The sequence below is a fragment of the Phoca vitulina genome, unplaced genomic scaffold (genome assembly GCF_004348235.1).
Source record: "Phoca vitulina isolate PV1807 unplaced genomic scaffold, GSC_HSeal_1.0 scaffold53, whole genome shotgun sequence".
Lineage (NCBI taxonomy): Eukaryota > Metazoa > Chordata > Mammalia > Carnivora > Phocidae > Phoca > Phoca vitulina.
Window position 1 is genome coordinate 9313942 of NW_022589756.1, and position 72089 is coordinate 9386030.

A 72089-nucleotide genomic window follows, 5' to 3' on the forward strand; every position below is an offset into this window, starting at 1 on the left:
TTCTGTCTCCCCAGCTATACTGTGAGCACAAGGATAACATCTTTTGCTAGTCTCTTTATCTCCAACACCCAGGACGATGTCTGGAACGTAGCAGGCAGGCACATAATACATTTTTGGGAATGAAGATATTAGCAACACAGCAAAATGATTAACCTCAGACAGATTAGATGACTTGCCTCAAGTCACACAGCTAGTAAGTGGCAGGGTTGGAATGCAAACACAAACTTGTTTGATTCCAAAAATCTAGGCTGTTGTCACAAAGAAGCCATCCCCAGGTGTCCTTTCATGTATTTTTCATGTTAGTGCTACCTTTTCTACCACGTGAATCCTTAGTGGGAGCCTTGGTCTCAATGATAGCAGTCATCCTGTCATACCTGTTATTTATGGAGTGCTTACGTGCCAGGCATTGTGCTCAGGACTCCCCCTATGTGATCTCATTTACCTTTCATATCAGTCCCGTGAATTCGGTGCTGTGATGATAGCCTTTGACAGATGGGCAACTGAGACTTAAATAAGGCAAATTAACGTGCACAGTGGACCGAGTAAGAAGTTTCTGAATATGAATCCTGGGTGTCCCCAACCACTGCGTGCAATTGCCCAGACTGACAAACCATGACCACTCCCTACCCTGTCTGTTTGTGTGGTACCTGGTGTTCTGCTGTATCTATCAGCATTTACTGACACTCCTTGTCAACCACCCACTAACAAGACCACACCTGGATCTTGCCATTATCTAAGATGGCACCGCCTATGAAATTCAATACCTCCCATCCATCACCTCAACCTCATCCAACCTGACTCACTCTCCTACTCCCAAAGACCAAGTACACTGTTTTTAAGCCTCCAGTTCCTCAACTTACCCCTTTTCTCATACTCAAACTCCTTCAGGGTTTCATTTTCTTACAACTCTAGCCTAAACCTCCCTCTTGACTGTATCATCAACACCACTCATGACCTGTGAATTCCTAAACTTATATAATCAATTTCCTCTACCTCCTGTGCCCAGGAACCCTGCTGGGAAGTCACCCATCCATGCACAGCTGTGCCCTCACAAATCTGTGGTCTTTGATCTCAGTGTGGCCCTTAGTAGCACTTGAAACCATTTCTCCTGCTCAGCCCCCTCTCCTTTTCCTCCAGAGGCCTTTACCATCTTCATCACTCTCTTCAAGCTCTCAACCCAACATGGCTACTCCCCAGCAGGGCCACTCCCAAATCATGCCACTCCTACATTACTGCAAAAAATCAAGGTTCTCAGGTGAAAATTCCCTAAATTTCCTATGCCCACAACTTCATCTATGACTGTATTAGCACCAACTTTTCCCCTCCAGTTGCAGAGGTATGTGTGCGCCTTCAGCTCAAGGCTAAGGCCTCTGTCCCATGATCTTTCATCCTATCTCCATGGCAAAGTTGTTCTGTTAGTCATTCCCTGCCTAACCAGATCAAACTTTCCTTCTCCATTACCCCTTCCCCTTAGCTGAGAATCTCCCATGTGAAAAGCAAAACAAAAAAGTTAAGGAAAAAAAAAACAAGGACAACTGTCTATCAATCCTTAGTCTACCTGTAGTCACCAGTCCCTCTGCCTCATAGCCAAGCTCCCCCCAAATAATAATCTACCCTCACAGTTTTTCCTTCCTCACCTGTCATTAGTCAACCAACTATTAATTTAATCATGCTTTCACCCAACCTCACCCCTCTAATAAAACTGTCATGGCAAAGTGTACTATCAACTTTCCAATTGCAAATCCAGTAGGCTATCTTTCAGTCCTCATTTTACTTGACTTCTCTGTGATATTTCATTTTATTCACCATCCCTCCTCTTGAAGCTTTTGATTCCCTCACTTTTTTTGACATCACTGTGTTCTCCTTGTTTTAGTTAATTTATTATCCTAGTCAACAAACTTCCCACCATGTGCTTGGCGCTACTGTGTTAGGTGCCTGACGTACAAAGACAAGAAAGACATGGTAGCTGTTCTTAAAAACTAAATGTTTTGCTTAGATTTCTGGAAAACTTGTAACTTCTTCAAGTTCGTTCACTGCCTCTTTGCTTGTTTCTCAGTGCCGTGTGGGAATCCCCTTTAAAGACAATGTCCTCAAAAAGGGGCAGGTTCAGTGCGCTAGGCCTGGGAGATCACACAGAAGACAAAGCCAAGGATACTTCATCCAGTTCTGAGGGTTGGTGGGGGAGGGGGTGGCGGGAAGAGCCAAGACATGGAACGGGCAGCTCAGAGGTAGAGAAATTAGGCACGAAAGAAAGAAAATAAAGGAAAGAAACACAGATCTGCATCAAAGAGTACTGCAAGGACATAGCTTGCAAGAAGTTTATGTGGGTTCCCTAATATCAAAAGCCACATCTCTGGCCCCTGTTTGTTCTTTCCTTATTACCACCCTCCTATTCTAGGCCTTCTACAGTCCTTACTTTCAAAGCCTCTGTATGACCCCTCCCCAAAAGATATCCCTGGGCAGAAAGTGTCCCTCCATCCTGTGTTTGGGAATCTCTTCGGGTCACAGAATTGGATTTCTCCTGAAAGGGTAAAGCCTTGGGGTCTAGGAGGCTGAATGGAATTGGCTTGGATTTTGAGAGATTTAGATGATTAGAAGAGTCCTCTTGAATGTTGAAGATTAAAGATGTCCTCTGAAATGTGCTGGGTAGGGTGGCCCCAGGCAAGGCAAACTTTCCCTTGGATCTCATTTGGAATGAGATAGGGTTTAAGAACCCAGAGAGCAAGGTACCTTGTGAACTCAATTATTTGTGTATTGGTTTCCTTTCTATTTTCTCTTTGCATTTAGTAAACTTCTCTTAAACTCATGATTATTTGACCTATGCTAAGGAGAAGCAAAAGAAGGGGCTTTTTGACAGATCTTTAAAAGGGAAGAAGTCTACCTCTGAGGCCAATGTGGTAAGAGCAATGGGGATTAGGAAAAGACCACAAGAGTCAAATCAGAAGTATACAGATTTGAGATCACTGGGGTCTGCTCCAGGAGAGTCTTCTCTTCATGCTGGCCTCACAGCCCTGGGTTTTACTTTTTTATGGAAGGTGGAATCCCTCATCCCCCCTCACCACTCATTGCTCTCTCCCCAGTTGGTACAGTCTCTATTATCCTGCATGCTTGCTTTGGTTACTCTCACTCAATGATACCCTCCTTCTGTCAGGTGACATCTAACTGTCCAAGCCCCATTTTCTCTGTAAAGTCATCCTTCACTAAATCCTAACACACATTACTATTTCTCTTCTGGAAACTGTTCTAGTACTGTACTATATTAGCATCGGATTACAAACTGATGTCAACAATGGATATAGGTCGTCTTCTCCAACTAGGTTGAGAACTCAGGAGCAGGAATGGTGTCTTCTCATCCTGGGTATTGCTCAAAGCAAGAACACAGCCAACACAACATATACTAGGCGACTGAATTATTCCAATTAAAAGGCACAGAGATGGATGGGATGCCTGGGGGGCTCAGTCGGTTAAGTATCTGCCTTTGGCTCAGGTCATTATCCCAGGTCCTGGGATCGAGTCCCGCATCGGGCTCCTTGCTCGGTGGGGAGCCTGCTTCTCCCTCTCCCTCGGCTGCTCCCCCTGCATGTGCTCACTCTCTCTCTCTCTCTCTGACAAATAAATAAATAAAATCTTAATAAAATAAAAGGCACAGAGGTGGAAGAGCCATGAGACAAGAGAAGGTCTTTAAGTTAATTATTTTGACTGATAGTCTAGAGTGACAAGAAATTCCAGGAATAAATAAACCTGCGGGCAGAAGATCTTTAGAACATCCCTTGGCCCTTTTTGTTGAGGAAATTTCAATTCCTCCCGATCTCTGAAGATCCAGAAGTGAACGCCTTTCTAAAACACACAGATTTCACACTAAATTCCCCCAAAATGTTCACTATGTGTACAAACATAAACTTCCTTCCCCCTTTGTTGAAAGCATCTCTTAATGACATCCGTAATGAATCTCCGACAGGCCTAGTTCATCTCCATAAATCATTTAGGGACAGAGGTCAGGAGAGGGTATTCTTTTGATATTATTCAAGGCAGATTGTACAGCTCAGGCCCCATAAGTGAGCACAAAGGGACATCTATAAAATATTCATAAGCCGCAGTACAAATGCAAGGACTGCTTGGGGGACCCACTGTACGGCCTATGGGATTAGATTAGGCAGATCTCCGGTTGCAGTGGTCTGCTCCCTTAAACTCAGAGGTTTCCACAGCTCATCAACAAATCCCACTTAGAATTTAAAGGGGTTTTTGAAACTACAGAAGAAAGCTTAGGGCAAGCTGGAGGTAAACTATTTGGCCCAGGGCTCCTCGCCTAAGGGAAGCAACTGACTTTTTTTCACAAAGAGGGCTATCTAGAGAAGGAACAAAAACCTCTGGGAAATCCTGGATAGAGCTGGAAGAAAATTCATCTCCTAAGAATATACCTTGGGACGAATCTTTGCCATCAAAGACACTCTCTTCCCTTTATTCATTATTGATTATTGATTTTTTTCATCAAATATAATTCAGTCTCACCCATATTTGATTGCCTGTGTAATCAAGTACTTGCCTGATAAGGAAGCAAAAAATGAGTATGACGGGCTCTACATTTCCAGAAGGCTATAATTTATTTGAAGATAAACATGCTGTTACAATGGAAGGAATTATCCATAGGCTTCCACCTTTGATACTGGCCAGGTAATTAAGATCCTGTTTTCCCAGGGAGGTTGTCACATAGCGCAGCTGCAAGTAGGTGGGGTGGAGACCTAAGTGTCGCTGGGGAGAGAGGACCATTCTGAGTCACCCCAGATTCAGATCTCGAAGGTGTCGCCTCGGCAGGAGGCATGAGGGTGGGGCACGCAAATCCCGATACTGGAGGGAAGACAAGAGCAGGGGAAACGACCCAGGCTGGGATGGATGCCACGCGTGGTTTTAATCTTCCAGACACCAGGCACGAAGTGGTTAAAGAGAAACCCAAGACAGCTGTAGTAGCCTGGGGGCTCTGTAATGGGAAGTATCATAGAATTCATTTTTCTATGTCACCCAGGGAGAGCTTTCTCAGCTGGGACCCAATCTGGAAGCTACTCTACCCACTAGAAAGCCAGGAGCTCTAAAACCCGCCCAATGCCACAGTCTGACTCAGAGGCAGCTGAGCAAGCCCCAGAACCGAGCAGGGCCAGCTGCAGTCTCCTCTCACCCGCACATCCTCTACGGGAGGAACGCAAAACCTCCAAAATGTAGAATGGTGTAACCCTCAGTCACCAATATAAATTCCAGACAGATCAAAGCTTACATGTAAAAACACGAAAAATGAGAGAAAAGTGAAAGTGAATAGTTAGCTGATCTCAAGCAGAGAAAGAGGTTCTCAGTAATAGTACAAGTACCGAGAAACTTGTTCCAGGTCTTTCTAGGTTCGGGCAGGACTCAAATGGGGGTCTGTACTGTGGCAGAGCCTTAATCCTAACTGCTTCTTTAAGGAAAAAATAAAAACTGGTAGTTCAAGAAACAAAGATTTCTAAAGAATGCTCCAAAAAAGTCACCAAAAAATGGAAAGATCAAGCCACAAATTAGGAAGTGTGGCAATTCTGATAGACGTAGAAGTATAGTCCTAAAAAAGGCTTGTAAATAAAAAAGAAAAAGACAGAAAGAGACCAATAGAAAATTTTTTTAAAAATTTTAAGACCAATAGAAATTTTGACAAAAGTAAGAAACAGGCTGTATCCGAAGGAAAAAAATGTAGATAACGAACGTGTGAAAAATATTCAGTCTCCTTCATATTAAAGAATGCACATTTGACAAAGAGATGACATTTTTCTTCCTAACAAATTGGCAAACTTCTAAAAAGTTAATGCCTAGTTTTTGGTGACATAAAGTTGGTAAAGTGACCATCTTGTTAGAGAGCCAACCCAGGACAGAATTATACCAGACAAAAATTAATAATAGTAGAATGTATAATAAATAACTAGACATATGTGTTGTTATTTTAACATAAAAATATGAAAAAAGTGTTAATCTAAAGCTGTGTTGTTTACTTATTTGTTACATAAATGTTATTTAAATAAAACCACAATGAGACTAGTGAGCAAGGGCAACTTGTATAATTAATAACAAGACAAAACGAAAAGTGATGTGCAAGAAAAATATGTTTTTAAGATTTTTTTTAAAGATTTATTTATTTATTTTAGAGACCACACGCGCGCTCGCCTGTGTGTCATCCACAATGAATTGGGGGAGGGGCACAAGGAGAGGGAGAGAGAAGGAGAAAAGCAGACTCCCTGCGGAGCATGGGGCAGGACCCAAGGACTCTGAGATCACGACCTGAGCCGAAATCAAGAATCAGGCACTCAAATGACTGAGCCACCCAGGCTACTTGAAAGATTTTTCATTTTTAAGTGAGCTCTACACCCAACGTGGGTCTTGAACCCATAACCCCGTTACCAAGAATAGCATGCGCCAACGACTGGACCAGACAGGCGCCCCCCAAAATATGGTATTTTTATCATGTTCCTTTCATTTCTCTGATACAACAACTTTAACTTTTTTTAAATTCTTTATTGGCTATTTACATTTCTATATTATTGTGTATGCTTAAGATACACAAATGTACTTTTCAAAAGGGGAGTGTAAATACAATAGGACTAATTAAACAAATCTCAACCTATATTTATTTATTTATTTATTTATTTATTTATTTATTTATTTATTTATTTTAAAGATTTTATTTATTTGACAGAGAGAGAGACAGCGAGAGAGGGAACACAAGCAGGGGGAGTGGGAGAGGGAGGAGCAGGCTTCCCGCTGAGCAGGGAGCCTGATGCTGGCTCTATCCCAGGACCCTGGGATCATGACCTGAGCCGAAGGCAGACGCTTAACGACTGAGCCACCCAGGTGCCCCTCAACCTATATTTAATAAAAAAGAACAAAGATGTTTCTTTCTCTCCCATAATAGCATTTTTACCCCTTCTGTTTCCTTTTACAATAACTTAGAGGCTCCTTTTCTTTTATGTAGTGATAGAATGAATATACTCAAATGTAAAAACCTGTTTGATTTACAGAGCTGCTCTCATCAAGCCCGCATTACACTAATTCCTGGTGTCAGCCCAATGTGATGGAGACAAGCTACTATCCTCTCCACAAAGCATTTCAGCATGGAATACTTCGGATTTTACTTACTAGTAATAGCAAGGTTTTTGACAAGTAGGAATTTGTATCCAGCTTTCCAAAAATGTTCATCCACTTTGTATCTACAGGCTTGGTTTGGCAGAACAGCTGTTTATCAATAATGTCCTTTGCAGCCGTACATTCATCTTATGGACCATTCATGTCTAAAATGCTCATCATTTATGGAGTGCCTGGGTGGCTCAGTTGGTTAAGTGTCTGCCTTCGGCTCGGGTCATGATCTCAGGGTCCTGGGATCGAACCCCACATTGGGCTCACTGTTCAGCGGGGAGCCTGCTTCTCCCTCTCCCTCTGCCCTGCTTGTGCTCTCTCTCAGGCTCTCTCACTCTCTCAAATAAATAAATAAATAAATAAATAAAATCTCTTAAAAATAATAAAATGCTCATCATTTGTGAACACTCCAAAACAAGCCATTCTATAGGCCCATGTCTCAGAAGGCTAATTCCTTCCCTCTTTATAAAGTCAAATATCTCATTGTTATTCTGCAGTTTTCAGGAGACTGAAAAATGACCCAAGCTTTTCTAATGAAAATCTCAATTTCATAGGTGAGCAAATCACATTCCTCTTTTTTTTTTCCCATCTTTTTTTTTAATTGTAGTAAAATACATGTAACATTAAATTTTACCATCTTCACCATTTTACGTGGTATTAAATATATTCTTAATGTTGTAGGACCATCACCGCCATCCATCTCCATGGCTCCTTCTGTCTTGCAAAATGGATGCCCATTAAACACTAAGTCCCCATTGCCCCCTCTTCCCAGCCCCTGCAACCCCTGTTCTACTTTCTGGCTCTATGATTGTGACTACTCTAAGTACTGCAGATTTGTGAATCATACAGTATTTGTCCTTTTGTAACAGGCTCATCTCAGTTGGCATAATGTCCTCAAAGTTCATCCATGGTGCAGTAGATGTTCTAATTCCCTCTCCTTTTTTAAGGCTGAATGATGTTCCATTGTATGTATAGACCGTATTTTGCTTATCCTTTCATCTGTTGATGGACAGTGGGCTGCTTCCAAGTTTTAGCTATTGTAACTGCTCTGAATGTAAGAAATCACATTCCTCTTTAGCAATGTGGTACACCAAGTATGCAAAACATTTAGCAGGAGCGATCTTTCCTCACTGTCTTTGGTATGAAATGTATTGACTGAATGGAATTTGCCAAAATTTACATTTTGGACTGTCTGCCAAATATGTAGATAGATAAGTATGGTCCGGTTTGTAGTTGGATAATACATTAACAGTCTTTTGTTTTATGTTTTCTATAGTTTCGTTAAAATCTTCATAAAAATCGAGAAGATGACTTGGAATTCCATTTTTTCCTATCAAAGTACCTAAGAAGTAGAACATTTTTTTGTTCAGGGAGGAAAAAGTTTTCCTATATCCTCTTAGTTCAGTAGCTGGGGCCTGTGAATTAAACTGACAAAAGACCAATTAACAGGAGAAAAGGTACACTTTTTATGCAATATTTATGAGCACAGGGGTTCACAGAAAAGAAGTGAAACTCAAAGACGCAGTTAGACTTGGGGGCTTATATACCGTTTTAACAAAGGAAAGGAGGTTTGGGTTTCAAGGCATGATAAATCACAGGGAAGTGGCTAGGAAATATATGGGGGAACTAATGGAAGATAATGGTTATTTTAGTAAGGTCTGTTTATGCAAACCCATCTCAGTGTCAACTCCCTATTTCTGATGATACAAGTGCTCTTCTCTTCGTGGTGCAAGGGGTGGAGCTGGGGGGGACACCTTTCTCCAGGGAAAATTTATACAGTGCTTTGAGGCAGATGGGAGAGGGCAGAGAGCATTTTTTGTCTCTGCTGTTTCTCAAGCGACTTCTGCTCAAAATGATATACCAAGATGGCATATGTTGGGGGGGGCATATCCTGATCCCTCTATTATCACTATTGTTGCCGTGATTTAACTCATCACTTGATACACTGTAGAAAGCGTACTCATTGGTTACTTACCTCCCCAATCACGTCCCTGTGTCCTTTTGTCTGTCAGTAAAATGACACAGTTGTTCAACCTTCGTTTTCAATGACGTCTGGGTCATGCCGGTGTTGGTATTGTCATCTGAATTCTTAGAAAACACGATCATAATATTCACGATGCTAAAAATTAAACTAGCTCTCAATACAAACTCTTAATACAAACAAAGCACAACAGTGAATCCACAGAGACAAAGAAAGACTGTTAAGCCTCACGGTTACAAGGCGCTCTGAGTGACACACTCAAATTAAATCATGCTGGTGATCACAAGGAACTGAAAGTCATGGCAGCCAACACCCACAGTGACCATGGAGGATGGCGAATCTATGCCCTATCCATCTGACACTAAAAGCAGTGTTTTCAGCCCCTATGTGTTAGCAACCGTATGCGTTTTGTAATTTTCCCCCAGCCTTCCACACCCATCTGAAAACCGGGACCTCTAGAGGGGTTTCCTGGAATGTGGAACTTTCAGTGCTAAATTTCAGGGCTAAAACCATGGGGGGGGGGGGGGGCTTGGGGGGATGGACAGTTCCTGCCAAAACAGCACTTTCAGATATTTCTGGTGGGAAGTATACATTGGTGCAACTTTTCTGGAGAGCAACTTAGATGTGAATTTTAAGAGCCTTAAGCATGTTTATACTTCCTACTTCTAGGAAGTTTATCTTAAGGAAGTAATTAGAGGAGGTCATAAATAAACGTTTATGATTACGCATAATCAGTTGGGTTTTATCCATAATATTAAAAAACTGAAAAACTTTAAACCCTCAACAATAGGGAAATAGATAAACTGTGATACGTTTTTTACAATGGGATGCAGTCATTACACTTAATCATTAAAATTCACGTTTTGGGAGAATATTTAATGGCATAGAAAGACACATTCTAACAATTTTTAAAAGCAGTTTACAGTAAGATCCCATTTTTACCTAAAATATGCATTTATACCCACATACACACTTATACATTAAAAGAAAAAGGAAAAAACAAGAAATACTCCAGAATGTTAGTTTTTAGTTGAGAGGATTATGGCTAATTTTAATTATGTGTTATACTTTTCATATTTTTCCAATTTTCTGTAGTCGATAAATTTTTTCTGACTTTTTTGCTTTTGTAACATTTAAGTATTTTATATTTTTGAATTACGTATTTTAATGACCAAAAAGTTCTATAAAAATAAGAAAACAGGGGCGTCTGTGTGGCTCAGTCAGTTAAGCATCCAACTCTTGATTTCAGCTCAGGTCATAATCTCAGGGTTCTGGGATTAAGCTCCAAGTTGGGCTCCACACTGGGCATGGAGCCTGCTTGGGATTCTCTATCTCTCTCTCCCTCTCTCTCTCCTTCTCTCTCCCTCTCTCTCCCTCTCTCTCTCTCTCTAAAAGAAAAAAAATAAGAAAGCAAACTTCCCTGTACTATAATGAAATATGTTTTAGGTTTTAAAGGTTTTAAGGTTTTAGTTTTAAGTTTTAAGGTACGACCAGATTTCTTGATTAGTCACTGTCAAGATGAAAAGGTTAAAACAGAATTTTGATAGATTTCATCTAAGGTACAAGCGAACGATACCAAGAGACCCTACCCATCTGGTCACTTCATTCAGCTGCTTGGGATACATTTTGCATAAATTCAAGCTGGTCTTCATTCACATGCTCCTCTCCTCAGACTTGGAGCCATTGTTTCTTTCATAGAAGAGGCAGACAATTAATGTGATTATCCTTCAGACCCTCTCTTGTAGATTTGCCTGATGATATAAAAAAAAATCAGATAAAATGTTTTAATACTGTCTGAAGGCTGAGCAATTGCCAACCATAAATGTGAGTTTTCTGGAATTAGTCATAAGGGTTGTAATGGAAGGAAATGACTTCTTTCATTACAGGCTAGTATGGGATGCGATAATGAAGTAAACCATAAAAAAATAGGAGAATGTGAAGAAATTTGTCTGAGCTTTAACCAAGATGTAGAGAAGGAATTAATACCAAAACACTTCTCCATATTATTTATAGTTATAATTTAAACAGTTATATTTAAGCTAACTATAGAGTAAATCATACAGAGTTCTCATTCCATAGTGTGGATTCTCTTATTCTTAATAAATCTTTCAGTTGCCTGTCAAGTATTAAGTTAAAGAACCCCTTGAGATGTCATCCCAGATAGATTTATGAGCTAGGTTGCCCTCAGCTGACAACTGCAGAAGGAATGTAGGTGCCAGAATTGACCGATGTGAGATGCAGCACCCCTTCTCCTAAAATGGGACTTGTGGCTTAGGCCTGCGTGACCCCAGGCGGGGGAGGGAGGGGGGAGGGAAAGAGATGACAATCTCAAGTCTACTGCAGGGGCTTTACTTAAAGAGCAGGGCCCTTCCAGATGAACAATACAGACATTCTGTGAAGGACCTGTATAAATGTTGAATCCTGGTCACCTGTCACTTTCTTTGCCACTCTGCGGTTGGGTCGATTGGATTCTGAGATCTCATTTTGCTCTCCACTGTAAAAGAAATTTGGATTTCCCACCTAGGCCCCATGTGTTTTGTGCGCTAAAGGGGAGGAAAGCAAAACTAGAGGAGGGACTATATTAAGCAGTGGAAAGCATTTAGATAGAAAGGATTGTGACTTTTGGTTTTTGTTTGTTTTGTTTTTGTTTTTCCAAAGATTTTATTTATTTGAGAGAGAGAATAAGCGAGAGAGCACAAGCCAGGGGGAGAGGCAGAGGGAGAAGTCGACTCCCCACTGACCAGGGAGCCTGATGCGGGACTCGATCCCAGGACCCTGAGATCATGACCTGAACCGAACGCACTTAACTGACTGAGCCACCCAGGCGCCCCATTGATTGTGATTTTTGCACGGTCCACTGAAATACTCTATGTGTTACCCTCAGGTTCCTAACACACACACAAATGTAAATTGTGCTGAGCTACCTCCAAAACTGCCCCTCTCCCTTTCTCTGGATTAACTTCTTCCAGACCTCTCTTTTCCTGGTTGTTCAAAGTTCAGCTCACCACCCAGTTCTCTATCAGAAAATAAGTGGAACCTGGTCCCCCCAAGTGCACCGATGGCTGGGACTGGGGGCTGGGGGCATGGGTGGGGTTAGAACTGCAAGATGGGAGCTAAAGATTGTAAAAGCTCAGAAGGTTAGGGGCTATCAAGGTGAGAATCAGGAGGCCAAGTCCTAAGAGCCAAAGAAGTAATCAACTCCTGCTAATCTGAGACCAGGGAGGAGCCCAGAGAACATGAGATTCCAGCCCCAGCCAAGGAGGGAGTAGGTCACCGCAGGTCAGAAACTGGTTCTCCAGCCAGGATGTTATCAGGAAAGTGTAAACTGGATCAGGAGTCCAGGAAGTTACAAGGGTGAGTCAAGATGTGTTTGTGGCCTGATTTGAAGACAAGTCTCGTTTGCCTCTGAAGGTACTTCTTTATGAATCCTTCAGGGGAGGAACTGATGAGCCTGGGGCCTATACCAAGCAAACTGGGAACAGGAAGGGCTGGCTGAAAAGCAAGAACCGCAGAACCGTGTGGTTGCAGGTGAGCTGGCACGAAGAAGGTTCTCCCAGGTATGACAAAGCACAGGTGACAAAGGTGCCACTCAACACTGGCTACCTATTAGACTCAGTTGGGAGCTTGAGAAAAAATCCGTGTCCAGCTACACCCCAGGCCAATTAGCCTGGAATTTCTGGGGGTTGGATATGCTTCGGTATGCTTTAAAAATCTCCCCAGGCAATTTTAATATGCACCCGGGGGTGGGAACCACTGAGTGACATTCTCAGAATGCTGCCCTGAAAGGTTAATTCTGATAGAGTGATTTTTTTGTGATCAACTCCTAATTACGAAACAAGCTTTACAAAAACAGTGTTTAAAAAAAACATTTAAACGGGGGGTGCCTGGGTGGCTCAGTTGGTTAAGCATCTGCCTTCGGCTCATGTCATGATCGCGGGGTCCTGCAATTGAGTCCCGAGTCAGGCTTCTTGTTCAGCAGGGAGTCTGCTTCTCCCTCTGCCTCTCCCCTCCTGCTCTGACTCTCTCTCTCAAAGAAATACATTCTTTTAACCATTTACACAATAATAAACATGTTTATTTGAACACATCTAAACCATAGATCAATACCTCCTGAAGCTAAGGAGTTGGGGCTTCATCCAAATTGAGCAAGCCCCTGGAGGATTTTGATCAGGGGAGCGATATGACAAGAGTGACAAGGTTGAAAGGGTAACTGGACACTGATGTACAAGGTAGAGCCAGTTTAGTTCAGCAGGAGTTTATTAATATTGGTAGCTAGCATTTATTGAGGCAAACCCTGGGACAGTCTTTCTCAATCCTGCCAACAGGCCCACGTGGTGGGGACTTTGGTTGCCTTGTTTTTTGATGGAGAATTGAAGGATTAGAAAGGTGAGGTGACTTGCCCCAAGTCACGGATGAGTAAAGAGCAGAGTCAGGATTTGAATCCAGGCAGTCGGACTCCCAAATTCCCTTCATAACCACCTTGCTGCCCAGCTTCCTGTTTCATGAATGACTGTGCCTGTGTATTCTTTGGGGACACAAAGATGGATATCCCCAGTCTTGCCTTCAAGAGAGGGGCAGATGTGTCATAAATAAGCACAATGCCGGGTGATAAGTGCCTCACGGTGTTTTGGGAACACGAATGACGCACAATTAAGTCTGCCTAGGGGAATGATGCTGGAAGAAAGCGACAGGAGACATGTCTTTGATCTTAAAGAAGAGAAAGAGTGGAAATGGGAAAGTCATTATGAAAATCAGATCAGGAGCCGGGATTGTGGCTTTAGGGTTAGAAAGGAGGGGTCAATAGGGAGGGACTAAGGTGTGTGTCCTAGTCCTTTCAGACTGCTATAATAAAAATACCATAGACCAGAGAAATTTATTTCTCACAGTTCTGGAGGCTGGAAATCCAAGACCAAGGTGCTGGCAGATTGGGTGTCTGGTGAGAGACTACTTCCTGGTTCATAGCTGACAGTCTTCTTGTTGTGTCCTCACACCACAGATGGGGAGAGGGAGCTCTCCGGGGCTCTTTCTAAGGGAACTAATCCCACTCACAAGGGCTCCACCCTCATGACCTAGGTCTTAAAGAATGAGGATTAGTTAGAGGATTAGAAGTCAGCTTTTCCAAGGTTGACCTGACCTTCATTCTCTAAATCTTTTCTGTATTTGGCTGAGGGGAGAGATTCCACTCTCCAGGTATATTTGGGCTAAATTAGGGGTTGGGGTGAAGGTCAGTCCATGACACTGATGGACTGGATGGGGGGTGGGAAGACCCCAGCTCACCATCATAGCTTCTGTGTCTGTGAGTCAGCCACTCTCTGGGCCAGTGCAGAAGAGAACGTAAGCCATGTAAGCCATGACTTGGACCAATAACGGGGTCTGTAACATGCCCATGGATCTGTAATATTCATTGGTGGGTGTGCCCCCATTCTCATATCGCATACAACCACTTAAATTATATAGCTCTTATCTGGTCCTTAATTACTAGTCAATGATTATATTTCTTGTGATATTTATTTATTTATTATTTTTTAGAGACAGAGACCATGGGGGCGGGGGGTGGGCAGGGGAGAGGGAGAATGAGAGAGAATCTCAAGCAGGCTCCACGCTCAGCATTCCCCTGATAACATGATGCAGAGTATTTCAACTTAAAAAACACCCCATTCCCTTCAAAACATTGATTAAAAATGAATTGCTGGACTGGCCTCTACTTCTCCTTTTTTTCCCTCTGTTTTGTAATGTTACAAGCTACTTCACTTACTTCTTCACTGACCCCTTTAAAACACACAACTATAACATATATCAATCATAGTGTGAGATTGTGAGCAACGGGTAGGCATAGATTGCATTTCTTTGTCCATCGACTGATGAATGGATAAAGAAGATGTGATGTATATATATATATATATATATATATATACACACACAATGGAATATTACTTAGCCATCAAAAAGAATGAAATCTTGTGATTTGCAACGATACGGATAGAGCTAGAGAGTATTATGCTAAGTGAAATAAGTCAGTCAGAGAAAGACAAACACCATATGATTGCACTCATATGTGGGATTTAAGGAACAAGAACATATGGGAAGGAGAAAAAAGAGAGAGGGAAGCAAACCACAAGAGACTCTTAACTATAGAGAACAAACTAAGGGTTGCTGGAGGGAGGTGGGTGGGGAATGGGCTAGATGGGTGATGGGGATTAAGGAGGGCACTTGTTAAGATGAGCACTGGGTGTTGTATGTAAGTGATGACCCACTGAATTCTACTCCTGAAACCAATATTGCACTCTAATAAACTAACCAGAAATTAAATAAAATCTGGAAGAAAAAAAAAAAGATTACATTTGTTTTCTTCTTGACACTCTTTTTCTAAAAGGGGTCTTGATCTCTTATGAATGGGTGCCTAGTTGTTAGCATGTATGAATCCATGCCTCAGACTCCTTGTGATTTTAATGTTTTCTTCATACTCCATAAATGAGGGTACATCATTTAGGGGTCTTAATTATAAGAAGTAGACACTAACTTGAGCTGATTAGCAGAAGAGGAGTTTATTGCAAACATATTGGGCAGCTTCATGGGGAGTGGTGCTGGAGGACCCAGCTGGGGCTCAGCTTCCAGAAGCAATGTCAAACTGCACTACAGAACTGGTCTGATGAGGAAACCCCTATTGGGGCCAGCATGACTAGGCTCTACAATTGGCCCCACTGCCATCTCTGGGCCCCAAACTCTATATCGTATCTACTGCCTTCTCAATATCCTCGCGGCCCTCCACCCTCAAGACAAAGCAAGTCCCCTTCCCTCCCTTCTTGGTTCAGCACTGCCTGAGCCCCAGTCTGGGAGAGGAGCATCTGATGGGCAGAGCTGGTCACATGTCTGTGCACTAGTAGCAAGGGACATTGGGAAAGGGAGGCATTTCACAACATGAGAAACTCCCAGGATATCGGAAAGGTGTTAAAAAGATGCTGGGTGGCCACAAATGTGACAAACATCCAGTATGATGGGGATGCTGATCACATTGCATATGTGATGTCCTTGTAGACCTTACCAATTTATCTGGCATCCCATTTCTCATTTGTCATTTGCATAGTCTAAACCCATTTCTTGAGAAAAGAGTTTTTGTCCCCCCGCCCACTCCTCTCACTGTTACAAGAGTTCACGGACCTCCTAAAACAATGGTCAAAATCTTTTGAGGGGGCAGAGACCCTTAAAGAACTGAACAAAAGCTATGGATCTTCTCTTCAGAAAAATGCACATGCAAAGTAGTTTGGGAAGGTTCACGGGTCCCCAGAAGACACTCCTGTCCTCAAAGAGGTCTATGGTTCAGAATACGGCTAAGAACGAGAAACGCCAAGGTGCTCCACGATTTGCTTTCCATTTGCCAGAGTTGGACTGTTCCTTGGGAATCAGTCAGTCCTGGGTTTGAGTCCCACTTGCTCCACTGGCTAGCTGCACGGTGCTGGGCAAGTTACAGAAGTTGAATATTAGTTTCCTCATCTGCCAAGAGGAAATAATAATACCAAACTATTAGGTTGGTAGGAAGCTTCAATAAGATGTACCTGCATAACACCTTGCAAGGTATCTGGCCCACAATAAAGGTTCAAGAAAGAAATCCTTGTTCCATCCCTTTCCTTGTCATCACTTCTCTGTACTTCTTACCCCATGTCACTTCTCGAAGATTCTTAGCTGGAAAGCACCTCCACGGTCATGTACTGAGGCTTATCTACTCTCCTCAGTCTCTCTTTTTCTCTTTAAATGAACAAGTACTGTGTCTGTCCTTCTGCCCTCCCCTTGCTGTGAGCGTTGATGCCTTGAGCAGTCCCCTGAGTCTTTGCAGAGCTCGGAGGAATGAGCCTTTTGGGGGTTGCTCCCTGGCTCTTCCTTACATTTTCAGCTGTCCTGTTGGCTTCCAAAGCACCCTTCATTCCCTCCGACCAAAGCTTCGCACTGGAAGACCTTAGCCTCAGTCTACACATCCCCACCAGTTCCAGAAACTTCCTTATGGAGCTCCCTTGCTGGCAGTCACTTGCCTGCAGTTCCAGATGAATCAGCTCATTTTTACCCTTAAAAGTCTCTCATCCACAGCTCCCCTTCTACGCTGAAATGTTAAGTTGGAATTGTCTTCAACACTCCTCAAAGGAGGCAAGCTACTGGGGCGCCTGGGTGGCTCAGTTGGTTAAGCGACTGCCTTCGGCTCAGGTCATGATCCTGGAGTCCCTGGATCGAGTCCCGCATCGGGCTCCCTGCTCAGCAGGGAGCCTGCTTCTCCCTCTGACCCTCCCCCCCTCATGTGCTCTCTCTCTCCCATTCTCTCTGTCTCAAATAAATAAATAAAATCTTTAAAAAAAAAAAAAAAAAAAAAGGAGGCAAGCTACTTTCTCTCCTGAACCTCTTATCTCCTATGGCTTTTTATTTTTTTTAAAGATTTTTTTTATTTATTCATTTGAGACAGAGAGATACAGAGAAAGAGAGCATGAGGGGGTGGGGGGGTTGCAGAGGGAGAGGGAGAAGCAGGCTCCCGCTGAGCAGGGAGCCGGATGTGGGACTCAATTCCAGGACCCTGGGATCATGACACGAGCCAAAGGCAGAGACTTAACCATCTGAGCCCCACTCCTATGGCTTTTTAAAGCTGAAAGGGCAGATGGTCTCATTTTGTAGGGGATGAGAATGAGAGGAAACCCTAGATCCATAATCCTAGCACTGTGGTAATTGGAACTTTGTAAATAGTAATTTGGGGAGAAAAAGTAGGATGTCATTTGAGAGCGCTAGAGAGGGTATGGGTCTCCTTAAAAAATTGTGATTTTTCTCTCTGAGGGAAAATTCTGTGAGGACTTGACCAGAGCCATTGTCCATTAGCCTCTTGCTCTTAGGCCCAGAATGTGTCTTACTTGGACTCACAGCGGACTTTGTCAGACAAAACCCCTTTCTGTGGCTTATACAAATGTGATCTGGGCTACTCATTTCAAGCCAAGACCTCATAGCTAGAAAATTAAGAAGTCTGTCTCATCCACTCATTCAAATAGCCATCATCTATTGAATGTGCCTAATATGTGCCAGGCTCTATTTAAATGCTGGGGATATGGCAGCATGTTCTCTCCTGGAGCTGATCTTATGGACAAGAACATATGGCCATGGACAAGTCAACTTACAATGCAATGTCTGTATGAAGATAAATAAAGCAAGGTGCAAGGTACCTGGCAACCACCATTCTACTTTCAATCTCTATGAACCTGACTACCCTAGATACCTCGTGTAAGTGGAATCGGACAAGATTTGTCCTTCTGGGACCGGCTTATTTCACTTAGCATCATGTCTTCATGGTTTACCCATGTCCTAGCTCTCCTGGGTTTTGGGCGTGGCGACTTGGAGGTACCTTTCAACTCGGTTGGTGGTGAGCGCCCCCTTGAGGGCAGAGACTGATATCTCATCCCTATATTTCTGAGTGCTGGGTATGTGGTAGGTGCTCCATAAAATGATTGAAAGAAATGTAGTCGTTCATTATATTTTAAGCCTTTATAATTGAGTAGACAAAGATGATCCTGAATGTGTGGATCTAAAAAGTAGGAATAAAAATAGAATTATGAACTTTAGACAAGAATAGAGACAAGAATAGAGAGAAAGTTATGAAGAATAAAAAAAAGTTATGAAGAATCATGAACAACAAGCACAGTATCTTTAATACATTCACTTGCAGTGGCCATTTCAAAAATATAGACTCAGAGAGGCACTTCACGCAAACGCCTGGGAGCTTGAACTGTAAATTTTCTATAGGATTTTCTTCTAGAAGCGTTTCCATTCCCACTGCAAGAGAACACGCAAGTCCACAAAATTACTCTGTGAAAAGATGGGATGCCACGATGAAGGCCTTACTGAAATATTTGCTACTTCTTGCAAGGGAGCTGCAAGGACAAAAAAGTGAAAGCGTGGGTGACGATTTTCTTCCAAAAACATCGCCAATGCAGATATGATTAAAACGGTCCAAAATACTTTCTTCTCTCATTTACAGGCAGGAGACAGTAGGAACCATGGCAAGTGGCCCATTTCAGCACATTAAACAAGTAGTTTCTCTTTTCTCATCCTGTGTAATGGATGGGAGATGCGATATTTCTGATATTGCTGTGAGGTCGAATGTGTTCACGAGAAAGTTGAAACCACTGGCGATCTTACTCTTTGCTATTTCAGCTCCAACTACAGGTGCTGACATTTTTAATTGCTCAAAGGATGTTTTGGAAAAACTTGGATTAAAAAAAAGTTTAGTGGATTCATATGAAAAGTATTTGCAGGGATGGACCTCTCTGCCCTTTCCTGCCATTAATTTTTTGTGGTCTTTGCTGGCAATTTACTTTCCTCTTTTGGGTTTAAAACAAAACAAAACAAAACAAAAACAGGGTGTAGAGTAATATTTCTATACAAGTATAAAAAATAATGCAAGTACATAAACTGGCATGCATAAATGCTGTTTTCTAGAAAGGTATGCCAGAAGGAGGGTGGCAGAGAAGAAACGCTGGCTTTTATTTCATACTTTTTTTGTAGGTTGGTTTTTTTTTTAAGGTTTTATTTATTTATTTGAGAGAGAGTGAGCATGGTGGGGAGGGGCAGAGGGAGAGGGAGAGAATCTCAAGCAGACTCGAGCTAACCGTGGAGCCTGAGGCTGAGCTCGATCTTAGGACCCTGCGATCATGACCTCAGCCAAAACCAAGAGTCAGACGCTTAACCAACTGAGCCACCCAGGTGCCCTTGTAGGTTGGTTTTTTTTTTTTTTTTAACTACATACATATATTTTATTTTATTTTTGGTTAATATTTTTGGGTGATGGGACTGTGAGCCTTTGTAAATGCTTTTCTGTATTCAAAAGTTTATTTACACCCTCCCACACTCCTTCTGTTGGGACAGGCTCCCGGCTTCCCTGTGCTCTCTCTCCTTTGCTTCCTTCTCGTTTGCTCCTCCTCTTGCCGAAGTGATCAGGAAAGTCTTTGACTCCACACACATCAGGCTCAGAGGTGCCCAGTGCACCCACTCTGGGACTGTCTTTCCTTCACTGTAATAACCATTCAGACGAGTGTTTCATTTGCTACCCCTCATTTTTCAGTATAGATCCTACTTCCTATTCCTCTATAGCCACACCAATTGTGTTTACTGACGGGAAGAGCACTCTTAATTTTTCCCTTTATCCTAGAGCTCAGAAATCGATGTTATAAAACACTCTGATGTTTTTGGTTTTGGTTTTTTGCTTGTTTTTTTTTTTTTTTTTTGGTGGGGGGCTGTTTAGGGAAGGTCTGTTAATGGGCACGTGATCTATACATACGTCACCCTGGGTCTTCTCTGATATGTGTAGCAGTCCTGCTGGTGGCCTTCCCAGCTGAGACTTATTTCCCTGTTAACCTCTCACCTTTCCCTGCTGATCCCTTGGGCTGTATTGACTACACTTTTTTTGGTTGTCCCTACCAGTTGCGGCACTAAATGAAAATTGCTAGAAATGGCTCCGTGAATGGTCTGCTTTCTATGATTCAATTTTTTACCAAGTCTCACAAGTCCACGCCCCACACAGGCCAGAAAGAATCATGATAATGAGTAGCTGGAGAAGGGCCCTCGGATGAAGCCACTGGCCCCTGCCTTGCAGGCTCTCCCAGTCCTTTGAGAACCATAGACAAGGTCCCTCGTAAAATGAAACACAGAATTACCCCACGATCCAGCAATTCCACTTCTGGGCATATACCCAAAGGAAGTGAAAGCAGGGAGTCAAACAGACATTTGTACACCCATGTTCATAGCAGCATAATTCACAATAGCCAAAAGGAAGAAACAACCTGTGACCATGGATAGATGAATGGATAAACAAAATACTGTATGCATTCACTGGAATATTATTCAGTCTCAGGGAGGACATTCTGTCACAGGCTACAACATGGATGAACCTCGAGGGCCATCATGCTACATGGAATAAGCCAGTCTCAAAGGACAACTCCTGCATGATTCCACTTACAGTAGTCAGATTCGCAGAGACAGTAAGTAGAATGGGGGTTGCTGGGGACCAGGGTGGGGGAGCAGGGGAATGGGGAATTGTTGTTTAATGGGTACAGAGTTTTGGGGCGACTGGCTGGCTCAGTCAGTAGAGCATGTGATTCTTCTTTTTTCTTTTTTAATATTTATTTATTTATGAGAGAGAGAGAGTGTGTGTGTGAGCAGGGGGAGGGGCAGAGGAAGAGGGAGAGAAGCAGACTCTTTGCTGAGCACAGAGCCCTACCTGAGGCTCGACCTCACTACCCTGAGATTGTGATCTGAGCCAAAATCAAGAGTTGGATGCATGGGATGCTTGGTGGCTCAGTCGGTTAAGCATCTGCCTTCAGCTCAGGTCATGATCTCAGGGTCCTGGGATCGAGCCCCGCATCAGGCTCCCTGCTCAGTGGGGAGCCTGCTTCTCCCTCTACCCCTCCCCCCTGCTCATGATCTCACTCTCAAATAAATACATAAATAATCTTAAAAAAAAAATAAATAAGAGTTGGACGCTTAACTGACTGAGCCACCCAGGTACCCCAAGCATGAGACTCTTGATCTCAGGGCTGTGAGTTTGAGCCTCCCATGTCGGCTGAGGGGTCTCCTTAAAAAAAAAAAATGAGTACAGAGTTTCCATTTGGCCAGGTGAAAGATTTCTGTGGTGCTGATGGTTGCACAACAACGTGAATGTGCTTAATACCGCTGAACTGTATGCTTAAAAATGGTTAAGAGAGTAAATTTTGTGTTATTATCTTTTACCACAGTCTTAAAAAGTGAGAGAGAGAGACAGGTAGGTTACAAACAAGATCAGTGTGTTCCTGGGGCGCCTGGGTGGCTCAGTCGGTTAAGCCTTCGGCTCAGGTCATGATCCCAGGGTCCTGGGATCGAGATCAGGCTCGTTGCTCAGCAGGGAGCCTGCTTCTCCCTCTCCCTTTGCCGCTCCCCCTGCTTGTGCTCTCTCTCTCTGTCAAATAAATAAATAAAATATTAAAAAAAAAAAAATCAGTGTGTTTGTGGGGAACAGGCAGCGTCACAGGGGGAGGGGGGGAGGGAGGAAGCACTTAATTCTGCCCAAGGCTGCCAGGAAAGGCTTTTCAAAAGAGAGTTCATTCTTCGTGACCTGGTGAATTCTTTCCTCAATCTACCTTCTTCTCATGCATTCAGTGTTACAGGGCTATGCACTGTTTAAAATTCCTTGTATGTGCATCCTTCCCACATTCCCCCCACCTCTTCTGTGGATGATCAGCTGCGCCCCGGAATTGCTCGGGAGCTGTACAAGGCACTGCTCTCTGAGTCTCATCCCAAAGATTCAGATTTAATTGGGCCGGGGCTGTGCTCTGGGCATTAAGGGAGCGTGGAAATCCCTCTGGTGACTACAACACGTGGTCCGAGCTGGAGCTGAGGACCGCTGTACCTGGAGGCACAAGACCAGCAGCTTGGGAAGCTCCCCGGAGCTTGCTTGGAACAAGAAAGCTGGGCCCTCCTCAGCCCTGCATTTTAACGCCATCCCGAGGCGATTTGTTTGCAAATTAAAATTTGAGGAGCTCCATTCTTAGAGGACGCTCTTCTTCTTTTTTTTTTTTTTTTTAAAGATTTTATTTATTTATCTGAGAGAGAGAATGGGAGAGAGCATGAGAGGGGAAGGGTCAGAGGGAGAAGCAGACCCCCCCGCTGAGCAGGGAGCCCGATGCGGGACTCGATCCCAGGACTCCTGAATCATGACCTGAGCCGAAGGCAGTCGCTTAACCAACTGAGCCACCCAGGTGCCCCAAGGACGTTCTTCTTGAACAGCGTGAAATCCATACTCAGGAGCTTGGGTCTCCAGTCCCTCTGAGGGTGTCTGTTTGCTTCCAACTTTGGGTCCTGCCATTTCCCCACATGTATCCATTGTTTGGCGTGCCCACTTGCTCCTGAGTTCCCTCTGGTTTAAATTCTCTTTCCTTTCCTGTTGACCTGGGAACTCAGTGAAATGTCCCCTCCTCTGGGAAGCCTTCCCAGACAGCTTTGGGCAGAATTAAGTGCTTTCCCCTTCCTTCACCTTTGAAGGGCCTTGATCCGGTGTCTGCCGCACACCAACACATTGTTCTCCTTGTTTATAAATCCCTGTCTGTCCTGCTGGGAGACCCTGCGTGGCAGCAGTGGGTGGCTTCTCTGTGAATCCCCCTGTGGCTAGCTACAGCCTAGCACGTGGTGGGCGCTGAAGGTATGCACTGTCTCATTGATGGAATTGAATAATCTTCATTAAAGCCACATCAAAGCCTAGGCCCACTGGTTTACAGGACAGAGCAGTTTTGATTTGTTCAGACAAAACCAGAGAGACCAAAGTTTTTTTAATATAGTTGAGAGAGAGAGTGCGTGCTCAAGAGAGAGAGCACTAGGGGGGTGAGGGGCAGAGAGAGAAGCAGACTCCCCGCTGAGCTGGGGGCACTCCAGGATCTTGACTTGAGCTGAAGGCAGATGCTGAACCAATTGAACCACCCAGGCTTCCCCAGAGAGACCAAATTAAAAAAAAAAAAATGTTTGGCTGATTTAAAGCTTTCTCGGACTTCCATTTTTTGCTTAGGAATTTGATTACTGTGACCCATTTAATTACAATAGTAACAAACAACGCAGGTTTTTTTTTTTCCCAAATGATAGCAAAAATACAGTTTTTACAACATGCAAAATACGGTGCTTTACCTGTATTTAATTCCCTAATTCTCACAACAACTCTATGATGGGCACTCTTATTCTTCCCTTTTTTTTTTTTTTTTTAAAGATTTATTTATTATTTTGAGAGAGAGAGCATGAGAGCAGGGGGTTGGAGGAGCAGAAGCATAGGGAGAGGGAGAGAGAAACTCAAGCGGACTCCACGCTGAGCTCAGAGCCGGACACAGGTCGATCCCATGACCCTGAGATCATGACCTGAGCCAAAACCAAGAGTCCCCAGCACTCTTATTCTCCCTATTGTACAGGACACCGAGGCACAGAGAGGTTAAGTAACTTGCTCCAGTTTATATGGCTGAGCGACAGAGCTGAGCCTCAAACCAGGCAGCCCCTGGCCAGAGGTGAGTGTTTCTTTCTTTCTTTTTTTTTCTTTTAAAGATTTTATTTATTTATTTGACAGAGAGAGAGAGAAAGAGATAGGGAGAGCAGGAACACAAGCAGGGGAAGTGGGAGAAGGAGAAGCAGGCTTCCCACCAAGCAGCAAGCCTGATGCGGGGCTCAATTCCAGGACCCTGGGGTCATGACCTGAGCCGAAGGCAGACGCTTCATGACTGAGCCACCCCGGTGCCCCGAGGTGTTTCTTTAACCACCGTGTTCTGCTGCCTTAGTATCACAATAACTTATAGTAAAAAATCCAACCCTGAGTCTATTACCATGGAGACCCTTCACTGATCCTCACGGAGAGCCCCCTTCCAGTGAAGGGCCCTTCGGCCCCACCTCCTTCGCTGAAATTTGTGGGAGACGCTGCACAGGCAAAGCAGAAAGAGTATTCTGGAAGATGGATTCAAATCCCAGAGCCACCACAGGCTGTGTGCCTTCAGCCAGGATAGTTAACCTCAGTTTTCCCTCCATAAAAATGGGGCTAATCATAGCTTCCTGTAGGGCTGTTGTGAGGATTGAAGAAAGGATGGCCCAGAGTAGATAGAAATGAATTCGGCGTGTTTGGAGGGCAGTGGGCAGGTGGGGGCATTCAGCTAAATTGGGGCCATTCATTTATTTGCTTCCAGATTTGAGACTTCACATTTATTGCAGGTTCAACTTCACCTAATTGGATCTGGCTAATTGTTACTGCCTATGTTGGTTGTTCTGAATCGTGATCAAAAGTATTTGGGGGCACCTGGGTGCCTCAGTCGGTTAAGCGTCTGCCTTTGGCTCAGGTCATGATCCCGGGGTCCTGGGATCGAGCCCTGAATGAGGCTCCCTGCTCGGCAGGGAGCATGCTTCTCCCTCTGCCCTCCCCCTGCTCATGCTTGCTCTCTCTTAAATAAATAAATAAATAAATAAATAAATAAATAAATAAATAAATAAAATCTTTTAAAAAATAGTATTTGATAACCTTCCCTCCTTTATGTTATTGAAAACAGGCTCAGGGTCAGGTGAAAGACAGACCTTTTAACTCACCCCTGGAAACCTCCCTCTATCCCCCTGTACACACATTCAACCCTCATTTCTTTCTTCCACAAGGAGTAAGACGTTGGCCATGTCTTACTGAATGACCCCCTAAATTAGAGACAGAGAATGGAGCCCAGGCCTGGTATGCTTGGCCTCCTAGCTGAATAATCCCGTCAGAAATAGGAAATGAGCTTCTATAAAATTTGTTTCCCTCTTTTCCTCCTCTGATAAAATCAAGTTGAGTCTCAGATGGACACAAAGGTGAAAAGTCTGGCTGTGATTTTATCATTCTGCCCATCGTTTCCCCCCACCTTTCCAGATTTAGTAATTCAAACTAATGTGGGGGTCATTACCCTGATCCATTGAGACACAGGGTCCCAGCTAAAGCAAGGGCTGAGGCAAAGGTTGACGCTAGGGCAACAGTGCCACCTTGTGACCAATATTTTTACTGCGGCTGACGTGCCCCAGCAGTGGACCTTCATTTGCAGGTGAGGAATATACACAGTATTCCTTTTCAAATCCTGAGTTTTGTCAACGTTGAAGTCTTAGCTTGAGCATTAAACATGGGTCATACGTCGAAACCACTGACGTACAGTATATTACCCATTTCCACACGTACCTTGAGAGTCGTAGACTCTGGAGAATTGATGCTTTCTATTCATTAGGTGGTTTATTAGCACTTCTTGGTATTTAATACATTATCATCAACCCATTTATACTGTATGCCAAGATCTGTAGTGACATTGGAGAAAACATGATGTATAGTATAGAGTCTCTGAGTTCAAGCAGATTACAACCTGGTCAAGGTGATTAAATTCATCTTGCCTCAAACTGGCCTGATATCTCCCTGTGAACTTGTGGCACCAAAATGTGGATAGACACTGAAATTCAGCTGATGCCAAATACTACCACTCAACTCCAAAACATGCGTCATTGGCCAAGAACATGTGATTAGGAGCTTGTTTGAGCTAGAAACTTTCCTCAAAGTGTATTCAGTTCTTCCTTAACACAAGGAAGTTCTATCCAAGGACATGTGCCTGTCCCACATTGAAAAGGAAAGTATAACTATCCTACCTTAAGGAGATAGTTGGATTTCTCTAACTAAAACTGGTGTTTCCCCAAACCAGGGCCTCTGGATCCTAAGGGAGTTGGGAAGTCCTATGAGTCTCAGATTTTCTCCTTCACTCCCTCCCTCCCCCCCTTCCCTCTCTTCCTTCTTTCTTTTTTTTAATTTTAAGCATTTCAAAACTCCACTGGATATTGTACATTTCCCCATGAGAAAGCTAACTAAAAAATATTTTTTGGAGGTGGTGGAATTTTATAACACTGGTTATCCAGAATGATCTGAAATGTATGATGGCTATTATTTGCATCTTTGATAAATAAAAATTCAAAACCCAAGTCAATTATTTATTAATAAACTCAGTTTGTTTAGTAGACAAAATATCTCAAGGTGGTTAGTCTTTAGAGGAGTTAGAAATTCTGCTTTAGAGAGGGATAAATGCTGACCTCTAGTGGACCTATATAACATTACAGCCTATGAAGGAGGCTTGGGGGCAGGGAGGTTGCTCGACAAGTGGCTATTGAATGCATTTTGCAAAGAGTGCTCTGTTTTCTTCTTTTGAGGATTTCCTGGGACCCTGAAAAAAATCTTCTTTATCTTTTGAACCATCTTCCACATCCCAGGAGCCACAAAATATCTGCAATTCTCTGGCTGGTAAGCTACCTAATCATCTAGCTCTTATAACTAGTAACTTTCTTCTTTCCTGTGTGTGGCCTGATCATAATTTCTTATTCATAAACCATCCAGATAACCCATTATCCAGGGCTCCTCCGAATTCCATTCAGTGTCCATTTATTTTTTTAATTCTTTATTTAAATTCAGTTTAGTTAACACATACTGTATTATTAGTTACCAGGGTAGAATTTAGTGAACATCAGTTGCATATAACACCCAGTGCTCATTCCATCAAATGCCCTCCTTGATGCCCACCACCCATCCCCCATCCCCCCACCCACCTCCACTCCAGCTACCCTGTTTGTTTCCTTGAGTTCAGCGTCTCTTATGGTTTGCCTCCTTCTGTATTTTCATCTTATTTAGTTTTTCCTTCCTTTCCCCTATGTTCATCTGTTTTGTTTCTTAAATTCCACATATGAGTGAAGTCATATGGTATTTGTCTTTTTCTGACTGACTTATTTCGCTTAGCATAATACCCTCAAGTTCCATCCATGTTGTTGTAAATGGCAAGATTTTATTCTTTTTGGTGGCTGAGTAATATTCCACCATATATATATATATATATATATATATATATATATATATATATCACATTTTCTTTTTCCATTCATCTGTTGGTGGACATCGGGGCTCTTCCCATATTTTGGCTATTTGTGAACATTGCTGCAATAAACATTGAGGTGCATGTGCCCTTTGAATCACTATGCTTGTATCCATTGGATAAATACCTCACAGTGCAATTGCTGGGTTGTAGGGTAGCTCTATTTTTAACTTTTTGAGGGACCTCCATACTGTTTTCCAGAGTGGCTGCACCAGTTTGTATTCCTACCAACAGTGTAGGAAGGTTCCCCTTTCTCCACATCCTCGCCAACATCTCTTGTTTTCTGAGTTATTCATTTTAGCCATTCTGACTGGTGTGAGGTGGTATCTCATTGTGGTTTTGATTTGGATTTCCCTGATGCTGAGTGATGTTGAGCACTTTTTCATGTGTCTGTTGGCCATTTGGATGTCTTCTTTGGAGAAATGTCTGTTCATAACTTCTGCCCATTTCTTGATTGGATCATTTGGTTTTGGGGTGTTGAATTTGATAAGTTCTTTATAGATTTTAGATACTAACCCTTTATCTGATGTGTCATTTGCAAATATCTTCTCCCATTCTCTAGGTTGCCTTTTAATTTTGTCAACTGTTTCCTTTGCTGTGCAGAAGTTTTTATCTTGATGAAGTCCTAATAGTTCATTTTTGCTTTTGTTTCTCTTCCCTTTAGAGACATGCCTAGCAAGAGTGTGTGGCTGAGGTTGAAGAGTTTGCTGCCTGTGTTCTCCTCCTGTCTCACATTTAGGTCTTTCATTCATTTTGCATTTATTTTTGTGTATGGTGTAAGAAAGTGGTCCAGTTTCATTCTTCTGCATGTGGCTATCTAATTTTCCCAGTACCATTTGTTGAAGAGTCAGTATCCATTTCTTGCTGGTGGGGCAAAAGGTGGAAAACAAAGGGAATAAGGAGACATCAAGTAATTTCTCTTCATTGTGACCAGCCAGTTGCTATTCGTCTTCTACTCTTGCAGCAAGCATCCATTACTTCATAATATATACAGGCAATTATACAAAACACATTAGTGAGCAAAACCCAGAAAGGCATTTTTCCTACCTTAAATAGCAAGGGAAGTGAGGATGAAACAGTGTAAAGTCTTTTGGATGGGGAAATAAACTAGGTTCTAGCCCCAGCCCTACCCAAATGGCCATCGGGCACTGGGAAAGTCCCAGTCCCTCAGTTTCCTCAACTGTAAAATGAGAGCATTAGATTCAGTGAGCTTTAAGAAGGAGTTTATTTTTACTTTTGTAGTTTCAGTTGTACTTTGGTCTGGACTCCTCCTGAAATTTCTCTTCAAAGGTACCTCCTCAGGGAGGGGGGGAAAGATGGAGGAGTAGGGGACCCTATTTCAACTGGTCCCTGGAATTGAGCTGGATATCTACCAGACCACTCTGAGCACCCACGAAGCCAGCCTGAGATGTAAGAAGATCTGGATCTCTACAAACAGAATATCGCTGCCATTTGGTTTCGAGGTACTAATCGGGGAGCCGTGATTCCGCGGGCAGATATCGGAGGATAAACGGCAGTGGGAGGGTGCCTGGCCGTGGGGATCCTACACCGCCGGTGACTGACAGCCTCCCGAGCTGCGGAGGGGCACAGACTCGCAGACCGGTAGCATCGGGAAAGGACTTTAGGGCAGCCCCCGGGGTGGAAACCCAGAGCGGCGGGGTTGTGCTTGCGAACTGCAGCCCCCAGGGCAGAAACCCGGAGCGGCGGGGTCGCGCCTGCAAACTGCAGCCCCTGGGACGGAAACCCAGAGTGGCGGGGGTTGTGGGGGCGAACTGGGAATGGCTGGCAGTTTTAGAAGCACAAAGGGCAGAGACGCACTCCGACCTGGAGGCAGGACTGGGGGCGCTGCAGAAGGGCGCACAACCCAGGTCACTGCAGTTTATAGCAGCACCGACAGAAATGGAGACAGTGTGGCCTGGAGAGCTCACTGAAGAACAGACTGTGATCTCTCTGCTCTGAGGCAAAGGGTTGGAAATGGTCTCTTCTGCTCTGACTCGTGGAAGAGACATGGAAAGCCGCCAGGGAAAGCCGCCAGAGAACAAAAGCCCCCAAAACTGATTCCCGCTGAGCCCAACCCCCCCACGGGGGGCAGGGCAACTCCGCCCAAACAGGGTTGTCTGAGTAACAGTGCAGCAGGCCCCTCCTGCAGAACACAGGCTGGGAAAACAAGAGGCCAGCAACCTTAAGGTCCCAAGAAAACAGGTGCATCTTGCTTGGGTTCTGGTCAATAATTTGGACTCTATACATTCCCTCAAACACCCATCAACAGAATGACTAGGAGGAGGAGCCCCCAAAATAGAAAAGACTCAGAGATTATGACTTATGCTGCAGGTTTACAAATGGATGCAGATATAACCAAGATGTCGGAGATGGAATTCAGGCTAGCAATTGTGAATACAATGGCTAGAATGGAGAAATCAATTAATGGCAACATAGAGTCCCTAAGGGCAGAAATAAAAGGTGAATTGGCAGAACTTAAAAATGCTATCAATGAGATCCAATCCAATCTAGATAATCTAACAGCTAGGGTAACTGAGGCAGAAGAGAGAATAAGCGACCTGGAAGACAATATAATAGATAAAAAAGGGAAAAGAGGAGACCAGGGAAAAACAACTCAGAATCCATGAAAATAGAATCAGAGAAATAAGTGACACCATGAAGCGTTCCAATGTCAGAATAATTGGAATCCCAGAGGGAGTGGAGAGAGAGAGAGGACTAGAAGATGTATTTGAGCAAATCGTAGCTGAGAACTTCCCTAATCTGGGAAATGAAACAAACATTCGAGTCCTAGAGGCAGAGAAGACCCCTCCCAAGATCAAGGAAAACAGGCCAACACCCCGGCATGTAATAGTAAAACTTGCAAATCTTAGAACCAAGGAAACCATCTTAAGGGCAGTTAGGGGGAAGAGAGTCCTTACGTACAGAGGGAGGAACATCAGAATAACGTCAGACCTATCCACAGAGACCTGGCAAGCCAGAAAGGCCTGGCAAGACATATTCAGGGTACTAAATGAGAAGAACATGCAGCCAAGAATACTTTATCCGGCAAGGCTTTCATTTAGAATGGATGGAGAGATGCAGAGCTTCCACAACTGGCAGAAACTGAAAGAATATGTGACCACTAAGCCGGCCCTGCAAGAAATATTAAGGGGGGTTCTATAAAAGGAGAAAGACCCCAAGAGTGATATACAACAGAAATTTACAGGGACAATCTATAAAAACAACGTCTTCACAGGCAACATGATAATTAATTCATATCTTTCAATAATCACTCTCAACGTGAATGGCCTAAATGCTCCCATAAAACGGCACAGGGTTGCAGATTGGATAAAAATACAGGACCCATCCATATGCTGTCTACAAGAGACTCATTTTGAACCTAAAGATACATCCAGACTGAAAGTGAAGGGATGGAGATCCATCTTCCATGCCAGTGGACCTCAAAAGAAAGCTGGGGTAGCAATTCTTATGTCAGACAAGTTAGATTTTAAACTAAAGTCTGTAATAAGAGACACAGAAGGACACTATATCATTCTTAAAGGGTCTATCCAACAAGAAGATCTAACAATTGTAAATATCTATGCCCCCAACATGGGAGCAGCCATCTACATAAGCCAACTGTTAACCAAAATAAAGAGTCATATTGATAACAATACGTTAATTGTAGGAGACCTCAGTACTCCACTCTCAGCAATGGACAGATTATTTAAGCAGAAAATCAACAAGGAAACAAGAGCTTTGAATGATACATTGGACCAGATGGACCTCATAGATATTTACAGAACATTCCACCCTAAAACAACAGAATACTCATTCTTCTCGAGCGCACATGGAACTTTCTCCAGAATAGACCATATACTGGGTCACAAATCAGGTCTCAACTGATACCAAAAGATTGAGATTATTCCCTGCATATTCTCAGACCACAATGCTCTAAAACTGGAACTCAATCACAAGAAAAAATTTGGCAGAAATTCAAACACTTGGAAGCTAAAGACCACTCTGCTCAAGAATGTTTGGGTCAACCAAGAAATCAAAGAAGAACTTAAACAATTCATGGAAATCAATGAGAACGAAAACACATCGGTCCAAAACCTATGGGATACTGCAAAGGCGGTCCTAAGGGGGAAATACATAGCCATCCAAGCCTCACTCAAAAAAATAGAAAAATCCCGAATTCACCAACTAACTCTACACCTTAAAGAACTAGAGAAAAAGCAACAAACGATGCCTAACCCATGTATTAGAAGAGAAATAATTAAAATTAGAGCAGAAATCAATGAATTAGAAACCAGAAACACAGTAGATCAGATCAACGAAACTAGAAGTTGGTTCTTTGAAAGAATTAATAAGATCAATAAACCACTGGCCAGACTTATCCAAAAGAAAAGAGAAAGGACCCAAATTAATAAACTTATGAATGAAAGGGGAGAGATCACGACTAACACCAAGGAAATAGAAACAATGATTAGAAATTATTATCAACAACTATATGCCAATAAACTGAGCAATCTGGATGAAATGAAGGCCTTCCTGGAAACCTATAAGCTGCCAAGACTGAAACAGGAAGAAATGGACAACCTGAATAGGCCAATAACCAGTAACAAGATTGAAGCAGTGATCAAAAACCTCCCCCAAAACAAGAGTCCAGGGCCTGATGGATTCCCTGGGGAATTCTACCAAACATTCAAAGAAGAAATAATACCTATTCTACTGAAGCTGTTTCAAAAAATAGAAACAGAAGGAAAACTTCCAAACTCATTCTATGAGGCCAGCATTACCTTAATCCCCAAACCAGGCAAAGACCCCATCAAAAAGGAGAATTTCAGACCAATATCCCTGATGACTATGGATTCCAAAATCCTCAACAAAATCCTAGCTAATAGGATCCAATAATACATTAAAAGGATCATCCACCACGACCAAGTGGGATTTATCCCCGGGATACAAGGGTGGTTCAACATTCACAAATCAATCAGTGTGATAGAATACATTAATAAGAGGAGGGAGAAGAACCATATGGTCCTCTCAATTGATGCAGAAAAAGCATTTGACAAAATACGACATCCTTTCCTGATTAAAACTCTCCAGAGTATAGGGATAGAGGGAATATTCCTCAAGTTCATAAAATCCATCTATGAAAAACCCACAGTGAATATCATCCTCAATGGGGAAAAGCTGAGAGCCTTTCCCTTAAGATCAGGAACACATCAAGGATGCCCACTCTCGCCACTATTGTTCAACATAGTATTAGAAGTCCTAGCAACAGCAATCAGACAACAAAAAGAAATAAAAGGTATTCAAATTGGCAAAGAAGAAGTCAAACTCTCTCTTTTCGCAGACGACATGATACTTTATGTGGAAAACCCAAAAGACTCCACCCCCAAATTACTAGAACTCATCCAGCAATTCAGTAATGTGGCAGGATACAAAATCAATGCACAGAAATCAGTTGCTTTCTTATACACTAACAACGCAACTGTAGAAAGAGAAATTAGAGAAACGATTCCATTTACACTAGCACCAAAAACCATAAGATAGCTCGGAATAAACCTAACCAAAGAGGTAAAGGATCTATACTCTAGGAACTACAAAACACTCATGAAAGAAATTGAAGAAGACACAAAAAGATGGAAAAATATTCCATGCTCATGGATCGGAAGAATAAACATTGTTAAAATGTCTATGCTACCCAGAGCAATCTATACCTTCAATGCCATCCTGGTCAAAATTCCAATGACATTTTTCAAAGTGCTGGAACAAACAATCCTAAAATTTGTATGGAATCAGAAAAGACCCCGAATCACCAAGGAAATGTTAAAAAAGAAAAACAAAGCTGGGGGCATCACGTTGCCCGATTTCAAGCTATATTACAAAGCCGTGATCACCAAGACAGCATGGTACTGGCACAAAAACAGACATATAGACCAATGGAACAGAATAGAGAACCCAGATATGGACCCTCAACTCTATGGTCAAATAATCTTTGACAAAGCAGGAAAAAACATGGAAAAAAGACAGTCTCTTCAATAAATGGTGCTGGGACAATTGGACAGCCACATGCAGAAGAATGAAACTCGACCATTCTCTAACACCATTCACAAAGATAAACTCAAAGTGGATGAAAGACCTCAATGTGAGACAGGAAACCATCAAAATCCTAGAGGAGAACATAGGCAGTAACCTCTTTGACATCGCCCACAGCAACTTCTTTCAAGATACATCTCCAAAAGCTAGTGAAACAAAAGCAAAAATGAACTTTTGGGACCTCATCAAGATAAAAAGCTTCTGCACAGCAAAGGAAACAGTCAACAAAACAAAGAGGCAACCCACAGAATGGGAGAAGATATTTGCAAATGACACTACAGATAAAGGGCTGGTATCCAAGATCTATAAAGAACTTCTCAAACTCAACACCCAAAAAACAAAAAATCAAGTCAAAAAGTGGGCAGAAGAGATGAAAAGACACTTCTCTGAAGAAGATATACAAATGGCTAACAGACACATGAAAAAATGTTCATCATCATTAGCCATCAGGGAAATCCAAATCAAAACCACATTGAGATACCACCTTATACTAGTTAGAATGGCAAAAATGGACAGGGAAAGAAACCACAAACGTTGGAGAGGTTGTGGAGAAAGGGAAACCCTCTTACACTGTTGGTGGGAATGCAAGTTGGTACAGCCACTTTGGAAAACAGTGTGGAGGTTCCTCAAAAATTTAAAAATAGAGCTACCCTATGACCCAGCAATTGCACTACTGGGTATTTACCCCAAAGACACAGATGTAGTGAAAAGAAGGGCCATATGCACCCCAATGTTCATAGCAGCAATGTCCGCAATAGCCAAACTGTGGAAAGAGCCGAGATGCCCTTCAACAGATGAATGGATAAAGAAGATGTGGTCCATATATACAATGGAATATTACTCAGCCATCAGAAAAGATGAATACCCAACTTTTACATCAACATGGATGGGGCTGGAGGAGATTATGCTAAGTGAAATAAGTCAAGCAGAGAAAGTCAATTATCATATGGTTTCACTTATTTGTGGAACATAAGGAATAACATGGAGGACATTAGGAGAAAGAGGGGAAAAATGGGGGGGGGAATTGGTGGGAGAGATGAACCATGAGAGACTATGGACTCTGAGAAACAAACAGGGTTTTAGAGGGGAGGGGGGAGGGGGGATTGGTTAGCCTGGTGATGGGTATTAAGGAGGGCATGTATTGCATGGAGCACTGGGTGTTATATGAAAACAATGGATCATGGATCACCACATCAAAAACCAATGATGTATTGTATGGTGACTAACATAACATAATAAAATTAAAAAACAACAACAACAACAACAACAAAAAAGCAAAGGTACTTCCTCTGAGGATTTAATTATCTGTTAGTGTATAAACATGCCCAGGAAGACAGTGTGGTCTGTCAAATATCAGACTGCCTCATATTAGCAATATGTATTTGTTGTCTACTGTGTAACACAGTACTCCAAAGCTTAGTGGCTCTAAACAACAACACTTATTATCTCGCAGTTTCCATGGGTCAGGAATCCGGCCATGACCTAGGTGGGCTTTCTGGCTCAGGGTCTCTCATGATGCTGCAATCAAGGTGACAGCTGGGGCTGCAGTCTCATCTGAGGGCGTGGCTGGGGAGAGGACCTGCTCTCATGCTCATGTGCATGCTTGTTGGCAGACCTCAATTCCTCCCAGGCTGTTTCACTGAGGGCCTCTGTTTCTTTACATGGGCTTCTCCATAGGATAGCTCATGACATGGTAGCTTGCTTCATCAGAATGAAAAGTGAGAAGAGCCAGAGGGAAATACACCCACCACTTTTGCTTTATTCTGTTAATTAAAGTGAGTCACTGTTTTCAGCCGGCATTCAAGGGTAGGGGATAATACATAGTATGGTGGGGAACCCAGGAGGGAGGGATCTTTGGGAGCCATTTTAGAAGTTGCTTATCATACAATGTGACTTCAGGAAAGTGAATGTCTTTTTACCTCAGTTTCTTCAGTTCTAAAATGGGGATAATGATGCCTGTCTCATAAGTTTGAGGTAGGAAATAAATGGAGAGTACTGGGCACCTAGTAATTAAGAACTCAATGACCATTAGTTCCTATGTATTCTCCTAGAAGACCTTCCATATAAATAACTGTAGAATTGAATTACTCATGGGGTGCCTGGCTGGCTCAGTTGGAAGAACATCCAACTCCTGATCTTGGGGTCATGAGTTCAAGCTCCATGTTGGGTGTAGAGATTACTGAAATAAATAAAACTTAAAAAAAAAAAAGAGAGAGAGAACTGAATTACCCAGGCTGTTTCATGTTTTCTTCCCAAATAGGCTTTGAACTCTCTGAGGAATAGTAGCAAATGGAAAATAATGGAAACACAATGATTTATTTTACTTTAAAGTTATCAATCAAAATAATAAAATAATCTTTAAGCTGCCAGTTATATCCAGGAAAGAAATTAAGTAGTCATTAGAAGGCTGGTTTCTGTATTTCTCACAATTGTATTCCTAGCACCATAACATCTGATTCATGGCAGACATTTAATAAATACCTCTTGAATTACATGCTCTTTTGTTTTATAAACTGTTTCCCAAGGAAACTGACATAACATGTTGCTTTGAATTCAAGGGACAAGCTTCTTTTCTTTTTTTTTAAAGGTTTTTAAAATTTATTTGAGAGAGTAAGAGAGAGAGAGAATGGGGGGGGGAGGGGCAGAGGCAGAGGGAGAAGCAGACTCCACGCTGAGCTCAGAGCCCAATGTGGGACTGGATCCCAGGACCCTGAGATCATGACCTGAGCCGAAGGCAGATGCTTAACCGACTGAGCCACCCAGGCGCCCCCTAAGGACAAACCTCTTAATATCCCAGGGAATGTTATTAAAAAGAAAGAACCCTGACATTACTGTCTTATCCTTGTTTGAAGCTAAACATTTCTCCACATGGAACACTGAAATTTCTGGTACTTTAAGAAGAAAAGTTCCTAGGGAAGATATTTTGAATGATGATCATAATCTGAAACTCAAAGAGCCATATCTTTAGAGTAAGGGTGACCTGGCCTTCAAAGGATTTGTCCTTCAGATTTAGACCATCTGGAAGGGTTAGGAAACTTTGGACAGTGTTGGGACTGGTAGTGTCTCTAGACCAGGGAGGAGCAAATGCAAATCTTCTCTGGGAAAAGAAGCTTCATTCTTGGCCTCAAATACTTCCTATAAGTAATTCTTCCTAGTACAGTAGAGCACACATAAATAACAAATGCAAAAGAAGATGGGGCGCATGGGTGGTTCAGATGGTTAAGTGTCTGCCTTTGGCTCAGGTCATGATCCCAGGGTCCTGGGATCAAGCCCCACATCGGGCTTCTGGCTCAGCGGGAGCCTGCTTCTCCCTCTCCCTCTGCCTCTCCTCCTGCTCATGCTCTCTCTTTCTGTGTAGCTCTGTGTATCAAATGAATAAGTAAAATCTTTTAAAAAAAGGAAACAAACGCAAAAGAAGAACAAAACTGTGACTGATAACCAGAAGAAACAACAGGACAAAGCTCACAAAGGCACAAGCTATTGCAACTGTCAAGCACAATTAAACAACTGTGCTTACTATATTTAAATAGATAAAAGATATAGGGAAATGGAAATGAACAACAACAACAAAGTTATTTTAATAGAAAAAGAACAAAATAGAACATCTAGAAGTAAAACATACAATAACTGAAATTAAAAGCTCAGTGGAAAAGTTTACCACCAGATTAGACATAGCTGTCTTCAGAGAATAAATGTCTCTGAAGAATAAGTAATAAATAAATAAGAAATAAATAAGTAATAAATCATCTTGAAGAAGGGTCTGAAAGTTTTTCCAGAAGGTAGCACAGAGAAACAAAAAGCTAAAAAACACAGAAAAAAGGTTAAAAGAGTGAAAAGGTCTAACATATATTTAATCAAAATTCCATAAGAAGAGAAGAGGAGAGAAATAGCAATATTTGATGAGAGAAAGTCTAAGAATTTTCTAGAAATTTCTAGAAGTGATTAGAGACACCAACCCAGAGATGTAAAAACTTAAGAATCACAAGCTAGTTCATTTTTGAAAAAGTCCATGTTTAGGGGCCCCTGGGTGGCTCAGCTGGTTAAGTGGCTGACTTCTGGTTTCAGCTCAGGTCATGGTCTCAGGGTAGTGGGATCAAGCTTCACATCTGGCTCTGCGCACAGCAGGGAGTCTACCTGGGATTCTCTCTCTTCCTCTCTCTCTAACCCTTCCCACACTCCCACACATGTGCATGCTCTCTCTCTCTCTCTCTGTAAAATAAATAATTAAATCTTTAAAAAGTTCCATATTGAGATTAGAAGGACAAAAACTAAGAAAGATCTGAAAAGCAGCCAGAGAAAAAAGATCTTCAAAGGACTAGAAGACTAACAGCTGACTTCTCGATGCAACGATAGAATCCAGAAGACAATGGAATGATATTGCTAATTCATTAAAAAAAAATAACTGTCACTTTATATACAGTAAACATATATTTCAAGAATGAAGGTGAAATAGAGATTTTTCATAGAAAGAAACACAAAGAGAGAGAATCTGATGTATCAGAAGCTCAATAAAGCAAATTCCAAAGGATACATTTCCAACAGAATTAATGTGATACCAAATTAAGAAAGAAATAAAGAGAAAAAGTGGTAAATATCTAGGTAAAATCTTAATTAACATAAGCTAGATAAAACAATAATAATGTCTTGTGAAGTTTAACATAAAATTAAAATACATGACAATAATAGCAAATATGTTGGAAAGGGATAAATGGAATTAAAGTGTTCTAAAGATTTTTAATTGTCCAGAGAAAGAATACATATTGACTAATTTTAGCATTTGATAAGTTAATTATGTATGTTTTAATTTTTAGGTATCCATTAAAATAATAGAATCAGAATATATAACATATAAATCCACAGGGGGGAAAAACAGAATGATAAAACATGATCAAATGAAAAGAGGCAAGGAAAGGGAAGAGAAAATAGATGGAAAAAAGGAAAGAAACAGAGAATAGATGGTATAATTAGAAAGCATAACATAAGGTACTAGATTTAAACCCAAACATACATAAGCAATTGCATTAAGTATAAGTGGACTCTATGCTCCAGTTACAAAACAAGGATTGTCAAACTAAGAAAAATAAAAGAAAAATTAAATCATATGCTGTTTACAAGAGACTTTTTAAGCATAAAATAATAAAACTATGAGTAAAGGGATAGTGTATTACTTTTCTATTTCTGCTGCAACACATTACCAAAAACTTACTGATTTAAATAATACAGTGAGGTCTCACTCTGCTAAAATCAAGGTGTTGTTGGAACTGTGTTCCTTCTAGAGGCTCTAGGTGAGAATCCATTTGTTTGCCTCTTCTGGTTTCTAAAGTCTGCCTGTGTTCCTTGGCTCATGGCCCCCTTTCTCCATCTTCAAAGCCAGCAATATTGAGGCTGAGTCCTCCTTACATTGCACCACTCTGACCTACTCTCCTCCTCTACCTCTCTCTGCTACTTTTAACAACATGCTCCTGATTATATCAGGCCTATCCAGATAATCCAGGATAATTTCTCTATTTTAAGGTCAGCTGATTAGCCTGCTCAGTCTTACTTCTATTTGCAGCCTTAATTCCCTTTGCCAGGTAACCTATTATATGCCCAGGTTCTGGAGATTAGGATGTGGACATCTCTGAGGGGCCACAGGTAGGAAAAGATACACCATGCAAATATCGACCAAAAGGAAAGCTAGTGTAGCTATATTACTATCAGGCAAAATAAACTTTAAGAAAGATATCAAAGATGGGGCGCCTGGGTGGCTCAGTTGTTAAGCGTCTGCCTTTGGCTCAGGTCATGATCCCGGGGTCCTGGGATCGAGCCCTCATCAGGCTCCCTGCTCCGCGGGAAGCCTGTTTCTCCCTCTCCTGCTCCCCCTGCTTGTGTTCCCTTTCTCTCTGTGTCTCTCTCTCTCTCTCTCTCTGTCAAATAAATAAATAAAATATTAAAAAAAAAAAAAAAAGAAAGATATCAAAGAAAATCTTGCTCTGTTCATCAGTTGGAGGACTTAAATTCATTAAGATGCCAATTTCCCGCAGTTTGATTTGTACATTCAATGCAATCCCAATCAAAATCCTAGCTGGAGGTTTTGTACATAGACAAACTGAATCTAAAATTTACATAGAAAAGTTTGGGGAAAAGAACAGCCAAAACAATTCTGAAAAAGAAAAAAAAGTTAGAGGATTTGCATTACCTGACTTCAAAAATTGCTATAAAGCTGTAATACTGAAGACAATATATATTATAGGTGAACGAATAGACTGTATATCTATACATGTGTGAAACAGACTCAAACAAGTACAGTCAATTGATTTTTAACAAAGTATAAAGGCAGTTCAAGGGAGAAAGACTAGTCTTTTCAACAAATGATATTGGAACAATGGAACAGTTATATGCAAACCTTGCCCCCAAACAAACCCCCCAAAACACTTGAACCATACCTTAGATATTATATACAAATTGACTCAAAATATAGACTTAAACATAAGATGTAAAACTATAAAACTTCTCAAAGAAAACATATGAGAACAAATATTTGGCCTTTAGTTTGAGAAAGTTTTTGGACATGGCACCAAATCCTGATCTATAAAAAAAAAAAGAGAGTTCAATAAAGTTAAAAACTACTGATCCTTGAAAGAGATTGTTAAGGGAATGAAAAGACAACCCACAAATTGAAAGAAGATATTTGCAAATAACCTTATATGGCAAAGGACTTGTACATGGAACTCTCAAACCCTAACAACAAAAACCAACCAAAATTTTTAAATGAGCAAAGGTTTGAACAGACACTTTCACCAAAGATATAATAGATGCACATGCAAAGTTGTTCAGCATCATTAATAATTAGAGAAAGGTGAATTAAAAGCCCAATGAGATACGACTACATACCTAATAAAATGACTAAAACAAGATAAAACAAACAAAAGCCTGATAATACCAACTGCTGGCAACAATACAGAACAATCAGAACTCTCATCCATGGCTGGTGGGAATGCAAAATGGTGCAGCCACTTTGGAAAATAGTTTGACAGTTTCTTATGAAGTTCAATGTATATGTACCATATCACCTAGCAAGGCCACCCCCTAGAAGAAGAAAAAGGTTTATTCTCATGAAAACCTGCATGGGAATGTGTATAGCTGCGTTGTTTCTAACCACCAAAAAACCTGTAATGAACCCAGATGTTTATCAACTGGTGAGTTGATAAGCAAATTTCACTACAATCATACAGTGGAATACCACTTAGAAACAAAATGAACAAATTATTGATATATGCAATAATATGGATGAATCCTGAATGCATTATGCTATTTGAAAGAAGCCAGACTCAAAAGGCTTTATACTTCACAGTTCTCTTTATGTGATGTTTTGGAAAAGGCAGAACTATAGTGATAGAAAACCGATCAGACTACCAGGGATCAATGCTGGGGTTGTTTACAAAGGAGCAGCACAAAATCATTTTGGGGGTTGAAGGAATTGTTCTGTACCTTGATTGTGATGGTGGTTACACAACTCCAGGCATTTGTCAAAACTCATAAAACTGCACCAGGAAAGAATTAATTTCAGTACTTGTAAAATAAAAATAATGTATAAAAGGACTTTAAGGCAAAAAGCAATATTAGATATAAAGAGGGTCACATCAAAATGATAAAATGTCAGTTTATCAGAAAGGTTGATTAATTTCTAAATTTGTATTTACCTAATACCCATTCATAAAACATAATAAAAGATCATTTGACAGAATCATGGGAGAAATAACCAATCTACACTTATCCTGAAAGATTAAAAAAAACCCTATCTCTCAATAATTTATAGAGGAAGTAGCAAAAAAATCACTAATGATGAAGATTAGAACATCACGATTAATGAAAGAGAACTAATGTAAATATCTAGAACACTGTTCCTGATAACTTCAGAATAAAAAAATTCTTTTGAGTGCACATACTATATTTTTAAAAGTTGGCAGTGTTCTGGGCCACAAGTGAAAAATTTTGAAGTATTGAATCATGCAATGCTTATAAATATGAGTAGGCTAGAAATCAATAACAAAAATATGTAACAAAATAATCTCCATAAACTTGGAAATTAAGAAATGTACCATTAAATTACCAAGAATCCCAAAAGAAATAATAACAGAAATTTTGAAATATTTTTAATTGAACAATAATAAAAATATTACATTTCAAAACTCACTGTTACAGCTAAAATAGTACTTAGTTGGACATTTACAAATCTTTTTTTTAAGATTTTATTTTTAAGTAATTTCTACACGCAACATGGGGCTTGAACTCACAACCCTGAGATCAAGAGTCGCAGGCTCCACCAACTGAGCCAGCCAGGGGCCCCTACAACACTTAATAGTTACACCATAAAAGAAAAAGACTAAAAATAAATGAGCTAAGCATCCATCTTAACTATTAGAAAAGAATAATAAGATGAACTTTAGAAAGTAAGAAAGAAGGATTAATTATGATGAAAGCAAAGATTAATGAAATGGAATGAAAAATGAATCCACAGCAGAGAGGTTTGATATGGCCAGAAATTGTTCCCCCCAAAAAGATTAATAAATTTGGCAAAACTTTGGTGAGACTGATTGAGGAATAAAAATGGTACAAAATACAGAAGTTGAAGGGAGACATAACTTAGATAGTATAAAAATTAACAATATAATAATAAGGTGTTATGAACAACTTTATGCCGAAACACTTGGGTGAAATGGACAAATTCTTAGGAAAAAACACCTTACCAAAACCGAGTCTGGGTTCTAAAACAGAATGTGGTTATAGTTGCACAACTCTGCAAATGTACTAAAGTATTAAATTGTACACTTAAGATGCTTGAATTTTATGCTACATAAACTACACCTCAATAATGTTTAAGATGAAAACTGACTCTGGAAGAGAAAGCAAACTTGAACATTTCTATAAAAGATTGGAATAGGGGTGCCTGGGTGGCTCAGTCGTTAAGCGTCTGCCTTCGGCTCAGGTCATGATCCCAGGGTCCTGGGATCGAGCCCTGCATCGGGCTCCCTGCTCGGCAGGAAGCCTGCTTCTCCCTCTCCCACTCCCCCGCTTGTGTTCCTGCTCTCACTAACTCTCTCTCTTTGTCAAATAAATAAATAAAATCTTAAAAAAAAAAAAAAAGATTGGAATAATTGAATTAGTAGTTAAAAATTTTCCTACGAACAAAATCCCAGGCCCAGACAGCTTCACTGGAAAGTTCAATTCAATATTCAAGGAAGAAATGATTGAAGTCTCACACAAACTTTTTAGAAAACAGAAAAAGAATTTCCTTCTAATTCATTTCTGAAGCTGTCATAATCTCGATATCAAAATCTGATAAGTATGCAAAAAGAAAATTATAGGCCTTCTCACACAGGTACAAAAGTTCTAAACAAAATATTAACAAATAGAATCTAGCAGTGAATAAAAAGGATAATATATTAGCACCAAGTTGGTTTATTCTGGGAAACTAGGGTTGGATAAGTATTAGAGAAACAAAGTAAATCGCCACGGTAACAGATTAAAGGAGAAATATTTGCGATCATTTCAAAGGATGGAGAAAAGGCATTTTATTAAATTTAGCATCCATTCATGATAAAATTCATAGCCAAATAGGAATAGACAGATATATATATATTTCTTTTTTTTTTTAAAGAATTTATTTATTTATTTGAGATAGAGAGCACATACGAGCATGAGCGGGGGCGGGGGGCAGAGGGAGAGGGAGAAGCAGGCTCTCCACTGAGCAAGGAACCGGATATGGGGCTCCATCCCAGGACCCTGGGATCATGACCTGAGCTGAAGGCAGATGCCCAATTGACTGAGCCACCCAGGCGCTCCGAAAGATATATATTTTACATTTTGTAAAAGCTATCTGCAAAACAAAACACAATGGAGCAAACCAAACAAATAAAAAACAAATCCTCAGCAAGCCGCACACTTACTGAAACTTCATTTTTTCTTTGAGATGGGGAACAAGATAAGGATCCACTATCACTGCTCTATTCAACATTATCCTAGAAGTCTTAATCAGCACAGTAGTGCAAGAAAAATGAAATAAATAAGGAGAAACAAAATTTCCATCATTTTACACGATCTGGTTGTGTACACAAAAATTCCGTAGGAATTTACAGTTCAAAGATTAGCATCAATGAATGTTTAGTCAATTGAATGGATACAAAAATCAGCTATGTTTTTATAATACTGGTCACACAGAAAATGAAAAATATTTAATTATAATTTTATGATATAAAAAATATGAAGTACATAAAAATATCTACACAATGCTTTTACCAAAATAAAAATTTTAGCATGAGATATTTAAGCATGCCTAAATAAGTGGAGAAATATACCATGCTTATAGTTTGGAAGACTTAATATTATAAAATGTCATTTCTACTCAAGTTTATCAGTAGATTCAATGTAATCCAAACAAATTTTTGGTGGAAGTCAATTCCACAATGTGTATGGGAACACAAGAACCAAGAAGAGTCAAGGGGCTCAGGAAGAGAAACATGGTTGAAGCAGTTATTTTACAAGTTATCAAGAATAATTGTAAAGCTGTAATAAAACAGTGTAGTATTGGAATAAAAATAGGCAGATAGATCATTGGAACTGAAAAGATATCAAGAAACATTCAAGGATATTTTATGTGTCCTAGAGTTGGCTCTGCAGAGTAGTGGAGAAAGAATGGTATTTTCAGTAAACAGTATTAGGATGAGTAGATACCCATTTGGGGAAAAAAAATGAAGGTGGATTCCTACCTAACGTCATTTACAATAAAACATTCCAGGTGGAAAAAAAATTTTAAAATGAAAGGAAAAGGGACGCCTGGGTGGCTCAGTCGGTTAAGCGTCTGCCTTCGGCTCAGATCATGATCCCAGAGTCCTGGGATCGAGCCCCGAGTCAGGCTTCCTGCTCAGAGGGGAGTCTGCTTCTCCCTCTCCCTTTGCCCCTCCCCCCGCCCCAGCTTGTGATCTCTCACTCTCTCTTGCTCTCACTCTATTTCAAATAAATGAATAAAATCTTTAAAAAAAATGAAAGGAAAAAAGCTAGGAGATACTATAGGAGAATATTTCAATAATCTGGAAGTAGGGAAGGATTTTTTACATAGGACGCACAAATTTCCTGACCTTATGGTGAGGAAAAGACCATATATTTGACTACATAAACATTAAGCATTTCTATTTATCAAGACTTTATAAAGAGTCTTTTAAGAAAGACACAGAAAAGAAGATATTTGTTGCAGCACATACAATTTACAAAGGAAAGGGATCTAGAACATAAAAAGAACCTTTGCAAATCAGTAAGAAAAAGACAAACAGCCTTCCCCAAATGGTCAAAACACTTGAATAAAGGGAAATTAAAAATCCCAATGAATATATAAAAAAGTATTCAACTTTTGGTATTCAGAGAAATGGAAATTTATACAACTATGAGGTACTAGTATACATTCACCAATTAGGAGAAATTAAAATAACCTGACAACTATCAACCTTTTAAAGAAAAATTAATACCAATTCTTCACAAACTCTTCCAACAACCAGAAGAGAAAGGACCACTTCATTTTATGAGGTCAGTATTATCCTGATATCAAAACCAGCAAATACATCACAAGAGAAGAAAACTGCAGACCAGTATTTCTTATGAATATACAGTTGACCTTTGAATAACATGGGTTTGAATTGCAGGGTCACCTACATGTGGATTTTTTACAGTACAGTACTATAAATGTATTTTCTTTATGATTTTCCTAATAATGTTTTATTATTTTACTTTATTGTAAGACTGTAGTATATAGTACATGTACAAAATATGTGTTAATTGACTATTTATGTTATCGGTAAGGCTTCCATGCACTGCATGTGGGGACAGTGCCCCATTATTCAAGGGTCAACTGTAGACACAAAAATCCTTAACCAAAAATTAGGAAATTGTGGGGCGCCTGGGCGGCACAGTTGGTTGAGTGACCGACTCTTGGTATGGGCTCAGGTTGGGATCTTGGGTCATGAGATCTAGCCCTGCATTGGGCTCTGCTCTTGGTGCAGAGTCTGCTTGAGATTCCCTCTCCCTCTCCCTCTGCCCCTCCTGCTCATGCTCTCTCTCTCTCTCTCTCTAAAACAAACAAATGTTTAAAAAAATTAGGAAATTGAATTCAGCAATATATTAAAAGATTTTACATTGTGACCAAGTGGGATTTATCCCAGGAATGCAAGGTTGGCTTAACATTCAAAAATCAGTACAACATTCAAAAAATTAGTGCAATACACAGAATCAATAGAATATAGGACAATAACCATACCATATGTGAATACATGCAGAAGCTTTTGAAAAAATCCAGCACTCCATCATGATAAAAACACTCAATGAACCAGAAATAGAAGGGAACTTCCTCAGTATGATAAAGGCCATCTATAAAAAACCCACAGCTAACATCATAATGTGAAAGCTTTTCCTCTAAGATCAGGAACAAAACAAGGATTTCTGCTCTCATCACTTCATTCAACATTGTACGGGAGGTTCTGACCAGGGGGATTAGGCAAGAAAATGAAGTAAAAGGCATCTAGGTTGGAAAGGAAGAAGTGGGGCGCCTGGGTGGCTCAGTAGGTTGGGAGTCTGCCGTTAGCTCAGGTCATGATCCTAGAGTCCCAGGATCAAGCCCCGCGTCAGGTTCCCCACTCACTGGGGAGTCTGCTTCTCCCTCTGACCCTCCCCCCTCTCATGCTCTCTCTCTCTCTCTCAAATAAATAAATAAAATCTTTAAAAAAAATGAAGAAGTAAAACTATGGCTATTTGCAGATGACATGATCTTATATATAGAAAATCCTAGGGAATCTACTAATCCACTAATAAATGAGTTCTACGATGTTGCAGCATACAAGATCAATGTACAATGGTTATTTATATTTCTATACAGTTGCAATAAGCCAAAAATGAAATTAAGAAAACAATTCTATTTGTAAAAGCACCAAAAGAATAAATACTTAAGACTAAATTAACAAATACAGTGCAAGATGTATAAACTAAAAATTACAGAACATTGTTGAAAGAAATTAAAGACCCAAATAAATGAGAAGACTTCCTATGTTCATCACTGGAAAGACTTAATATTGTTGGGCGCCTGGGTGGCTCAGTTGGTTGAGCGTCTGCCTTCCGCTCAGGTCATGATCCCAGGGTCCTGGGATAGAGTCCTGAATTGGGCTTCCTGCTCAGAGGGGAACCTGCTTCTCCCTCTCCCTCTGCCTTTCCCCGCCCCATCCCCCCGCTCATGCTCTTTCTCTCTCTCAAATAAATAAGTAAAATCTGAAAAAAAAAAGACTTAATATTGTTAAGATGGCAATACTCCCCCAAATTGATACATATATTCAATGTAATCACTATCAAAATCCCAGTTGACTTTGCAGAGATTGGGAAGCTGATCCTAAAGTTCATATGAAAATGCAAGGGATCCATGATAACCAAAGCAATTTTGAAAAAGAAGGACAAAGTTGGGGGACTCATACGTCCTAGTTCAAAATTTATTACAAAGCTGCGGTTATTAAGACAGTGTGATATTGATATAAGGATAGATGTATAGATTAATGGAATAAATTGAGAGCAGTCTACAAATAAGCTTTCACATTTTCAGTTAATTGATTTTTGACAAAAATGTCAAGACAATTCAATGGGAAAAGAATTGTCATTTCAACCAATGGTATTAGGACAACTGGATATCTACATGCAAATAGATATTCATGTGGAATAAAATTGGACTCATATCTCACACCATATATAAAAATTAATTCAAAATAGATAAAAAATCTAAATGTAAGAACTGAAACTATAAAAATTTTAGAAGAAAATATAGATGTAAATTTGCATGGCCTTGGATTAGGCACAATGGTTTCTTAAATACAACACAAAAAACCATTAGCAATAAAGAAGATATAGGTAAATTTGACATTAAATTTAAAACACTTGGGGTGCCTGGGTGTCTCAGTTGGTTAAGCACCTGCCTTCAGCTCAGGTCATGATCCCAGGGTCTTGGGATCAAGACCCGCATTGGGCTCCTTTCTCAGTGGGGAACCTGCTTCTCCCTCTGCCTGCCACTCCCCCTTGCTCGTGCACGCGTGCTCTCTCTCTGACAAATAAATAAATTGTGTATTTATATTTTTTTGTCTTTTTCTGTATGTAACAATACACAATGAAAAAGGGTCAAAGACAAGTTTGAAGCAAGTTTTGGAACGAATATAGGGAACACTGTATTAATATTTTAAACCTATTTTTATTTATTATTTATAGGTATTTGGAGTGAGGTGGGAGAATTATATGTGCTTACCTATAATACTGCCCTCCTGACGCAGAAGTTGATTTATGGCATTATAAACAAAAGAACTCATTGCCTGGAGTGCCTGGAGTAGGCCTATATGCTGAGGTTCAGGAGGGGTTTAGAAGAATTGATGGAAGAGAGATCTCAAACGGTGATACATAGGATAATTTCCTAACCTTTGAAGAGGATGTCAAAGAGGGTAATTGGATTCCCTTCCACATGTTTCTTGTTGCTGCTGTCAGATAGAAAGCTAGACCGGATCGATGAAGGGGCTGACCCGGGAAGGCAAATCTCATCTTCTTCTGTAACTACAGAAGATACAATTCTTCCCCCGGGGATCACAGCCCATGTCAGGTGCCCAGAAGGAAGGTTGCAGCTGATCAAATAGAATTTGCCATATAATCTAGGACTAGAGGAGATTCTTGGTCCTTGTTTTTAAAGAATTTACAATCTGACTAGGGAGACAAAACTGACACCTGAAAAGAAACTTTAAATTTTCAATTATGGGGTTTTAATTATAAATGTATTGAGGGAAAATATTTGCAGATACTATGCCAGAAAAATTTACAAATCATTAAGAAAAATATAACAACCCAATAGAAAAATATGCAAAGGACCTGAGTAGGCAGTTCACAGAAAAAGAAATTCAAACAGCAATAAACATATGAAAAGCTGCTCACCTTCCTTTGTAATTAAAGAACTGTATACCAAAGCTATTCCTTATCATCTATCAGACTGGCCAATATTTACTGGTTTGAAAATAGCTGGTGTTGGTGAGGATGTAGGGAAATAAATATTGTTTGCTGCTGGCAGAAATGTAAATTAGTATTTACTGAGTCCTGATTAGTTTTTTTTTGGCATTTTATGTTTATTATACTTCAGTAGAAGAATACATAAAAATCAATAGTTATTGTACCAGCTATAACCAATACAGTATATTTTTAAATTTAAATTCAATTAATTAACATATAATGTATTATTTGTTTCAGGGGTAATACCCAGTGCTCATTACATACAACACATACCCTCCCCAATGTCCATCACCCAGCCACCCCATCCCTCCCACCCCCCTCCACTCCAGCAACCCTCAGTTTGTTTCCTAAGATTGAGTCTCTTATGGTTTGTCTCCCTCTCTGGTTTTATCTTGTTTCATTTTTTCTTCTCTTCCCCTATGATCCTCTGCCTTGTTTCTTAAATTCCACATATCAGGGAGATCATATGATAATTGTCTTTCTCTGGTTGACTTATTTCGCTTAGCATATGCTCTCTAGTTCCATCCACATTGTTGCAAATGGCAAGATTTCCATTTTTGATGGCTGCATAATATTCGTGTGTGTGTGTGTGTGTGTGTGTACACCACATTTTTACCCATTCATCTGTCGATGGACATCTGGGTTCTTTCCATAGTTTGGCTATTGTGGACATTGCTGCTATAAACATTGCCGTGCTAGTACCCCTTTGAATCACTACATTTTTATTTTTAGGGTAAATACCCAGTCGTGCAATTGCTGGGTCGTGGGGTAGCTCTATTTTCAACTTTTTGAGGAACCTCCATAGTGTTTTCCAGAGTGGCTGTACCAGCTTGCATTCCCACCAACAGTGTAGGAGGCTCCCCTTTCTGTGCATCCTCGCCAACATCTGTCGTTTCCTGACTTGTTGATTTTAGCCATTCTGAGTGGTGTGAGGTGGTATCTCATTGTGGTTTTGATTTGGATTTCCCTGATGCCGAGTGATGTTGAGCACTTTTTCATGTGTTTGTTGGCCATTTGGATGTCTTCTTTGGAGCAATGTCTGTTCATGTTTTCTGCCCATTTCTTGATTGGGTAATTTGTTCTTTGGGTATTGAGTTTAATAAGTTTTTTTATAGATTTTGGATACTAACCCTTTATCTGATATGTCATTTGGAAATATCTTCTCCCATTCTGTCAATTGTCTTTTGGTTTTGTCAACTGTTTCCTCTGCTGTGCAGAAGCTTTTTATCTTGATGAAGTCCCAATAGTTCATTTTTGCTTTTGTTTCACTAGAAACAAAAACCTTTGCCTCTTCGGTTAGGTTTATTCTTAGGTATCTTATGGTTTGGGGGAGTCCTAATTAGTATTACTAATTATTGAATTGATATTTACTCATCACTAATATTTACAAATTATATCAGTACAAACTTTCTGAAGAACAAGTTGGCCGTATCAGCTAAAAACCTAACAAGAGGGCACCTGGGTGGCTCAGTTGGTTAAGCGACTGCCTTCGGCTCAGGTCATGATCCTGGAGTCCCAGGATCGAGTCCCGCATCGGGCTCCCTGCTCAGCAGGGAGTCTGCTTCTCCCTCTCCCGCTCCCCCCTCTTGTGCTCTTTCTCTCTCTCTCTCTCAAATAAATAAATAAAATCTTTTAAAAAATAAAAAAATAAAAAAATAAAAACCTAACAAGACCACATACTTTTTAACCCAACAATTTGAGTACTTGGAATTTAGCTCTTGGATATTCTCTTAAATGAATGGCAATGTAGATATAGCTAAGATAGTAGTGACATTAATTGCCTCTAGAGAGGGGGAACTGGGGGGCTGGGGGTCATGGAGGAAGGGTGGAATGGGGATTACAGGAAAGAAGGGGAGACTTTATACTCTATACCCTCTTGTACATTTGGATTTTGAACCATGTGAATGTGTTACTCTGTTTTAAAAATATAAGACTTAAAAGGGGGACCTCGAGACAAGTTCAGTGGAGCATTATTATAGCAAAGAACTGAAAATTACCCAAATGTCCACCAGCAGGGGACTGGTTAAGTAAATATACATATGGTGGAATACTCTGTAGAGAACTTAGCACAGTGCTTGACACATATTTATGCTCAATACATGTTATCCCTTATTGTTATTATGCTATATATATATTTATATATATTATTATTATGTTATTTATGTTATAAAGATTGTGGGGGTAGGAATTTAGATACTCATCAGCAAAATTCCTCCTAGTATTTTAAATTGTGAATAGGCAGCAATGTTATTTGAGCTATGAGGATTAAATACATACATGCAGAATTTGAGAATAAAATCCACAATAAAGTTGGTCTCACCCTCTTAGGGAACTGTATGTTTGTTGTTGTGATACATGGTAATCAGATATATACAGCAAGCTATTTGTATAAAAAATGATTAGTGTAAGGGTAAGTAAATTTCATTCCTTTTATAGGCTGAATAATATTCCATTATATGTTTACACTACATTTTGTTTGTCCGTTCACATGTTGATAGATGTTTTTGTTGTAACCTCTTGGCTATTGTGAACAGTGCTGTTGTGAACATGGGTGTGAGAATATCTCTTTGAGACCTGGCTTTCAATTCTTTTGGATATATAACCAGAGGTGGAATTGCCGGATCATATGGTAATTCTATTTTTAAATTTTAAGGAAGTACCACACTATTTTCCACAGTGGTTGCACCATTTTATAATTCTACCAACAGTGCGCAAGGGTTCTAATTTCTCCAAATTCTTGCCAATACTTGTTATTTTCTTTCTTTTTTGGGGGGGGGCGGTTAAAGTAGATGCCATGCTCAATACGGGGCTGGAACTCACAACCCTGAGATCAAGAGCCCCATGCTCTACTGACTGAAATAGCCAGCTGCCCCTCCTTTTTTTTTTTTTTATAGTAGTTATCCTAATGAGTGTAAGGTGATATCTCATTGTAGTTTGGTTTATGTTTCTTTTTTTTTTTAATAATTTTTTTTTAAAGATTTTATTTATTTGAGAGAGAGAATGAGAGAGAGAGAGAGAGCACATGAGAGGGTGGAGGGTCAGAGGGAGAAGCAGACTCCCTGCTGAGCAGGGAGCCTGATGCAGGACTCGATCCCGGGACTCCCGGATCCTGACCTGAGCCGAAGGCAGTCGCTTAACCAACTGAACCACCCAGGCGCCCTGGTTTACATTTCTATGGTCATTCGTGACACTGAACATCTTTTCATGTGCTTGTTGGCCATTTGTATAATTATCTTCGGAGAAATGTCTATTTAAGTCTTCTGCCTTATTTTTAATTGGTTATTTGAATTTTTTGTTGTTAGCTGTAGGAGTTCTTTGCATATTTTGGATATTTATCCATTATCAGATATATGATTCACAAATATTTTCTCCCATTCTGTAGGTTGCCTTTTCACTCTGTTGACTGTGTCCTCTGATGCACAAAAGTTGTAAAGTTTGATATAGTCCTATTTGTCTATTTTTGGTTTTGTTGCTTGTCCTTTTGATGCTATATCCAAGAAGTTATTACCAAATCTAGTATCACAAGTATTTCCCCTATTCTTCTAGGAGTTTTATAGTTTTGGGACTTATGTTTAGGTAACATATTGACTTTTTAAAATTCCCATGAGTCTATACTAATAACTAGAATAAAGATAAAAACAAAATTAATGATAGAAAGCCATTGTTTTTAACCTCCAATGTAATAATTGATTCAGGTAAGGATTGTGAATGGATGAATACAATTGTTAAAGAATAACATATTCTCCCCCGCCAAAAAAAGAATAACATGTTCCCATGGTCTCAAAGTATCGCCCTTCAGAATCTTACTGATTACCAAAGGCAACATGTACCTTTTGAGTGGAGAGAACTGTGGGTCATCACCTGAGCTCAGAGACTAAATTTAGCATCACTAATAATGGAGCCCCCTGACATTCTGTGCCTCCTGATGTGATGCAACCAGAGGTACGCAACATCATCTAGGATGTACACTTGTCAAATATGTCTAACTCGAAACTCAGTTATGAGGAAGCAATAAGACAAATCCAAAATATGAGAAAGCAATAAGACAAATCCAAATTCTATAAGACTACTGGACAACTCATCCAGACCTGTCAAAAAATTAATATAATATAATATAATATAATATAATATAATATAATATAATGGCATGAGACTGTTTTAACTTAAAAGAGAGTAGAAAGTCACTATAACAAATGCAATGCATGACATTTGATTGAATCTTGAATCAGAATAAAACAACAAAAGCACAACCATAAGAAATATCCTTGAAAAACTGGAGAAATTTGAATATGGACTGTATATTGGATGATATAAAATTATTGTTAATTTTTAAAAGTGTGATAATGCCATGTGATTATATAGGAGATGTTCTTATGCAATGTATTATTGAAATATTTAGGGAAGAAATACCACAATATGGAAAGAGAATGAGCAAAATGGCAAATATCAACTGGTGAATAGTTTGTGGAGTTTCTTGTAGTAGCCTACTACTTTTTTGAATGTTTGAAAATTTCAAAATAAAAAGTTGGGAGAAAAATGAAATGTTATGTGTCTGACGTGCAGCAGGTGATCAAAAAGTCACTATTATGATGATCACATTTTAATCAGGCTATACAAATGTCTTGCTTATGTAGTCCTTAAGCATTTTTTAAAACTATATTCTTTCTGACACATTTTAAAGTTGACATTAACAATGTTTCATTATGGGGCACCTAGGTGGCTCAGTTGGTTAAGCATCTGACTCTTGATCTCAGCTCAGGTCTTGATCTAAGGGTTGTGAGTTTAAGGCCTACATTGGGCTCCATGCTTGGTGTGGAGCCTACTTTAAAAAAAAAAGTTTCATTATAAGTTTAAATACTTGCAAGGGCCATGAAATCCAGCACGTTGTAAATATTGAAAATTTAAAACAAACTTACCTAACTTCTTAAGTGTATCCTTTGGAATATGAATGTTATGGTGATTTGATACCCATCATTATCCACTTAAAAACTAAAACATTTCTTTAATAGTTGGAAATTTTATGTAATTCCATTTCTCCTTGGAAGTTATAACTGTCCTATACTTCCTACACAGAATTTTGTCCTAATGTGACTTTATGTTTGCTGATCATCTTATCCTATTTCACTACTATAAAAATATGTGTATAATGTGAAATGTTAAATTTGAAATCATAAAGCTCTAATAGTTCAACACATTTTTTCCAGGGTTGAGTTAGTATTGTCATTAATATGCAATCAAAACAATCTAAGTATTTTAGAAATAATTATTCTCTCCACATTCCTGTTCCAGGCTGGGAAGTTAAGCTGGAGGCTCACTATTTAACCAGAAAGATGGTCAGAGTTTTGCCTGGGCTTTTCTTGGATCACAACCGGTTTGATTCTTTCTTGGAGAATTGCATAGGGTTGTGGGCAAGTGTGGTTGGAACTGAGGGATTTCCCAGGATGCAGGACTTTGAGGGAGAACACTGGGACAGTCCCAGCAAACCAGGCCAGTTTGTCACCCTATGTCTGGTGACAAAATCTTGATTTGGACTCTGGCTTGGCTACTATATAAGTCAGGGGTCAATGTAAGCAAAATATACCGCTCAAATTAAGATAATTCAGAAAAGTAAGGGGCACCTGGCTGGCTCAGTGAGTAGAGCATGCGACTCTTGATCTTGGTTGTGAGTTTCAGCCCCATGTTGGATGTAGAGATTATTTAGATAAAAAAATAATTCTTAAAGGAAAAATCATTCGAATAATTCAGATAATTTCAAAATGAAGGAATAGTATAAGAGACACCCACAAACCCATCAGCTGTTAACATATGCCACATTTAGATATGCTTCACTCTCTCTTTCTATTAAATTAAAAAATTTGAGAGGGCTTTATTTCCAGAGGAACTCATTTAAAAAGTGTGGTTGGGCAAAGAGGAACCGCAAGAATGTTGCAGGAACATGGGGCTAGCAGCATGGGAGGTGTTATCTCTCCTAAGCTTGAGGGGAAGAAGTTACCAGAACTGGGAAGGAAAGTTATATAGAACAGGTTGCTTTGGAAAGAGCAATGACCTTTGGTCCAGATTCATAGCCCTTTTAGGTAACTTCTTAAGGAGAGAAACCAGGGAAATAAATATCCTGACCTCAATCCCTTCTCTTCTTCTGATCCCTTGCCAAGCTCCCCACTGGCCAAAATCAACCAAAGTCACAGGGCACAGGACCCAGCTGGTCACATCAAAGTCAACTGTGACACTGACAGGGTGGGAAGAATGGATGTGGAGGGGCAAAGAGCAGATGTCTGGCACACGGAGGTATGGGCTCTGTGGTCCTGAGCCACTTTACAGAGTTGTCATAGGAAGTAAATGCGGCGATGCCTGTGAAAACATTGGCTAAGCCATAAATAGTTATTACATCAATTCTATTTATTTATTTATTTATTTATTTATTTTTATGTTATGTTAATCACCATACATTACATCATTAGTTTTTGATGTAGTGTTCCATGATTCATTGCTTGCGTATAACACCCAGTGTTCCATGAAATACGTGCTCTCCTTAATACCCATCACCAGGCTAACTCATCCCTCCAGCCCCCTCCCCTCTAGAACCCTCAGTTTGTTTCTCAGAGTCCATAGTCTCTCATGGTTTGTCTCCCCCTCCGATTTCCCCCCCTTCATTTTTCCCTTCCTGCTATCTTCTTCTTCTTCTTCTTTTTTTTAAACATATAATGTATTATTTGTTTCAGAGGTACAGGTCTGTGATTCAACAGTCTTACACAATTCACAGTGCTTACCATAGCACATACCCTCCCCAATGTCTATCACCCAGCCACCAATCCCTCCCACCCCCCACCACTCCAGCAACCCTCAGTTTGTTTCCTGAGATTAAGAATTCCTCATATCAGTGAGGTCCTATGATACATGTCTTTCTCTGATTGACTTACTTTACTCAGCATAATACCCTCCAGTTCCATTCACGTTGCTGCAAATGGCAAGATTTCATTCCTTTTGATGGCTGCATAATATTCCATTGTATATATATACCACATCTTTTTGGCAAATGTTTATTTTATTTTTTATTTTTTTAAAGATTTTATTTATTTGACAGAGAGAGACACAGTGAGACAGGGAACACAAGCAGGGAGAGTGGGAGGGGGAGAAGCAGGCTTCCCACGGAGTGGGGAGCCCAATGTGGGGCTTGATCCCAGGACCCTGGGATCATGACCTGAGCCGAAGGCAGATGCTTAATGACTGAGCCACCCAGGCGCCCCTATACCACATCTTCTTTATCCATTCATCTGTCGATGGACATCTTGGCTCTTTCCATAGTTTGGCTATTGTGGACATTGCTGCTATAAACATCAGGGTGCACATACCCCTTCGGATCCCTACATTTGTATCTTTGGGTTAAATACCCAGTAGTGCAATTGCTGGGTGGTAGGGTAACTCTATTTTCAACTTTTTGAGGAACCTCCATACTGTTTTCCAGAGTGGCTGCACCAGCTTGCATTCCCACCAGCAGTGTAGGAGGATTCCCCTTCCTCTGCATCCCTGCCAACATCTGTCGTTTCCTGACTTGTTAATTTTAGCCATTCTGACTGGTGTGAGGTGGTATCTCATTGAAGTTTTGATTTGGATTTCCCTGGTGCCGAGTGATGTTGAGCACTTTCTCATGTGTCTGTTGGCCATTTGGATGTCTTCTTTGGAAAAATGTCTGTTCATGTCTTCTGCCCATTTCTTGATTGGATCATTTGTTCTTTGAGTGTTGAGTTTAATAAATTCTTTATAGATTTTGGATACTAGCCCTTTATCTGATATGTCATTTGGAAATATCTTCTCCCATTCTGTTGGTTATCTTTTGGTTTTGTTGACTGTTTCTTTTGCTGTGCAAAAGCTTTTTATCTTGATGAAGTCACAATAGTTCATTTTTGCCCTTGCTTCCCTTGCCTTTGGCAATGTTTCTAGGAAGAAGTTGCTGCGGCTGAGGTCAAAGAGGTTGCTGCCTGTGTTCTCCTTTAGGAATTTGATGGACTCCTGTCTCACACTTAGGTTTTTCAACCATTTGGAGTCTATTTTTGTGTGTGGTGTAAGGAAATGGTCCAGTTTCATTCTTCTGCATGTGACTGTCCAATTTTCCCAACACCATTTGTTGAAGAGACTGTCTTTTTTCCATTGGACATTCTTTCCTGCTTTGTCAAACATTAGTTGACCATACAGTTGAGGGTCAATTTCTGGGCTCTCTATTCTGTTCCATTGATCTATGTGTCTGTTTTTGTGCAGGTTCCATACTGTCTTGATGATGACAGTTTTGTAATAGAGCTTGAAGTCCAGAATTGTGATGCCACCATCTTTGCTTTTCTTTTTCAATATTTCTCTGGCTATTCGAGGTCTTTTCTGGTTCCATACAAATTTTAGGATTATTTGTTCCATTTCTTTGAAAAAAGTTGATGGTATTTTGATGGTGATTGCATTGAATGTGTAGATTGTTCTAGGTAGCATTGACATCTTCACAATATTTGTTCTTCCAATCCATGAGCATGGAACCTTTTTCCATTTCTTTGTGTTTTCCTCAATTTCTTTCATGAGTATTCTATAGTTTTCTGAGTACAGATTCTTTGCTTCTTTGGTTAGATTTATTCCCAGGTATCTTATGGTTTTGGGTGCAGTTGTAAATGGGATTGACTCCTTAATTTCTCTTTCTTCTGTCTTGTTGTGGGTGTATAGGAATGCCACTGATTTCTGTGCATTGATTTAATATCCTGCCACTTTACTGAATTCCTGTATGAGTTCTAGCAGTTTTGGGGTGGAGTCTTTTGGGTTTTCCACATAAAGTGTCATATCATTTGCAAACAGTGAGAGTTTGACTTCTTCTTTGCTGATTCGGATGCCTTTGATTTCTTTTTGTTGTCTGATTGCTGTGGCCAGGACTTCTAATACTATGTTGAATAGCAGTGGTGATAGTGGACATCCCTGCCATGTTCCTGACCTTAGGGGGAAAGCTCTCAGTTTTTCCCCATCGAGAATGATATTCGCTGTGGGTTTTTCATAGATGGCTTTTATGATATTGAGGTATGTACCCTCTATGCCTATACTCTGAAGAGTTTTGATCAAGAAAGGATGCTGTACTTTGTCAAATGCTTTTTCTGCATGTATTGAGAGGATCATATGGTTCTTGTTCTTTCTTTTATTAATGTATTGTGTCACATTGATTGATTTGCGGATGTTGAACCAAACTTGCAGCCCAGGGATAAATCCCACTTGGTCGTGGTGAATAATCCTTTTAATGTACTGTTGGATCCTATTGGCTAGTGTTTTGGTGAGAATTTTTGCATCCATGTTCATCAAGGATATTGGTCTGTAATTCTCTTTTTTGATGGGGTCTTTGTCTGGTTTTGGGATCAAGGTAATGCTGGCTTCATAAAATGAGTTTGGAAGTTTTCCTTCCATTTCTATTTTTTGGAACAGTTTCAGAAGAATGGGTATTAATTCTTCTTTAAATGTTTGGTAGAATTCCCCTGAGAAGCCGTCTGGCCCTGGGCTTTTCTTTTTTTGGAGATTTTTGACAACTTCTTCAATTTTCTTAGCGGTTATAGGTCTGTTCAGGTTTTCTATTTCTTCCTGGTTCAGTTTTGGTAGTTTATACATCCCTAGGAATGCATCCATTTCTTCAAGTTTATCTAATTTACTGGCATATAGTTGCTCATAATATGTTCTTATAATTGTTTGTATTTCTTTGATGTTGGTTGTGATCTCTCCTCTTTCATTCATGATTTTATTTATTTGGGTCATTTCTCTTTTCTTTTTGATAAGTCTGGCCAGGGGTTTATCAATCTTGTTAATTCTTTCAAAGAACCAGCTCCTAGTTTCGTTGATCTGTTCTACTTTTTTTTTCAGTTTCTATTTCATTGATTTCTGCTCTGATCTTTATTATTTCTCTTCTCCTGCTGGGTTTAGGCTTTATTTGCTGTTCTTTCTCCAGCTCCTTTCAGTGTAGGGTTAGGTTGTGTATTTGAGACCTTTCTTGTTTCTTGAGAAAGGCTTATATTGCTATATACTTTCCTCTTAGGACCGCCTTTGCTGCATCCCAAAAATTTTGAACAGTTGTGTTTTCATTTTCATTTGTTTCCATGAATTCTTTTAATTCTTTAATTTCCTGGTTGACCCATTCATTCTTTAGTAGGATGCTCTTTAGCCTCCATGTATTTGAGTTCTTTTCAACTTTCCTCTTGTGATTGAGTTCTAGTTTCAAAGCATTGTGGTCTGAAAATAGGCAGGGAATGATCCCAATCTTTTCGTACCGGTTGAGGCCTGATTTGTGACCTAGGATGTGATCTATTCTGGAGAATGTTCCATGGGCACTAGAGAGGAATGTGTATTCTGTTGCTTTGGGATGGAATGTTCTGAATATATGTTCTGAAGTCCATTTGGTCCAGTGTGTCATTTAAAGTCTTTATTTCCTTGTTGATCATTTGCTGAGATGATCTGTCCATTTCAGTGAGGGGGGTGTTAAAGTCCTCCACTATTATTGTATTGTTGTCGATATGTTTCTTTGCTTTTGTTATTAATTGGCTTATATAATTGGCTGCTCCCATGTTAGGGGCATAGATATTTACAATTGTTAGATCTTCTCGTTGGATAAACCCTTTAAGTATGATATAGTGTCCTTTCTCATCTCTTATTATAGTCTTTGGTTTAAAATCTAATTTGTCTGATATAAGGATTGCCACTCCAGCTTTCTTTTGGTGTCCCTTAGCATGGTAAATGGTTTTCTACCCCCTCATTTTCAATCTGGGGGTGTCTTTGGGTCTTAAATGAGTCTCTTGCAGACAGCATATCGATGGGTCTTGTTTTTTTATCCAATCTGATACCCTGTGTCTTTTGATTGGGGCATTTAGCCCATTTACATTCAGGGTAACCATTGAAAGATATGAATTTAGTGCTATTGTATTTCCTGTAAGATGACTGTTAACTGTATATTGTCCGTGTTCCTTTCTGGTCTATGTTACTTTTAGGCTCTCTCTTTGCTTAGAGGACCCCTTTCAATATTTCTTGTAGGGCTAGTTTCATGTTTGCAAATTCCTTTAGTTTTTGTTTGTCCTGGAAGCTTTTTATCTCTCCTTCTATTTTCAATGACAGCCTAGCTGGATATAGTATTCTTGGCTGCATATTTTTCTCATTTAGTGCTCTGAATATATCCTGCCAGTCCTTTCTGGCCTGCCAGGTCTCTGTGGATAGGTCTGTTGTCAATCTAATGTTTCTACCGTTGTAGGTTACAGATCTCTTGTCCCGAGCTGCTTTCAGGATTTTCTCTTTGTCTCTGAGACTTGTAAGTTTTACTATTAGATATCAGGGTATTGACCTATTTTTATTGATTTTGAGGGGGGTTCTCTGTGCCTCCTGGATTTTGATGCCTGTTTCCTTCCCCAAATTAGGGAAGTTCTCTGCTATAATTTGCTCCAATATACCTTCTGCCCCTCTCTCTCTTTCTTCTTCTTCTGGGATCCCAATTATTCTAATATTGTTTTGTCTTATGGTATCACTTATCTCTTGAATTCTGCCCTCGTGATCCAGTAGTTGTTTATCTCTCTTTTTCTCAGCTTCTTTATTTTCCATCATTTGGTCCTCTATATCACTAATTCTCTCTTCTGCCTCATTTATCCTAGCAGTTAGAGTCTCCATTTTTTGATTGCACCTCATTAATAGCCTTTTTGATTTCGACTTGATTAGATTTTAGTTCTTTTATTTCTCCAGAAAGGGTTTCTTTAATAACTTCCATGCTTTTTTCAAGCCCACCTAGTATCTTTATTTTTTTAATTTATTTTTTATTTTTTTAAAAAGATTTTATTTATTTATTTGAGAGAGACAGAGATAGCGAGAGCAGGAACACAAGCAGCGGGGGTGGGAGAGGGAGAAGCAGGCTTCCCGTGGAGCAGGGAGGCTGATGTGGGACTCGATCCCAGGACCCTGGGATCATGACCTGAGCTGAAGGCAGCCACTTAACGACTGAACCACCCAGGCACCCCCACCTAGTATCTTTAAAATCATCATTCTGAACTCTAGTTCTGACATCTTACTAATGTCCATATTGATTAGGTCCCTGGCAGTCAGTACTGCCTCTTGTTCTTTTTTTGAGGTGATTTTTTCCATCTTGTCATTTTGTCCAGAGGAGAATAGATGAATGAGAGAACAAAATGCTAACAGGGTAACAACGACCCCAGAAAAATATACACTAAACAAATCAGAAGAGACCTGAAACTGGGGGAAAAGAAAGGGAAAGAAAGAAAAAAAGAAAAAAAAAGAAAAAGAAAAAGGTAAAAACAAACAAACAAACAACAACAAAAAAAACCCAGAATATGATCAAATATGATCAGGCTGGTGCATAGATCAGTGCCACACACTAGATTTTGGGCGTATTTTGATCTGTTAGAAGAAAGTGTCTCCCAAAATTTTAAAGAAAGAAAAACTTATATATGTATAAAAATAAGGGTAAATACAATGAAAGGATGGAATATGACTGTAAAGATGAAAATTATAAAAGATTTTATAAAAGGAATTGATAAGAAGTTGGTTGAAAAAAGAAAGAGGATTTAAAAAAGGGGGGGGAGAGAATGTGATCAGGCAGGAGACTAGAACAAAGCCATACACTAGAGGTTTAGGGTATATTTTCGTCTGTTAGAAGAAACGGTATTCCAAAATTTTAAAGAGAGAACAACTTATGTATATATACCAAAAATAAGGTTAACTACTATGAAGGGATAGAATATGACTCTAAAAATGAAAAATAAAAAAAGATTTTTTAAAAAAGTGATCAATAAGATGTTGGTTGAAAAAGGGAAAAAGAAAAATTAAAAAAAAAATTAACTTTTAAAGACTAAAGAATCATGGTAAAAAAGCCATGGATTCTATGTGCATTATTCCCCTAGTTCCCCTAGTTCTGCCATTCTCATTGATCGATAAACTTGGTCTTGACTGGCCGTTCTTGCTGATCTTCTGGGGGAGGGGCCTGTTGCTGTGGTTCCCAAATGTCTTTGCCGGAGGTGGAATTGCCCCGCCCTTGCCCGGTCCGTGCTAAGCAATCTGCTCAGGTTTGCTCTCGGGAGCTTTTGTTCCCTGCAAGTTTTCTGCACAGCTTTGGAGGCCAAGAGTGAAAATGGCGGCCTCCCAATCTCCACCCTGGAGGAGCTGAGAATTCGGCCCGGCTCCTCAGTGAGCCCCCAGAGAAAAGCAGTCAGTCACTCCCGTCTCCCCAGTCTCTGGCCGCACTCCGTGCTCACCCGGCCTGTGACCGAGCGTTTCTATCTCTGGCACCCGACCCCATGTGGAGTCTCCAAACCCAGCAGATCCCTGCAGTGCGCTCCTGTGCCGCTCCTCCCGGGGGAGGAAGGGGAGTCTCCCCGGATCTTCCGCTTGTTGGGTCCCTGCTGGAGGAGCAGTGGCCCGGCTGTGCCGCGGCTCACGGTTTATGGCAACCCTGAGCTGAGGGCCTGCTCCTCGGCTCCGTCTCTGCAGCCGACTTCCCTGCTCCGATACCTGGGAGCTCTGCTGCACTCAGGCACCCCCAGTCTTTCTGTGACGCCGAGGGTCCTGAGACCACACTGTCCCACGAGGTTTCCACCCCTAGCTTAGCCACTGGAGCGATGTCCCTCAGCGGAGCCGACTTCTAAAAGTTCCGATTTTGTGCTCCGCGGCTCTATCACTTGCCAGAAGCGGCCGACGGAGGCCTCCTCCCCCACCGTCTATCCTCCCGAATATCGCCTCGGATTCACTTCTCCGCACGTCCTACCTTCTAGAAAGTGGTCGCTTTTCTGTTCAGAGAGTTGCTGCTATTCTTTTCTTCAATCTCCTGTTGAGTTTGTAGGTGTTCAGAACGGTTTGATCCCTATCCAGCTGAATTCCTGAGACCAGATGAAATTTAGGTCTCCTACTCCTCTGCCATCTCGCTCCTCCCCCCATCAATTCTTTTTAATAAAAACCCTATCTGCTCCAATTTAAACTCATTACCTCTTATCTTATGCAATTCCTAGTGGGGTCCCTGCTACATAGGAATCTGGTAAATATTTGTTGAATGTATGATTGATGTTGGTAATTAGTGGAGGTGAGTTGAGTGGATGGAGGATCTGGTCATAGCTAAATACCAAGATATCCTGGCTTCATGTTATTACTCTTAGAATAAGATAAATAAATAAATAAAATAAAATGCAGTAAGAAGAAAATGCATTGTTAATAAACTCAGAGAATAATGAAGAAAAGTTTTGGTAGAGAAAACTTAGTTGGGGTGAAGACCTAAAGGAAGATGCCCCATTGATTCCATGCTAAGGACAAGGGGCTAAAGTCCAAAGAACAAAATGTGAAAGGAAAGGAGAGGTGTTTCTGCAAGAGGAAGGAGTCTTAAGGCACCCTGCATGTGTGGGGCAAGGGGTTTGTGGGAAATCTCTGTACCTTCCCCTCAATTTCGCCATGAACCTACAATTGCTCTAAAAAATAAAGTCTATAAAAAATGAGTGAGAAGGGAAGGAGAGGGGCAGGCAGTGACCCTATTCTGCTGCCTAAAATGTCTCTTCAAAGAGAAAAGCGTCTATCGATGTCATTCCTTCACTTGACATTTGGAGATGGTTTGAGAAATCCTGCCTCGATATATCTGGGGGCTGCATGCTGAAACCTGTCTAATCCCAGATGGCTGGGTGGGGGTGGGTTTCTTTCCTCTTGTCTTCTGTGCCAAAGATGCCTTTCAAATGAGGATTCCTTGGCCTTAGGAGAAACGAAAGGGAAAGTGGGCTTCCTTGGGTGAGGAAAGTCAACACTGGGGGGAGTAGAGGATGTGGGGCCCAGTTGTAGGGTTCTTCTGGTGGCCTGTGCCTCCATCAGTAGGCCACATCTTCAGAGCCTTGCTGACATGTGTCCATGCAAATACATTAGCATGTCCATCTCAGCAGATGTCTCTTTTCAGCAACAGCAAGTTCATGTGCCAATGTGTGGGCTGACCCACAGGATCCTTCCACCAAAGAGTGGAAAGCTGGTCGTTCTGGGAAACCAAGCCCTGAGAAGCAAAATGCCTTTCTTTCCCTTGTTTGTCCCAAGGATACCCACTGACCTATGGGTGGTCAATGTTACACTCATGGGCAGAGGAAGGCAGAAGAAGAAGAGGAGGGGAACACAGATGCAGTTTACAATTTATTGAGAGTGATAGTGGCTATGCTTTATTTAAAAAATCTTTCTCTATTATTGGCCCCTTTTAGCAATTTGCAATGCCACTCTTTTTTGTTTTTTTTTTTAAAGATTTTATTTATTTATTTGAGAGAGAGAGAGAATGAGAGACAGAGAGCATGAGAGGGAGGAGGGTCAGAGGGAGAAGCAGACTCCCTGCTGAGCAGGGAGCCCGATGCGGGACTTGATCCCAGGACTCCAGGATCATGACCTGAGCCGAAGGCAGTCGCTTAACCAACTGAGCCACCCAGGCGCCCCCACTCTTTTTTGAAAGATTTTATTTTTAAGTAACCTCTACATCCAATGTGGGGATCGAACTTACAACCCTGAGATCAAGAGTCCCAAGCTCCACCGACTGAGCCAGCCAGGCGCCCCACAATGTCACTTTTTATATTAGGATCTACAGTCACAATGCCTGAGGCCTATGAGCTTTTAAAGACTACAAAAGGGGCACCTGGGTGGCTCAGTCGGTTAAGCTTCTGCCTTCACTTCAGGTCATAAACCCAGAATCCTGGGATCCAGCCCCTCATGAGGCTCCCTGTTCAGCCTGGTTCTCCCTCTGCCCCTACCCCTTCTCCTGCTTGCACTTTCTCTCTCTCCAATAAATAAATAAAAAATCTTTAAAAAAATAAGAAAAAAATAAAGAGCCTACAAAAAATGATTGAGACATAGAAAAAAAATGTATGGCTCCAAAATAAAAAAAGAAAAAGAAAAAATGAAATTAACAGATGTTGAACTAAATATTCACAAAATATAATTTTATATCATTTAATGAATTATTATATTTATTGTTCATAAAATTCATTATATTTAAAAGCTATCTGTAGGTTTGATTTTTCTCAGTTTTTAAGAATTCTGGTATATGCTAAATGATTGCTGGGAACTCATAGCTAAATTAAATGTGTTCTTCAGAGCTAAATTATTTCAAAAGTAATTTATAAACATCCTTTAAACTTTTTACTGCAAAAACAGTGACATTTGATGTGAGCTGGAGGTACATGTTACAATGTTTGATATGATGTGGGATGGGGCTGTAATTTTTAGATAGGGCCTATGGAATCTTAAAATGGCAATATATGCAAATACCTACCTGCAAGGATGTTCATCATAGTGTGATTTACCTACAAGATTGTTCATCACAGTGATTTCAAACAACCTAAATGCCAGCAGCTGGAGACCATTTTAACAAATGATAGTACCACACAATGGATACTAGATGACCATTGAAATCATGAAGTCATGGGAGAGTATTTAATGATCTAGAAAGATGGTCACAATATATCACAAAAAATCAAAATCAAAACCTTATGATTGCTCTTGTTCGTAAAAGAAAAAAATACTCTTAGATAAAAGACTGGCAGAATATACACCAACATAGTAGTGATTAGTGGTTATGTCTGGATGGTAGAATTACAAGTAAGCTAAGTTTTCTTTTCTTTTCTTTTTTCAATTCTTTATACTTTCTGCCATGAACATTTTTTGTTTCTGGAAAGCAGACAGATAAGATTTATAAAGATGGAAAACCCTTTTGCTTTGATGGCCTTTTCTCTGACAGTTAATAAATTCTAACCCAAAAAGCTTATGCATGGATTGCATGGAAGCTTCTCCCATTTGCCTCTCTCATGTTTGAGGTTGAACACCATGGAAACATCATTTCGATGTAGATTTTTTTAACTGAATAATGGCCATAAACAAACAAATAATGGCTTATTTTAATGCACCCAGTAGTTAGAATAAGCCATTTAAAAAATAAATTGAATTTTGCAGTCTTTTAATGTCTTTTTAGGATAAGATCTGAAATCTTTATCAAAACCACCCCCTTCTCTTCACCTCTGTCTATATCTCCAGGGTCGTCTTCAGCTGCTCACAAGCTCCAGTGTGAGAATGTATAGTCATGAAAAGATGCCCCTTTTCTGTACCGTTGAGGGACAAAGTGGATTGCAGAACAGCATGGATGGCTTACTCCCATTTATGGAAAATTGAATACTTATATTTTAATCTGTGTAGATGACAGAATTTTCTGGAAGGATATATTAAAGATGTTAAAGTGATTCCCCTTGGGTGATGTCATTTTGAGTTACTTAAAAAATATATGGTTTGAAATTCTTACAGAGATGAAGTGTCATTTTCACAAAATTGATCTGTGACCCTTACATTGTTTGACTCACTGTTGTTTACTTTAGTCGCTCTGATGGAAAAGAGCAAATTAAATAAGGTCTCAAAAGTTAATTTTTAAAGAGGGAAGTGGATGGAAATTGTTTTAGGGCAGTGAGATGAAGTAGGGCTGCTGAAATGTTTGGTTTCCTTCTGCGGGTAGGTGTGTCTGGTCTTGAGGCTGAAGTAACCACTGAGCATGTTATGAGGGGGACACAGGTATTTGTTGATTTTTCTCGAGGCTAAAGGCTCAAGATGCCAACACTGCTGAGGCTACTATTCTCCCATAGAGGGGCATAGAGTCATTCTCCTCTAGGCAAAACCATAAATGTACCCAAGGGCCCTACCATCTTGGAGGAGGATACCAATTTGCAGGGAAGGACATAAAAGAAAAAACCACTTTTTGAGAGCTAAAAATTAAACATTCAATTTAAAGGGTTGTGGGAGGTGCTATAGAAAGGTGGTTGATTGGAAGGACCTGGGGTCAGAAAGGTTTCTGTTCCAAGTCTGCCTCTACCACTCACTAGCTGTGGGCCTTCTTTTTTTTTTTAATTTTTAAAAAAAGATTTTATTTATTTATTTGAGAGAGAGAGAGCATGAGCAGGAGAGGCAGAGGGAGAGGAAAAAGCAGGCTCCCAGCCGATCAGGGAGCCTGATGCGGGGCTTGATCCCAGGATCCTGAGGTCATGACCTGAGCCAAAGGCAGACGCTTAACCGACTGAGCCACCCAGGTGCCCCAGCTGTGGACCTTCTTAACATTCCAGACTCAGTGATGTGCCACCCATGTCCCGTGTCAATGAAGGACTCCCTGCCCCAGCTGCTGGAAGAGTGGTGAGCAGACATTTTCCAGATGTCAGCCTCTTTGGGGTCTGCCTCAGCTGCAGAGTCACCTTGCCCAAAGTCCACCCTTCTGAAGGATCCATGTCCAATGACTGATTGAGAGGGAGTATAAAGACCTGGCCATCTCCGCCCAATTTGAGACAACACTGAAGTGCCATTCTAGCTCCAGAGCTTCCCGTGGGTTGGCTGAGACTGTCAATGGGCAACACAGCTCAACTTCTCCTTCTGTCCACTCCCGTTCCCATCCCCTCTGCTCCACAGGTGTTGATCTCAAGGGCACTCCCTAACAAACATCTTGCACAATAGCTCCAGAGTCTGTTTCCCGGGCAGCCTAATTTGGGACAATTAAGTTACTTAATCACTCTGAGGTTTCACTTTTTCATCTATAAAAATCAAGATGATAATAATAGTGCCCATTACATATAGTTGAGAATTATATGAGATTATGTATGTAAAATGTTTGTCATATATAAAATAACATATTCATATATGTTACATATAACACTTATTCAATAAATGCTAACCATTATTATTGTCAGTGGGAAAGAAAGAGCCTATCCTTAACCATCCACCACCAGCATCAACAGTTTATCAGAGTTTGCCTCAAAAAGAAGGGTCTTAAAGATGTAGATATAGGGTAAAGATATGTTGGTGGAATACAAAAGGGTGGGAGCAAAGGGTATTACCAAATGAGGACAGACTAAAGGACCTGCATCCTCCTAGTAAGAGAGTCAGTCAATAGACATCTGGTTTACCCGAGTCTCTTCCAAGTTTGGTCAGCACAAGGCAGTCCTGCAGGGCCTGGCCACTTTTGAGCAAGCTGATCAAGTTGAAGTCCTGGCCGGCAGGGCTGAGAGGAGGAGCGAGAGCTTCAGTGTCTTCTGGAATATTGATGCCTCCTAGACAGTTCATCTTCTATATGCGTCGTATCTGACAACGGCGGCCCACAGTATAAGGCTGTGCATATAGCGGGGCCATGGACATGTGCGAAGCCAGGCCCTCAGGCTTTAACAAGGAATGGACATCAAGTGGGCGTGTTGTTAGAGGAGCATACACCCTCTCACTGTTACTACCATGTTCTACTGACCTCCACTCACCCTGCCCATTTCCAGGGCTTTGGTCTGTAGCTTGTGGTCCTCCCTCTGCTCCCCCCCCCCATGTACATGTGGTGCTCCATTTTGAGCAGCAGGGTGATCGATGACTTTATAGTGACTGGGACTTTTTGTTCCCTGGGTTGTTTTTGTATCTGCCTTGGCTGCATTTTCCTCTAGAAATCTGTGTCCTGGGTATAGATTTGGCATTGAGAGAACTGTCCATCTGGATTTGTTTGATTGTAAAGTGCTGTATTGTATTTAAAGCTATGGTTGTTCATGATGAAGAGCAGACCTGTGGATGTGGTTTTCTAGTCCAGAGATTGCACAAAGCCTCTGGGGCTTAGATGAATATGAGAGGCGTGTGGTCTGTAGAGTCATCTGGCGTTCCAAGAGACCCGATTTGTCCCCGAGCTCCGGCAAGTGATGCTCAGAGTAGCCTTTGGCTGCCAACCTTTTTACACAGTGCCTATAAATTTTAGAAATCTTACTTGGAGGTTATTGTTTAGCCAGCACATAATTTTTATGATGGTTTATTGACACTCAAAAAGAATGTTTGCAATATTCCAAGTTTGGACTATTGTGCATGGATGGTCTACCATCTGGCATCATGAGGAAATAAGGTAATCCTCTCTCTTAAAAAAAAAAACGATAACCTATTAAACAGAAAAGTCACTTTCAAGGTAAATCTTTCTAATATATAACACGTACTTCTCCACATTTTTTCTTTATATTTTTTAAAAAATTTATTTATTTATTTATTTATTTGAGAGAGAGACAGAGGCAGAGGGAGGAGAGGAGAGTCCCAAGCAGACTTCGCACTGAGTGTGGAGCCCCACGCAGGGCTCGATCTCACCACTCTGAGATCATGACGTGAGCCAAAACCAAGAGTTGGATGCTTAACTGACTGCCACCCAGGTGCCCCTCCACATTTTTTTCAAAAATTTCTAGCATTATTGAATCCTCATTCTCTGCCAGCCCTATACCTACATTATTGTATTCAGCCCTTAACAACCCTGCAAAGTAGGGATTATTATCACCCTTTATCCAGTAAGAAAAACAGAGACTCAAAGAACTTATGTAACTTGGCTAAAATCACATCTTGGCTGAAAGCCAGAATGGGAATTTGAATCCAATTTTGTCCAACTCCGAAGCCAATGTTATTGCTACCACATTGTGATAACTCCTCTACTTTTTTTTTTTTTTACAAATTAGAGATTATCAAGTATATTTTAACCTTTTCTTGATGAATTAGAGACAAAATTATAAATGTCAGTGATAACACAGTGCTGAAGTACTGATTTAGGTGAGACCCTTGGTTGAAGTAACAGAAATCCAGTGATGCTCGTGTAAGAAAGGAAGAAGGATTTATGAGAAGACCAGATACATTGCGAGGTGTGAGAGCAGGGTGCAACCGGGTCTCAGCAATGAACTGGGATTTGAGACTCAGGCCCATCAGACCATCCCCATTCCTCATCCCTGCTCTACTTATGCATGTTTTTTCTATTTCTTTGTTTCTCTTCGTGTTGTCTGGTCTGAGGGTAGACAGTCTGGGGTTTAGTGCCACGGTTCTAGATCATCCAAGACCTAGATACCTCATAGCTTCCTGCCCTGCCTTTCTTTTGTTTTTGTGCCAGTATCAGAAGATGGCTGCCATATCTCCAGACATCAAGTTCTTATTTCAGGCTAGAAGATAGGAAAGGTAATGGGCAAGAGGGAATTTGCCTTTTTATTCAAGGGATGTTCCAGTGAACAGAACAACTTCCTCAGTCTTTTTTTATGGTTGCATAGTATTCCAATATATGGGTTTACTACAATTTATGTGAATCTTGAGGACTTTTAAAAAATGCTGGTGCTCTGGGTTTTCCCCAGATTTAATACCTGGTTATGATGTACAGACAGATGTGAGACCCATTGGTGGAGCTTATTGGTGTCTTGCTTTTCCAGTCTATGATGGGAATGAGGCTGGTTTCCTAGAATTCAGAAAGCTGATTCAGGGCTCTGGAAAGTCAAGTGAATTCCTTCCTTCTGATGAATGGAAAACGGTCATAAATAAGACTCTCATTAGCAAGAGACATAGTCACAAGAAATTGAGAAAAGCTGGCTTGAAGCCCTGGACCTGTACACAAGAGAAGGGTGGGTATTGCGTGATGCGGTCTCCAAGTATGCAGACTGCACAGGACTTACCAGGTAGTGAAAACGCAAACTGAGGGTCATAAAATAGAAGAAGCTCTTGCCAGACTCTCTGAGCTGCAGAAAAATAGCAAATGAGTTTCAGCACGGCTAAACAAAAGATGGAGTGTTGAGAAAAATAATAATCCAAACTATACTTATAGCTTCTTGGGCTAAACATGTCTCTGGATAATATTAGACTGTTCTCTGAGCTTATCAACTTCAAGTAGCCAAAAAAGTTAATTAAGCGTAGGGCCCAGTCAAGAAAGTGTTCCCAAAAACATATGGGAAAATATTATCATTGTACTAGCATCTTAAAGTCTTGGGCTCTTGAGTGTGATTTCTATGTGGAATTTTGGTCAATAAACCTCAGAAAAATATGCTAGGACTTGAGAAGCGTGCTTTATTATGTTTTCTTTTTTTAAAAATTTTTTTATTTAAATTCAATTAGCCAACATATTGTTGGCTAACTAACTAACATGTTGTTGGAAACTAACATCATTAGTTTCAGATGTAGAGTTCAATAATTCATCAGTTGCATATAACACCCAGTGCTCATCACATCCATGTGCCCTACTTAATGCCCGTTACCCAATTACCCTATTTCCCCCACCCCCTCCCCTCCAGCAACCCTCAGTTTGTTTCCTATAGTTAGGAGTTTCTCATGGTTTGTCTCCCTCTCTGATGACTTCCCATTCAGTTTTCCCTCCCTTCCCCTATGATCCTCTGCGCTGTTTCTTATATTCCACATATGAGTGAAACCATATGATAATTGTCGAGAAGGGTGTTTTAAAAAGTGAAAGAAACAGGCAAAGATGGGCATAAGAAAGGAAACAAAGTATTTGTGCTTTTGACTATGATAAAACTGAAGGGTGAAGACCTAATTTTTCTTTTCTTTTCTTAAAGATTTTTTTATTTATTCATTTGAGACACACACAGAGAGAGAGAGAGAGAGAGAGAGAGCACGATCAGGGGGAGAAGCAGAGGGAGGGGGAGAAGCAGACTCCCTGCTGAGCAGGGAGCCCGATGCGGGGCTCGATCCCAGGACCCTGGGATCATGACCCAAGCCGAAGGCAGACGCTTAACCATCTGAGCCATCCACGTGCCCCAAGATCTAATTTTTCTTGAAAAATGTTATAAAATCTAATAGATTTCCAAACTGAAAACAACCCAGATGTCCTTCAGCAAGTGAATGGTTGGACTGGGCTACATCCATACTCTGGATATAGTACTCTGGAATAGTACTCTGCCATAAAAAGAAACTATTGATACATGCAGCTACTTGGATGGATCTCAAATCTCAAAATGTTACATCCTGTATGGTTGCATTTATATAACATTCTAGAAATAAAATTATAGAGATAGAGAACAGATTAGTGATTGCCAGGGGTTAGGGAGCAAAGGGAGGAGGGAGGTGGCTCTGGAATGGAAGCAGGAGGGATCTTTGTGGCAATGGAACTATACTGAAGCTTGATTGCAGTAGAGAATACACAGATTCTACACATGTGATAAAATTACATAGAACTAAACACACACACACACACGAGTGTATGTAAAACTAGAGTCTAAATAAGGTCAGTGGATTGTAGCAATGCCAATTTCCTAGTTGCCATATTGTACTATAGTTATGCAAAGTGCTTCCATTGATAGGAGACTGGATGAAGAGTGCATGGGATCACTCTGTATTCTTTCTTACCACTGCATGTGAATCTGCAATTATCTCAAAATCTAATTTAAAAAATTAAATAAACCTAGAACGTTAGCACTAGAGAAAATTAGAAGTGGACAAAGCAACATTGACAATGATTTTTTTATCCAATTCAAAAAGGGGCAGCTCTTGACCTTTAATAGAGGTGGTTTTAAAACCAACGGGACTATGTGTCTTTTCACACATTGAGTAATGAACTTAGGAAATGTATTCACCTAAGAGATGTGAGATGAGTATACTCTTAGAAAGCAATGATGGGTCTCTAA